At 32.6% G+C, this 72089-nt stretch overlaps 2 protein-coding genes and 1 long non-coding RNA gene across 3 annotated transcripts; 1 reads left to right on the forward strand and 2 right to left on the reverse strand.

The window, feature by feature from the left end:
- The first annotated feature begins 12494 nt into the window (after positions 1 to 12494).
- Positions 12495 to 15287, forward strand: LOC131644677 (uncharacterized). Its single transcript, XM_058915264.1, has one exon. The coding sequence runs from the start codon at positions 12495 to 12497 to the stop codon at positions 15285 to 15287; it is 2793 nt and encodes a 930-aa protein (XP_058771247.1).
- Positions 15288 to 21819: 6532 nt separating this feature from the next.
- Positions 21820 to 23162, reverse strand: LOC131600549 (uncharacterized). The gene is made up of 3 exons (XR_009283185.1): positions 22693 to 23162; positions 22525 to 22602; positions 21820 to 22313 (listed from the first exon to the last, which is right to left on the reverse strand). It is a non-coding gene; the product is annotated as an uncharacterized LOC131600549 (long non-coding RNA).
- Positions 23163 to 70939: 47777 nt separating this feature from the next.
- Positions 70940 to 71584, reverse strand: LOC131644745 (uncharacterized). The gene has a single exon (XM_058915357.1). It carries the CDS (start codon positions 71582 to 71584, stop codon positions 70940 to 70942), a length of 645 nt encoding a protein of 214 aa, XP_058771340.1.
- Between the last annotated feature and the right edge of the window lie 505 nt (positions 71585 to 72089).

Below are 72089 nucleotides of genomic sequence, written 5' to 3' on the forward strand. Positions count from 1 at the left end.
ATTCTAACGCTCTACCATGTGAACTTATCGATATCAATATAATCATGTATCCTCTCAATACCTTTTATCCCTAAAGCAATATTGTGAGTTTTACTATATTGATCCTTAGAAGATCTCTCATTCTAACTATCAATATGGTAACTTTGAAAGCTTAAAACAAGTGAATATCAACTCACAAAACTATCTCTAGAGTTGATTTTTGATAGATGAAAAACTTAGGTCAAGACTTGAACTTATTTCTCAATAATGATCCAAGACCAAAAGATAACAATAAGAGCAAAGATTAACATCTATATTAATTATAAACTTGTTCACACACACAGAATAAAAAAATACAAAAATCTAGATTAACTACCTCTAATCTTGACACAAGAGATAGTTAGCTATCCATAGACATGGTAGCTTCACAAACAAGTAACAAAAGAAAATTCACTAACATCAAAGATCAAAGATGAATATGTATGTTGCTTGAAAATCTTGATGAATACTCTAAATATATTTTTATCTTCTTTCTATTTGTGCTCTATAACAAGTTATGAAGAAAGTTGGTGGAAAATATCTAGATAAGATCACACAAAATATCTCCAAGTGCCTAAACTCAAGTGTCAAAAAGTGATTTCTCGCTTAGCCAGCTACGCCCGCTAAGCGAGCTTGCGAAAATATCTTGGTCTTCAAAGAGGACTTCACTAAGCAAGATGGCTACGCTAAGCGAACCCAAAAATATGGCTCCTCTCTGTTTCTCCCTCTTTAAGCACGTTGCAGTCGCGCTAAGCGTATTTGAAGAAATTTTCGTTGTTGTTTTAGACTTCTTGACTCTTCTAAACATTTCTCTTGCAATCTTGAAGTCCCAAAATTTGCTATCTTCTAAAAAAACCTACTAAATGCAAAGGAAACGTAAATAAACCAATATATATATATAAACATAAACTTAACAGGGTACAAATAAAGAACAAATATATCAACAAATTAACCTCTAACAGGGTACAAAGAAAGAAATATCCTAGCATCTTTGTTGTGATATTCAAGGTCTAAATGTTAAGTCAATGGCTCGGGATGTAGTTATTCAAGCACATTTCTATATAATGAATAATATAAATGAAGTTCAACATTTCATAGTTATTCACAAAAGACTTTTGAGGAAAAAAATATCCCAGAATGAGTGACAAGTTTTTGTTGATAGAGCATAACAAGAGATTCATAGAATGGTTTAATAAAACTGTATCTAATGATCGTAGTGCATCAGAGATACTTAAATGGTTGTCGTACAAGCCACAATTTTGTGTCATTACTTGGACTGTATACGACATTGGTCATTATACCTTTTATACAAAATCAAAAAATGATCGTAGTACAATGCAAAATAATGGGGTTATGGTTGAAGCCAAATCGATGTGTTTCTCTAGTTCGAAAGATAAGAGTCTTGTATTAGCAACTACCGCGTTTTATGGTGTCTTTGATGAGATTTGGGAGATTAATTGTGTTATTTTTAAAGTGGCTTTATTTAAATATAAGTGAATTCCCAATAATAGTAATGGTGTACACATTGATAACTTAGGATTCATCCGAATCGACCTTGGCAAGGCATCTTTTATGACCGAACCATTCATCATGGCTTCTCAAGCAAAACAAGTTTTCTATGTTACCGACCCATCGGCATATTGGGGAAATGGTCAGTCGTTCTCCAAAGAAAACACATTCCTCTTAGTGATGAAAGTCTTGATATTTCATCCACATCTTCTTACACAACACAAGTTTCTACCACATATGATGAAGTTGATGGAGATGATGTTCATGTTATTCGAATCGATCATGAAGAAGGCATATGGTAAAATTAACAAGTACGTAATTTATTCTTTATTCATAATATATTCATGTATGTTATAGTTTCCAAGTATTTTTATTAACAAGTATAATTATTTTAAATTATAGGTCTTTAGAGTCAAGACACCAAGAGACAAGACACCAAAATACCAAGTTACAATCATGTGGTGTTATGTAATATGTAAATTGTAGATTGCTTGTTCTGATAAGTGGTAGGATATGTTTGTTATGGTACAATTGAATATGATAAAATTATGTGTTATTATGAACATGATACAATTTATATTATTTAGATAACTTTATCACAAATGTGAGTTTTATTTTCTGCGTGATATGATGAACAATAATACATGTTAAAAAATGGAATTAATTATAAAAGAAGGATACTATTTGTTAATTATGAAGAAAATTTAACAACGATTATAGTCATAACCATTATATTATCTCGCGCGCTGTCCAGAAAAATAAATATTAAAACGGCGTAGCTGGGAATCGAACCCAGGACCATTAAATTTATCACAACAGTCTTTTGGAAAACCATTGTTATAAGGGATGCGCTTTCCAGTTTATTACAATGACTACTGGACCGTGATTGTAAGTATCATATATTCAACGAAACTCTACATAACAATGTCTGAGCCCGCGTTGTTATATATCTTTCCCAACCGGTGTTAATTGAGTTTTCTGTAGTAGTGAGTACATCTTTGACCATAGTCTTTGCTCCATTACTCCTTTGAATAACTATGTTGTCAGTACCTTCTTCTTGCAATGAGCTATTATCAGCAAGTTTGACGCAAGTTTGACCATGGTCTTCTTCGACTCGTCAAAATCTGCCAACCACACATTTCTATCAGTCATGTAATTCGAGCAGCCTGTGTCGAGGAACCAAATCTTGGAGTCGACATGCTCATCAACAACAACATCAATGACCACCAAATCATCAGAATCATCTTAATCTTGACGTGCAAGGTTCTCTCTTTCGTCCTCGCCTTTTGTCGCGCCCTTGTGTTTCTTGTACCAACAATTCTTGGCAAAGTGACCCCATTTTTCACAGTTATAACACTGCACACCTTTTTTATATTCTCTGTCTATCTAATAGGAGTTTTCTTCTCCTTTATTCAAGGATTCAGAAGCCATATCATCGACCTTATGCTTTTGAGAGTTTGACCAAGACTTCTTGCTCTGAGTCTTATCTTCTTTGTCTTTGAACTTGTTTGAACCCCCATGCTTCTTCCATGTTTGAACTTGTATGGATTGTATCGAATCTTAAACCCTTTTCTTTTCGACAATCTGTAACTCATACGCCTCGAACGAATTAAACAAATATTTTAGTTTTAGAGTTTCAAGAGTGTTAGATTCTTGAATAGCTATGATAATGTGATCAAAGTGAGAGGTCAATATACGCATTACCTTCTCGACTATCATCTTGTTGGAAAGGGTTTCACCACAGTCTTTCATGAGATGAACTAGATTTTGCACCTTTGACACATAGCCCAAAATTTTTCTTCTTCTCCCATAATTCATACTGCTTGTGCAACATCTGTAATTTGGCACTTTTAACCTTCTCACCTCCATCATAATACGTGAGACACTTTTGTGAAGAGAGAGAAAGAGAGAGAGAGAGAGAGAGAGAGAGAGAGAGAGAGAGAGAGAGAGAGAGAGAGAGAGAGAGATAATGATTGATATTATTGAATGATAAAACTGAATTACTTGCATACTAAGTAACAAATTTTAAACCCTAACTAACTTATACTTAAACTACACAACTTGAATTATATCACAACAAATATAATAAATATACATTTAAGACAATTTAACAATATAATATGGTATACTATGTACGTACCTAAGTTTTCGATCTCAACTTTCCAACGAGAAATGCCGAACTTTTTAAGTATTCCACGCTTTTTCTAATGAAACGTCGATTTTGAAAAGTTTTGTACGTTTGAATAAAATCTAGCAGCCTACTCTACTTTGTTAACCATCTGTACTTGGATCATATCAATCGCCCATCAACTTTAGTTGTTGAAACTTAACATCCCAGTCTTTGTTTAGAAATGCATGCAGGGCCGTCTCTGAGGGCGTGCAAGGCGGCCTATCGCACAGGACCTCAAATGTTTTACGGTTAAACTATTATTAAATAGGGTCTCATAAATTTTTGTCACTATTAAAATGGGGTTAAATAGGGCCTATAATTATTTTGTCATGGTTGAACCATGACAAACCTACACAGGGCCTCCAAAAAGTTGTGACGGCCCTGAATGCATGCATGATATTATTGACGGTGGTTTACTTATATATGGTTTACTTATATATTGTAGTATGAGATATAAGAATGTTAATCTTCGTATTCAAAATTTAAATGTTAATGTTGATAATAACCTAAAGAATATAAATATCAGTGAAGCTAATGATATAGGAATGAAAACAAGAACACGAGAATTTTCGGTGCACATGCCAAAAGGTCACTTTAATTTTGTGGCACTATATGGATTTCATAACTACTAACCCCCGAGTATTTCGTAGTGGTAAGTCTACCATATTGGTCTGCCACTGTCTATTCATAATGCTATTATTGTCTTTAAAAAAAAGCTGGAAATCATGCAATGCTAGCTAGCTCTTCTTGGTAACAGCTTCCCTGTTAACTGGAATAACACATTATTTGATATTAAATGTAGCTTGCTGCTAGCTAGCTGGTGAGTGGGGGTCCTTTGCTGAATTTCAAAGTTATTACAAGAGAAGATCGATTATAAGGATACCAAGAGATCCCCACAAAAAATACATAGATACTAAAACAACAGACACAAAATATACACTATTACATGGTGCAAATGAAAAGCAGGTCTATTGGGCCTTTCTATTATTGAATCCAAAAATGAATTGGAAGAGGATTTCTTAATTCACCCTATGCTTTTCTTACGGATCATGTAAATTTTTCAAAATGCTCCTCAAAATCGGAAATGCATCTCCGGGACGCACCAAAACTTTGGGAACTTGGATTTTGGTGGACGAGACCCTACGTAAGTTCTTTAAACTAACCGGAAATACAACTACGGTTAGGAACCGTAGATGCATTTCCGAAAGCACCCCACACTCATATAAGACTTATTGACGTTTACACGCAGAAACAAATCGGAAATGCACTTACGGGATAAAACCAGAGATGCATCTCCGATTAGTAATGGAACTTAAACATGCGCCGCCTCTTCCCTTCCCACAGTTTCAGAAACATATTCAAAAACACAAAACACACTCAAACCCTCTCAACCCTCATTGTGTCAAAATCAACTCATTTTGCAAAAAGTTCATCATGAATCATCAATCATCAGACAAAGTTCAGTGATAAACCAGATTGAAACAAGAAAAATCATCACTTGTAAGTTGTTTTTGAGCTTTTTAGAGTTAATGTGATTTCATCTACAAATTGTGTTTTAGGGTATAAAATTCAAGTTTTTATAGTATTTGCAAGCTAAGAAGTCATAGACGTTTTATAAATGTCATTTTTACTATCAATGACCGTGTTTTTAAGGTCTTGGTGGCCGCGCTTCGCTATTGACGAAGCTGTAAAGTTGCAGATTGTAACAGAGATCATTTCTGATTTCTTTCAACGTTTAATAAAAAACCGCCAATTTTATCTTGTCTGCATTTTTCTATTTCTATTTTGCCGGATTCTTATTATTGACATTTGTTTCGTTATTCTACAAAAGTAATGGCTGATGAGAGAGCTTCTAAACTGAGACATGGTAGACTTGCACAACACGCTTCTCTGTTTAGGGAAAGGAGTCGGGCATCCCAGGCACCTGCATCTGGACAAATTGTGCAGGATGCATCTACATCCTAGGCTGATCATATTTCTACACCTAATACATCTTCCTCCCGTAGCAGGAGATCTCCTGGACAAAAAACACTTTTTAAATAGGTTTTTTAAGTCGGTTCACATGCCACCCGACTTAACAAATAACACGGTGGCAATTTTGTAATTAATTTTACTGTTCTTAAATCAATTTCTTTATTAACCGACTTATAAGTAATGAAATAAGTTTAAATTAATTTTCTTAAATCAGTTTATTAAGGAACCGATTTAACCAAACAAATCTTAAATCGGTGTATTTACTAACCGATCTTAACCCAGTTTAACAAAAACTTCATTAATCCACTTTTTTTTTATAAAAAATTATTTTAACGAAAATTCTGGAATTTTTTAAGCCACGTTTACAGTAGCTAAACAAGCTTCGTACAAACTAAACAAACAAAAAATATATTTTCCTAAAACTACTTAGTGTTATTTGCCCTATTACTCCAACGAGTTTTTCGTCTTCCACTATCAACCATTTGCTTTGAACGAGTCTTTCATCTTCCACTATCAACCATTTGCCCTAAACTTTCTTCCCACTCTTTTTCTTTTTCAAAGTTTCAATTTTTCGTCATTCCTTTCTCTCATTCTATTTGCAACCACGATTTCACCATTTCCGTCCTTCATCATGCAGTGACTTTTCATCTTCTTTCTCCTCAAATTTTCTTTGCCGTGCAGCAATAATCACCGTTCTGGGTTCTTTCTTACTGCAGTGTGTCATACCCCAAATTTGTCCTACCCTTTAACTTCTAACTGGCTTAGGCTTTGCATTCATGTACATACGTCACTTAGGTCATAATCCATACCCATGCATTCATATCATTGGTACCATTCAAAAGGCTAGCAAAGAAAGAGCTCTATTGCAAAGAAGTTTGATCAAAGAATGAGAAAACTGAGGTATAATCATGTGGCTCTATGTTCATTGAAGTCCTCCTGGATTGGGGTGTCTCTCCGCTTCAAATCAGGGCATTGATTGTAGAGTGCAAGCTTGCAAATCATCTGGTTCGTTAAATCAGGGTTTCTTTGACCAAAGTCAATTAGGTGACTTTCTGGTCAACATTTAATCAGAAGTGGCTTCTATGTGTGGAAAACTTCTCGTACTGGCTGTGTGGATGTGTTTGTTTGACTGGATGTGAGTGGAAGAGATTTAATCGGGAATTTCATCAATAGTCGGAAAAATCGGAACAGTTGACTTTTGGGTCAAAATCGGGAAAATTATTCAAATATTGACTTTTGGTGGAAAATTAATCAAGAAAAGTCGAAGAACGGATAAAATCGGGAGTTCGGCAAAAAGTTGGGAAAAATAGAAAAAAGACATTCCAACACTTAGAAAAATTTTTGATGTCTTAAATCTTGTTGAGCAGTCCACTTCAGCATCAGATTACACGTGGCAAACAACATTTTCCGGAAAAGTTTCCAACATCAAAGTTGTTCCTCTCATGGAGGAGAACAACTTTGTAGTTGGACACTTTTTCATTTGAAGCTTGTAGGAAGAGTTAAAGTGGTGTGAAGTTGCTGGAAACTCATTTGAATCAAGTCACATTCCAGGTCACCAGTCAGGTCATGACCTGGCATTTTCACAAACACATGGCGTGCCAAATCTCCAACCATTTTTAGAGCTCTACAGAAGTGATATGAATTAAAACTTGGTATCATTCTCTTCATTGCCATGTCCTCTATCCATTGAAACAAGAATGGGTACAATTGGACAAATATTGAGTGAGATACAAGCCTTCAAAGTGGTGCCCCAACCCTGACCAAACTGTGCAGGCAGCCGTGACACAGAATTCTGGGCATGCAACGCATTTCAGCAAACACATGGTGGGCCAAATGCCAAGGCCTATTTCTTCCTCCACAAGTCTCTATCTTAAACAAGCCCAGTTCTAAGCTATTCCTTGCCATGTCCTCTATCCAATGAGACCAGTATCACTGATTTTGGACATGTATTGATCGAGATAGAGAGGCTCAAAGTACCACCCTCGCAGAGTCACGTTCTGGCCATACGCATGTGACAGCAAGCTGTTGGGCGTGTGCAGTGGTATTTGCATGAATTCAAGGCTATTTTTCTCATACTTCCGAGCCTTATTCTGAGATATTTTCAACACCAATCTTGTCCTATCCCATGCCCTCTTTGATATGACCCCATTCTTGCATCATTTAACAACCCATGGTTTGAGATATAAGCGTTCAAAGTAAGCACCACAGCATGAAAAAAAAGGTAAAACAACACACAATTGCACTACACACACATTAAAGTCCCACATTGGAGAAATGGAAAAAGTGGTGCTGCAAGTCCCACATTGGAAAAATGAGAAAGAGGTATTGCAAACTAGCCCAAGTCCCACATCCAAGAATTGTGAATCACAAATCAATGGTTGGCCATATAAATAGAAACCCATACATCAACCATTTCTCACCTCCACTCTTCACTATATCACTATACTTCTCTCTCTCCCTCTCTCTCTCTCTCTCTCTCTCTCTCTCTCTCTCTCTCTCTCTTCTCTCTCTCTCCTCTCTCTCTCTCTCTCTCTCTCCTCTCTCTCTCTCTCTCCCTCTCTCTCTCTCTCACCTCTCTCCCTCTCTCTCACACACATCTCCAAGCTCCATCCTTCACCCCCACCATTTTGGATTCAAGAAGCACCATTGGTTTCATCTCATCCGCATATTGAAGGAACTTTGAGGCTCTCTCTACAGCTTAGTCCAAGACTCTTCCACAAGTAAGGTTCATAAACCTCTTTGCATATCATGTAGCAAATTCATGCCCATTATGTCTAACATTAGGAGCCTTGAATTATCATCTCTGTTTGGTGTGTAATGTTGACTCTCTGGATGTTTGAAATGTGTACTTGAACTATGCATAGAGTAGGAATTAATTGGATGCCATTAGTGATTGTTTTGATGAAGTTTCCATTAGCTAAAGCTTAAGAATCCCTTCATTCTGCATGATAGAGCGAGTATTATTAAAAACTGACTGCATTTTTGGAATCAGCACGAAAAATCGAGTGGGAAAGAGGTTCTGTTTTCAAATTCTGGGCAAAAAAAAAAATCTCTCCGGCGTGATGAAGCCGCCGGAGATGGTGGTGGTGCAGCCGGCGGCGCCAGCGTCTTCCCCATGAAGGTGCATGCAGAGTGCATACGTGGCGGCTTGCTGCTCGTTCCCTTTCCTCAGTTCTGGGCTGCAGCGTTTTAGTGTTATGGGGGGGGACGCGTGTCTAGGTGTGATTGGCCTGGGAGAAATTTTGTCTTGTAGTCACTTAATACATCATATGCCCAATTGATTCCAGGTTGTGTTATTTTTGTCACGCTGCTACATAAGTCATAAGATGGATAAAATGGAATGATAAATACAATACGTTGGGCCTCCACGCTAACGGGCTACGCCCCTTTCTGGAATTACACCCCCGTTCTTGCTAACGCACACCACCTGCTTTTGGACTGGGCCTGAGTGCCCACGCTTTTTCCACCCATTTGCCGGCCCAGTGTGGTTTTTAACTGTTTCTTTAGTTCATTTTAAAATTACTTGTGCACCCCCTTGCTGTTAACAAAAAAAAACAAATAATAAAAATGGTTTTTCCTTTTATGCTTTTAAATCTTTTGCAATTAAAAATTCTTTTTCTTAAATAAATTGACAAAAAACATTTCTCTTCCAATTAGAGTTTTTAGAATTTTTTTTTAATTAATTTTAATTGTTGTTTCCTTGAATTTTGATTGGTTGGTAAACCATAGTAAATAAATAGTTGTTTCTTTGATAATTCAAAAAAATAGCTTCTCACATGAATAAAATACATTTGCTTGTAAATATTTTCACAAATAGTTTAGATTTAATTTTCTTTCTTTCCGTGTGAATATTTTCCATATATGTGAATTGTCTAAAATGCCCTTGGTCTTTAATATCACTTTAATCCATTTATTTGTTTTTCCCTATTTTTCTCTTAGAATATTCTTACAACATAGAATTAGAAATAGGCTAGTCTCCCTCTTTTTGCATTCTTTTTTCTTTTACAACCTTAAAACATTAATAAATACTTGAATAAAATCCCCTAAAAAAAACACCAACCAAAAACACTTCAAAAAATCTAATAAATGTTCAGACTTAAAACAAAAGTGAGGAAGTGGTGCGAGACCTTGTGGTAGGTTCTCGTCATCATGGAATCACCCTAAAAGACACAAACCAACCATTTCTTTTTCTTTTGCCTGCTTGGCACCTAAGGGCATCGTTATCTCCGCTCTACTGCATCCTAGGTCGATCCCTTATGCAAGAGCGTGAGCGTTAACTCCGCCCAACTAAAAAACACAAAAACAAACAGAAAATCGTGAGCCGAGCTACGGTAACTCTGATTCCTGAAAAGGATACGTAGGCAGCGGGGTAGGGCCCGTGCGAGTATAATTCTTTATTTTCCCTACATTCTGCATTCATTTCGCATTTAGACATAGACATATTAGACACCTTTTAGATAGAAACAAACATAGGTGGATACCATCGAGTACGATGGGCGTGAGGGGTGCTAGTACCTTCCCCTCGCGTAACCGACTCCCGTACCTTGATTCTCTGGTCGCAAGACCCTGTTCCTTCCTTTGTTAGGTTCTCTGATATTCCTTTCCCTTATGGGATAAATATATTGGTGGCGACTCTGTTCATTTTTCGCGAGCGTGCGACACAGTGCTCGTTGTACTTTGTGTCTTCACCGTCGCCGTATCTTTTCATCATCCTCTTTTGGCCATCTCATTGACAATCTTCAGGAAAGGTAAGCTATTATATTGTATAAATGATTAACCCATTTCATTCTGTTGATCTCGGTTTGTCTAATTTTCGTGATACAATGATTGTGTGTGGTGGTATTTTATGTTATTGCGGAGTGCACTTTAGATGTTTGATAATATGTCTGCATCATTGATATGGCCTTATTAAGCCAAACTTGTATGGTTAATATACTATAGAGTTCTTTATTTATGAATGGCATCTAGATGATTGTAGAGTGAGAAAGCAAAGATGATCTCAATTCATTTTCGCTCTTTTATTTTATTCTCTTTTAGTGTGTTTGATTTTGATTATTATCTTATCACTTTCACTGTTTTTCATTGGTCTGAAATCACACTTACATATGACTACAATAGTAGGAGTAGGAATTGTTTTTTATTATTATGCTATAAGAGTTAGTTCTTTAAGCTAAAAAGGTAGTTCTGTTCTGCCCCCATGTGATGAAGTAATAACTTACCGAGTCATTTGCTTGTGGCATACTAAAACTCAAAGTGACTACATATTAGATAGTATTAACACCAATTCTTCTTAGCATGACTACATATTTGTTTAGTTCATTCCTAAAAAAGCTAACTTGGTACTAACTTCATACAATTATTATCTTGTAAGTTATCAATGGTCCTAGATCAATCATGCTACAAATGTACTACTAGGTGCTGTTAGAGGTCTTCCCAAGTGCTTCTTATAAAACTAGTGGTGTTAATATTAAGACTCCTAAAAATGATCAGTACCAGAGTGAGAAACTAAAGTTGGTGCATATTTGCTAATTGAAACAAATTCAGTCCTTACCTATTTAATAAACAAATCACAAATTATGTCAATGGATTAAAAATATAAAAAATGACATAATCTATTGAGAGTTTATGAATCTCCAACTTCGTCTTCGTGTTGTTCGACTGTTTAGCAAGGGGGAGCTGTCAAGGCCAAATTCCGGTAGCTTTTGTTTTTTGCACAGAATTGATGTTGTTCTTTTGCTGGTTACTATCAGCCAATATTCAGTTTTGAGTGTTGTGGTGCATCCTGTTTTTTGTCGTGCTTCTATTGTCTAAGTGTGTCGATTTGCAACTGTTTGTTTAGTCATATTTTAATGAATCGTCTTCGTGTCGTTCGACTGTTTAGCAAGGAGGAGCGGTCAAGATCAGATTCCGGTAGTTTTTTTTGCGCAGAATTGATTTTGTTCTTTTCAGTCCCTCCAACCTGAAATCTACTGGAAACTGCACTGTAGTGTCCCATTTCAGTCCCTCCAAATTTCCCTACAAAGATAATCCTATAATAGTGTATGTAATAAGTAGAATAAAAAGGTAAGCACAAAATAACTTAATAGCTGAATCTACACAACTCTGTTCGTTGCTACCATTTCACACACTTAGCTATTTTCAGTTTTAAAAAAAAAGAAGCTATAAATAGCTCGTGTTAGAATAGAAAACCTCACTCTAATAAATAAAACATAATTTATATACAATGCAAGATCTTAAACAAAAGATCATGGAGTTTGGATAAACATAAATGCTTCTGCAGAAAACATAAATAAAGTGTTTTGGGTTTTAAATCTATAAGATTAAACCATGTTAATTATTTAAGAAATTATCACCATGGTCTATGGTGGGGGTAGTGGTTTATGAGAGAAGTTAACATGCATTTTTAGGAGTTCGAATCTTTAAAAAAAAACACCGTAGATACATGTGAATCTAAGTTTACGTGCATTGTTAGAACTTTACCTGCATAAGGGTGTATGTCACTGTAATCTAAATTTCATTATTTTCTATCACTTACATTATATGTAGACTTTAATTTCCTACTTCATATTTACATATATTTCAATGAGTGGCTAAATTGAAAGCTAGTCATTAGCTCCATATTTATATGTAGACTTTAATTGCCTACTCATAAAATAAATAAATTATTTGGTTCATTTTTGTCATATAATAAGTGACTTAAATGATGATGATTATTATTATCATTATTATTATTATTATTATTATTATTATTATTATTATTATTATTATTATATCTCGTTAACTTTATTTCTACCGATCAAATTTTATTTTTTCAGAATTAGTTATGGATCGTAGTTGGATTAAAGCTAATCGTTTGAGTGAAGAGTATGAGAGAGGAGTGGAAGAATTAATACAATATGCTTGTAAAAATCTTCCTAATAATAATGGAAAGTTTTATTGTCCTTGTGTTAATTGTTTGAATAGAGAACCATTGCTTTTAATTGATGAAATACGAAATCATCTTATTTGTGATGGCATTTGCCAGAGTTATAACAATTGGATATGGCACGGTGAATCTTCAAACATGCCAAGTGTGTCGGAAAGAGGAGTTGATGTAGATATGGACAATCATTTGGAAGACATGATTCATGATATCGGACAAGAGTCTTTTCAACGTGCTCATGTGTACAATAATTTGTTTCGCGACAATAAAGAGATGTTGTATCCAGGGTGTACTAACTTCACGAGGTTATCTGCAGTGCTAAGATTGTTCAACTTGAAGGCGAGAAATAATTGGACAGATAAAAGTTTTACTGAATTGCTTGAGCTGTTATGTGAAATGCTCCCTGAAGGTAACACGTTGCCGAGTCGAAACTACGATGCAAAGAAGATATTGTGTCCGATGGGTATGGAGTACAAGAAAATACACGCATGCCCTAATGATTGCATATTATACCGAAATGAGTTTGAAGAGTTGAATAAGTGTCCCACGTGTGGGGTATCACGCTACAAAGTGAAGGATGGTGATTCCGAATGTGATGAAAGCACAAAGCGTCCTCCTGCAAAGGTGTTATGGTATCTTCCTATAATTCCAAGGTTCAAAAGATTATTCACCAACGCAGATGATGCAAAGAATCTTAGATGGCATGTTGATAAGAGGGAGTGTGATGGACAACTTCGTCATCCCGCTGATTCTTTGCAATGGAAGAAAATTGATGCTTTGTATCCAGATTTTGGAAACGAGCCAAGAAACCTTAGGCTTGGACTTGCTACAGATGGAATGAATCCATATGGAAACTTAAGTAGTAACCGTACTTCTTGGCCTGTTCTCCTGGTTATCTACAATTTATCTCCTTCCATTTGCATGAAGCGAAAATACGTTTTGTTATCTATGATGATTTCGGGCCCAAAACAGCTAGGTAATGACATAGATGTTTATCTAAAACCCTTGATTGACGACTTGAAAATTCTATGGCAAGGAATTGACGTGTTTGATGGCTATTCCCAAGAGAATTTCAAAATGCGTGCAATGTTATTTTGCACTATCAATGATTTTCCTGCATATGGAAACTTGTCTGGATATAGTGTTAAAGGACATAAAGCATGCCCTATATGTGAAGAAAACACATGCTTCGAACAATTAAAATATGGAAAAAAGACAGTTTACCTTGGGCATCGAAAGTTTCTTAAACCTAATCACCCATATCGTAGGTTAAGAAAAGCGTTTAATGGAGACAAGGAGGATGAAATTGCTCCACAAGCCTTAACCGGAGAACAAGTTTATTTACGAGTGAAGGATGTTAATGTCAAATTTGGAAAGAACAAAAAAAAAACCACCCAAAAAACTATATGGAAAAAAAGGTCAGTGTTCTTTGATCTTCCTTATTGGTGTACTTTAGATGTTAGACATTGTATTGATGTTATGCATGTGGAGAAAAATGTGTGTGATAGTGTAATCGGAACACTTCTTAACATTCAGGGTAAAACGAAAGATAGTATCAATGCTCGTCTAGATATGGTTAACATGGGTATTCGACAAAAGTTAGCTCCACAGACAGCGGGTAAGCGAACATATTTGCCTCCAGCTTGTCATACTTTATCCAAAATTGAGAAAATAAGCTTTTGTGAGTGTCTGCATAGCATAAAAGTCCCTCATGGTTACTCTTCAAATGTCAAGAGTCTTGTATCAATGAAAGATTTGAAATTAGTTGGTCTAAAGTCTCATGATTGTCACGTATTGATGCAGCAACTATTACCGGTGGCTATTCGTGGCATATTGCCTAAAGAGGTTAGAACTGTCTTGACTAAGTTGTGCTTATTCTTCAATAATATTTGTAGTAAAGTAATTGATCCTAAAAAATTAGATGAGTTGGAAAATGACGCTGTTATTATCTTGTGTCAATTGGAGATGTACTTTCCTCCCTCATTTTTTGATATCATGGTTCACTTAATTATCCATCTGGTGAGGGAGATTAGATTGTGTGGTCCTGTTTATTTGAGATGGATGTATCCAGTAGAACGGTACATGAAAATTTTAAAAGGGTATGTGAAGAATCAACATCGTCCTGAAGCATCTATTGTTGAAAGATACATTGCAGAAGAATCTGTTGAGTTTTGTTCTAACTACATGTCAGAAACAGAAACTATAGGAATTCCTAAGTCTCGTCATGAAGGAAGATTTGCAGGTAAGGGTATACGAGGCTTAAAACTTAAAAGCATGAGGCGGGAGGAAATATTTCAAGCACAGTTGTATATATTGAATAATACTGATGAAGTCCAACCTTACATTTCTCTTCATAAAAACATTGTCAAGGAAAAGTTTCCTCGAATGAACGAAAAATGGGTGTTGAATGAGCATAACAAGACTTTCTTAAAGTGGTTTAGAGAAACCACATTTGCTGATAATACATGTTCTGTAACATTGAAATGGCTAGCAAAAGTGCCTAAATTTGATGTTATAACTTGGACTGGCTACGATATCAATAATTTTACTTTCTATACCAAGACTCAAGACGACAATAGTACTATGCAAAATAGTGGGGTTATGGTTGTGGCAGAGTCCATGCACTTTTCTAGTTCAAAAGATAAGAATCCAGTTATGGCATCTAAGTCTTACTTTACTGAAGATTGTCAATGAGATGGCAAAAAGAGGATGATGAAAAGATACGGCGACGGTGAAGACACAAAGTACAACGAGCACTGCAGTAAGAAAGAACCCAGAACGGTGATTATTGCTGCACGGCAAAGAAAATTTGAGGAGAAAGAAGATGAAAAGTCACTGCATGATGAAGGACGGAAATGGTGAAATCGTGGTTGCAAATAGAATGAGAGAAAGGAATGACGAAAAATTGAAACTTTGAAAAAGAAAAAGAGTGGGAAGAAAGTTTAGGGCAAATGGTTGATAGTGGAAGATGAAAGACTCGTTCAAAGCAAATGGTTGATAGTGGAAGACGAAAAACTCGTTGGAGTAATAGGGCAAATAACACTAAGTAGTTTTAGGAAAATATATTTTTTGTTTGTTTAGTTTGTACGAAGCTTGTTTAGCTACTGTAAACGTGGCTTAAAAAATTCCAGAATTTTCGTTAAAATAATTTTTTATAAAAAAAAAGTGGATTAATGAAGTTTTTGTTAAACTGGGTTAAGATCGGTTAGTAAATACACCGATTTAAGATTTGTTTGGTTAAATCGGTTCCTTAATAAACTGATTTAAGAAAATTAATTTAAACTTATTTCATTACTTATAAGTCGGTTAATAAGAAATTGATTTAAGAACAGTAAAATTAATTACAAAATTGCCACCGTGTTATTTGTTAAGTCCGGTGGCATGTGAACCGACTTAAAAAACCTATTTAAAAAGTGTTTTTTGTACTAGTGAAGGTTCTCCAATTCACTCCCCGTTTTTAGAAGTTTAAACACCACTAACCGCTAACGCATGCTACCTATTCATTTTCACATCTTTTCACTTCCCAGTTTTTTTATGCTGAATAATACGTTTTTTTTTCTTTTGGATTATTTCTCTCTACTCTTTTTATTCTTTTTGTTGATGATAAAAGAGGGAGAAATATGGAAGTATTTAAAAAATAAATTTATGATATGTGCTAAAGTTTATTTACATTTTAAACCCATCTTAATCAAACTATGAACGTGTGCTTAACGATTTTTTAAATAAAAAGCTTAATATCAAAAATAGGACTAAGGGGGAGCTTACAAACCTCAATCTATATTATATTAGACTCAGAGAGAGCTTACAAACCTCAAGCTCTGAAGGTGAAAAAGTTACTTTGCTTATTATTTTTAAAATAAAAGGGTTAATAACTTGGATTGGACTTAGGGGGAGTTTACAAAACTCAACCTATGTTTTTGACTCAGAGAGAGCTTACAAGCCTCAAGCTCTAATGTTGTCGAGTTACTAAAATTGATTTAAATAATTTCTATAGATACTAGGTGGAGCTTATAAACCTCAACCTATGGACTGTTAAACTTAGGAGGAGCTTACAAACCTAAGACTCCGATGTTGTCAAATTATTAAAAATGACCAACCAATTGTTCCTAAATAACTTATGTTTGTCATCATAAAAAAGGGGAGGTTGTTAAAACAAAATTTGTTCATGCTCATACTCCTTGAATTTTCATGATAACAAAAGTACTTAAAGGACAAAAGGGTATACTAATGTTTGATTAAGTGTGCAGGTTCATTAAAGTTAGCTATTAACTTGGTTCTGACCTAGTTAATTATCTTGTATAGAAAAAGCATGAAATTTAGATTCCAAAGGATCAGAATCTGGATTTCAAATAAGACCTCAGCGCCAAAACAGACTCATCATCTGGTATTCAAATTGAACTTCAAGTGCCTTACTGAAAACACAAGTACAAACTGTCACTAACTGTACTCTAAAGAAATGTCATCTTATCAAATTGCTGGATGAAAAATGCTTATTAGTAAGAAAACATGAAAACAAGAAAGGCAAGAATAAATCTCAACCATTCATTAACACCACCACCCCATGATCCCTATTAAAAAAATATTAAATTTAAAATTAATTTAAAATTCACCTCTAAAATAGTGACATGTATACAATCTTACATTTCTTATTCAAATTATTTCTTACTAAATAGCAATACTCTTGCTGAAATTATGGAGAAAGTCAATTAGAGGTTTTAGCACAAGGCTCAAGATTGAATGATATGATTTCTTTAGTCTACCAATCCATTCCTATGGACATCCTTACTTGAGAAAGACACAAAGCATAAAGAGTTTACTCAGGAAATGAAGATCCTTACCGTACCAACTCCAACATCTCTCCCTTAGAAACTACTTCTTCAGTAAAGACACTTGTGCAAGTAACTTCCAATGCCTCTTTTGTTCTCTCTCTATATATATAAGGAACTAAAGATTAAAAAAGGAAGTAAGAAGATAATACAATAAGAAGACACAACAAGAACAAAAATTGTTATGCGCATTACTTTCTGCATATAGTTGTTGTATCTGCATATAGTTGTTGTATCTGCACACATTTTTTAGAAGATTCTTATAATTGTATATCTTAAAAATCTCAAGAACTACGGTCTTTGCGTGTTTTACTACTTGTAACCCAACTATTAAGGAACTTGGGAAAGGTGAAAGCAATGACAAATCAATGATAAAAAATTATAAGAAAGAGGCTTCTTCACTCAAAATCTTAAGATATTAAGTATATGATTCAAATCTTTTATATATCTCTTACCTAAGAAACATTTTATCTAGTCATATATTTGAAGTTAACAACAATAATATGTATCAAAGTCTCTTCTATCTTTATCACTAATTTGTTGTTGTTTCAAAGACGCTACTTTGGATTCTTCAATAAGTAGAATGCAAGTCTAGTTCGATCACTTAATCAAGGTGAATTGAATTCATGTATTCTAAAGTCATGCTGGATCTAAAAGCATATACATTACTATACCGCGACGTAGAGAGATTGAAATAGTAAAATGAAATGGATGGATGTGAAGTTTGTGGTGATTGGTACAACAAGAAGAGCAGAAAATCCGGATAGCACATGCATGTATTGAAAAGACTAGTCCATTGATCTCCTTATGATTGTATGTTGTAGCCTTAAGTAGCCTTATCATGAAAGATAACTTATTATTGTAGGAAAAGCCCTAGTCTTGACACCTAAACAAGGGCCCCTCCAAAGCTATGCACGTGCATGCTATTAAATGCAGCACAGTGGTATATGTGTCCCCCTTCCCCCACCTTAAATCACAATGCCATTGCCATCTGTCACAACTTCCTTAAAAGTATATATTACTCAAATATTGTTGCATGCTGATCCAATTATATATGGATAACTAGCAACTAACCCGTGCGTGTGCACGGGTTCTGGTATGTGACGCGCATTTGTTTCAGATATACATTTTTTAATAAAAAAATGTTTGATACCCGTTAAAAAATAATAATTGAATGTATAGAAATATGTCTGGTACCCGTGAAAAAATAATAATTGAATGTATAGAAAAGTGTCTGGTACCCGTGAAAAATTAATAATGGAATGTATAGAAAAATGTCTGGTACCCGTAAAAAAAATTAATTAAATGTATAGAAAAATGTCTGGTACCCGTAAAAACATTTAGATCGATAAAAAATTTTAATATAAAATATGTGAATAATAGAAGATAAAAAATTGTGTAATTGATAACTGTAATGTCTATCGTATTTGACGTGCATTTGTTTTTATCTTAAATTAAAAATAATTTTAAAATAAAAATATTAGTAACATAAATAATTAAAATACAACACATGTTTATCGTATTTGAATTCATACATTATTTTAAATATATTTTTTTATTTTTTTAATTGTACAAAAAATACAATAACACATGAGTTCCTATGAATGCTGGTCGGAATACTCGTGCGTTCCAACGGGTAAGGGTGTGTTGCGATAGATATTCATAAAATATAATAAAATGGATAGAAACACGTGCGTTTGCACGGGTTCTGGTACAGGAGGCGCATTTGTTTCAAATAACTTCATGTCCCGTTAATAATCAATATTTTGATCAATAACTTCATGTACCTGTGTATAATAGAATAAATATTAAAAATTTAAGAATTAAAAGATAAAATCTGAGTTTGATTTGTATAAATTTTATTTTTTTAATATTTTTATGTGTATTGCATCCTATTCTAAATAACTAAATGCTTAATTTCTTTTAATAATATTCTATAATATTTATTTATTTATTTAAATTACAAATATTTTATATTTAAAAATAATTTATTATATTTTAAATATATAACTAAATAATTACATATACATTCAATTTAGTTGTAAATTATTTTAAAAATGTTATAACAAAGTGACGTGATGATGAGAAATAATTTAGTAATCATAAAATTATTTTTACATTAAAGACAAATACTCTTAAAAGACCATGAGAGTTTACTACAATTAAATCTAGCTCACTTATAAAATAGCAGTACAAAATGTTATTTGTAAGTTTTCAAGACCTACAGCATAAGTTTTCCAACATCCTCATCAGCTTTCATAATCTTAAACTAAACTTATAGAAGTTCTGAAACTCAACTTAAATTGCTTTATCAAACCATCTTTCTCAACAATTTGTACTAATGCTTAATGTCTAATTACCAAAAGCAGTATATTAAAACAGAATAGCACAAAAAGTACAAAGTTACATCAGTGTTATATACACCAGGCCAAAAGCAAAAACAAACCAAATAAATAACAGTTACACCAAAGTTGCCTTTTCATAACACAATACAACCACATCCTTAAAAAATAAAAACATAACTACACCCAATGACAACTGCTATACTTGAAACACATACTTAGAAATAACACCTAGATGCATCAAATGACATTCCTCATACCACCAGCTGCTCCAAACAACGAAGTTTACGCGTTGAGATCATCAATACAACAACCAGAAACAACATCGCACAACAGAAAATCGGCGATACACTGCAGCACCACAAAATAAAATAAAAAACAGGACAAAAGTGATTGATTGCTTGAGTCTGCACAGAGGCTAGAGCGGACCACAGCGGACAACCAAAAAATGCATAAAAAAACACCTACAGAAACATATATAGCTTTTCATATTATCGATGATGCAACTACTGCCACCGCCCTCCCAAGAACAGAAACCATCTAGTATCTTCATTCCTGCAACAACATACATACATATATCTTATAAAGGGAGTAGTGGAATGTTGGTGTTGCAAGTGGTGCAAATGATCATAATTAGTGTAAGCAAATTATCAATTGGTCCCTGCAAATGGACCAAGCTATAAGATGGAATTTTAAATACAAATGATGATTTGTGAATTGCTATAAAAACAATTAGCTAGAATTGTCAGTACCCATAAAAGACCTTGTAAATAGGAAAGCTGGTCCATTAACCCCTCGAAGAATTAGCAGCCTTGAGTCCACATAAGTTCCACACACAACCTTTGACAGATCATAGGTATTGTCTTTCTTCAGATATAACTGTCTCCCAGCTCTTAGTGTAAATGAAGAGTTCACCTACAGTTAGCAGAGTTTTCAACAACCTTAAATTAAACACGAAACTCACAGAAGAACATGAAAGTGAGAAGAAACTGAGTCAGAGAATTTGAACGGAGAATTTCAGGCAATCGAGATTTGTGATTCAAATCTTCCTTATGATACAACACAAGGAAGGACATGATAAGAAGGACCGTCGCACCCGCACCCATTATCACGCCCCTTTGAGTTCTCTCTCCCTGCATGTTCCATAAACCAAATAATTACCAGAGCAAAAGAGATAAAGAGAATGTCAAACCTGTACACATTTTCCATAGATCAGCAGTACGCATTTTTCACGGATTTGTATGTACAGGCGAGGGATATCATAATTCAAAAGAGCACATACCATAATAGTTTCCATCGACCTCGAGCACGTCGAACTGCATCACTTAAAAGGAAGTTTAATTAGCATTACGACGACACTGTAGTGAACCAACATACATGTGGCACTATAATTTGTTATGTTGGACTCATTTTCGATTTAAAAAAATCTGTTTTGAAAATATATAGTGCCACTATCAAAATATATAGTGCCACTATTAAGGAAAATTAAAACAATTTACTCTAATATAATATTTAACAAAAAGATTGAGTCCCACAATTACCTTGAAACCACACATGATGCCATGTCTGTGTTGACTTTCCACCAATACTAAACTATGAAATGATCATTCTCCATCCAAAATATATATAAAAGAATAAGCTAGTTTTGACACGAATGAAAAAGTTTCGGTGTAGAAATAAAGAACCTTATCGACGTGTTTTCCAGCGATATTCTGAGACACCGTATGAATAAAAAATCAACATCCACAAATTTAAAATAGAAAAACTAAGAAAATAATTGGATTGGAACTTTCATCGAACACTTTTCAAACAACTCATTTCATTAGTGACTGAACATGGCTCTTCAGAAGTTACATGAGAAGAAGACTGAAATAGAGGTGGGTACCTCCTTTTCTTGTTTGGCACACCTGCTACTAAATAATCAAATTGATTATGAAGTTTCTTTGCACAACACTAATATGTAATAGATGAATAATAACACAACCAAATGTATCCAAATAATAGCCATGGAAACTAAATTATGCATATAAATGTGTTATACGGAAAATACCTTCAGAATCAAATATTGTATGCCCTCCTTGCTAAACCTCAATGGCATACTTCTAATGACTTAAATTGCTTTCTTTGTTGCCCTTAGATCAAAATAAGAAATCATTACATTCACGATGCTTTCAAGCCACATAAATAGTTTTGAGATTTCTTTATTTCTGCAAGTTTTTGGGAAACATGAACAAACCTTTATGATAGCAAGTTTTAAAATGACTAAAACTCTAAAACATTAAACAGAATTGAAATTTTCTCATAACCCATTATTGAAAATTATAACTTATACTGTTGTAATTTTAGTTGATAAAACACTTCAACCATTTCGAATCCATCCACAGCCACTCTCGTCGCCGGAAACGTTTAGCCGCCACCATAGATATATCATCGCAAAACTGCACACGTCGTAAAAAAAACATATCCATCAGAAACATATGATAGTAGTAATAACTCACCATATTTAACATATGGTCACCATTCAAACCTACACCACCATCTCCTTCATCAACCTGTAACCACACCAACAACAAATCAACAAACAGCAATCACCTTCAACACAAAAAATACAATAATATAACAAACCAACAAAGACAATACCTTCAATATCATTTGAGAGGAAATAATAATAATTTCAGATCTATAATAATAATAATTTTAGATAAATAATAATTAGTTCAGATCTTGCACTTTCTACATAAATTGAAAATGTCATAGATAAACCTTTCTGATTTCGGCCACCACCACACTCGTCGACGGAAACCCGTTTCTACCACCACCACCACACTAATCGCCGGTAACCTGTTGTTGCCACCATAGAACTGAATGTTAAAAGCAACTGGTGAAAACATTATTCATATTTTTGTTACAAAGATGAAAAGAACAACATACCTCCATTTGGCCAATAGTAGCATCAAAACCCTAACCACAAAATCATGATATCAACCACAATCACAAAAACCCTAACCACAAAATCATCATATAAACCACAAAATCATCATATAAACCACAAAAACACTAACCACAATATCTAAACAGTATCTTTAAACAAAAATCCAAAAAAACATGATAACCGTGTCGGTTTCGTTTTGGGAAATGAAGAAGATGATGAAGAAAAGGGGAAATGAAGAGGAAGAAAGCAGAAAATATATTAGAGGGAGACGGAGGGAGGAAGGTGGAAGACGAACATGTGTTAGAGGGAGGAGGAGGGAGGAAGGTGGAAGAAGAAGAAATCAGAGAAAGAGAGATTTTTCAGATTTTAGGTAGCAAAATGATTTGACATGTTGAGTATAGTAGTAAGCATAGTTGTGTTTTCAATGACAATAGCTTTTGTTTTTTTCCAAGAAGCTCACACGGATACGTTTTGAAGAGAGTAACATTATTAAGCAGCAAAGAAATGAAAAGAAGCTATCCACGTGGAGGCATAAAAAAGCAAAGGGGCATTCTGGTCCTTTCCAGAACATCTAACTTTCTTATATTGTAGATAAGCCATAACTTTTTTGACAATATTTTTGTTTAATAGTACAAATAATTACTATGAACAATTTAGATGTGTATACATATAGTTGCAAATTTCAATGATTGAAGTATTGTATAAATACATGATAATGGTGTTATATGATATTATGTGCATGCACTATTTTGAACAATAATAGTGCATTCAGTCTTTATCTAGGCTAAGCTGGTGTCTTGGCTAGTTTCTGATGCTTCAATGTTAGAAAGAGACTTGTGAGAATTGCTCTAAGTAAAATTGGTTTCACCTGATGTCAGTGACGTGGATCTTATGAATGAATTATATTCAAATAATTGCTTCAATTATATATTCAATCTAGAGAATTTTTAGTTACATTGACAAAATGAAGAGTTGCAGAGCCGGCCTGGGCTAGCTAAGGTCTGGTAGCGCACCTCGTGCAAATACATAAATGCTCTAAATTATTGAAAATGTATTTTTGAAAGCACTCTTAGCCAGCTATTTGATGGGTAAGACACTTTAAAAGAGCAAGAGATTACTTTGAAATGCATTTACGGAAGAGATCCGTAGTTGTATTTTCAAAATCACTCCAACTACAGACCATAGTTTAGCCTAAAAAACCTCAGATGTCATGTCAGGAGGGTTACGGGCCGACTTAAAATCTGTCATACGCAGTAGTCTTTTCATTTATATGTCTTGTATTATTTTTTAATTTGGATAATATTATGTTTATCGACTTTGAATTGTATTTGGATAATATCTTGATTAGCGACTTTATCAACTTTATATATATATATATATATATATTAGTGTCTGCATAAATTCCAAAAATATATTCCGGGTTCCTCTTGTACATGTATTTCTAGGATTAACTGAAATTTAAAAAAATAAATAAAATATACGTATAAGAAATATACTTCTAAGAACACATAGGCAAAATTGAATTTTCATAAGGTCATTTTTAATCACATATGGCGAAATAAAAAATTCACTATTTCTTTTAATACTTACATAATATTATAATTATCGTTTATTTTTTATTTTTTATAGTATTATAAAAAATGTTATACATATGTTAGGTCTAAATTTTTTAAATGTCACTTCAATTTCTTTTAATTTCAATTTTAATACAATTTACATTATTCATTCATCAAGTCATTATGACAACTTTCTTAGTCAGAATATAGACGCCAATTTGCATCCATTGATAGAAAAAAATTTTCATTCATAAATAGAAATTTTAATACTCAATTGAAATATTGAATACAATTTTTACCTCGATTGAGAGGGCGATGTAACATAGAGTGTCATGAAAAAATTTCTACTTTTTCCTTCTGACCACAACCAACTGAAGTGAAAAGTGGTTTTAGTCAATTTATTCGATTCTCAACAATAACATTTTTAAAATTACACATTGGACTTTTTTTTCGGTGGGAGTTCTAACCGAGGTGAAACGTAGCTTCCACCTTTTACTCTTGCTTGGTACTTTCAACCGAAAGCATAGGTTTCGGTGGATAACTTTTCCATTTGGTTGAGACTTTTAACCAAGTAGAAAACTAATGTATCTTCGGTCATTTTTATTGTGCTCTTTAGATGTTGGGTTGAATAAAATTTATTTCATAACCATTTGTTTAACAAAGAAGATATTGCATCATATAGAGAAGAGTTGCAACCAAAAAGAAAATGAAATAATAAGAAATTGAAAAAGAAGCAACATATGTTTTTTTTTCAATTTCTTACCATTCATCGTTTTCTTTTTGGGTTGCAAGTGTTTCACTATTGATGAAATTTCTTCTTTGTTAAACACGGTGTTTTAAAAACCAGACCGGATATCAAACCGGTGAGGGTACTGGGTCACTGGTTTATTGGTCGAACTATTGGGTCACTGGTTAAACCGCGTGACTAAACCGGATAACTCGGTTGAATAGACCGGTCTTATAACAAAATTATATAGGTATAAAATATGTCGAACCGGATGATTTAGTCCCTACAAAATATAACTAGTACTTAAATTTTTTGAAAACATCATATTATAAAATAATTCACAAGTTCATCATTTAAATTCAAATTTTACACATAGGTATCACACACAATCAAATAGTACATAATTATAAAATATAAACAAAAGTTTAATCGCAACATAATTAATTGAATAATTTATAACAAAATAATTTCTTTGTCTACTAAATTTAATTTCAATAAAAGAAAAATTGTTTCATTGTTGGGATCTCCTTCTTCGATATCAAAATCACCGGTAACAAAATCAACCGCATCTACAACCATTTTTTTATTTTTTTATTTTATTTTTTATTTTAATTTTTAATTAAAATAGTCAAAATGACATTATTTTAATTTTTTAAAATTAAAAAAATTAAAAAAAAAAACTAAAAAATTGCATTTAAACCACCGGTTCACAAAAACCGCCGGTTTTCCCAGTTTTAGCGGTTTACATCGGTTTTGACCAGTTCACACCGGTTCAATGACATTCTCGATCCAACTATTGAACCAGACCAGTTACCTGACCGGTTCCCGGTTCGACCAGTCCGACCGACCGGTCCGGTCCGGTTTTAAAACACTAGTTAAACAAATGATTATTCTGTTATGAAATAGATAAAATTGATTAAGAAAAAAAACAAATGTAAATATTTCAAAATAAATTTTATCCCGTTCATCTCAACATGTAAAAAATACAATAAAGTGACAAAAGATATAAAATTTGGAAAGCCAAAATTTACATGAGGAATACAGAAATATAACATATTACCTTATCATTTCGATGAACCTGAATAGAAACAATTACCCTGTACTTTGGGACCCAAGACCATCCATTGATGTCACTACCTTTCGAGGACAAGAACAACAATAAGCCCTAAATGTGATGTTATATCAACTTCAAATATAAGGATTAGTCATGTCAACAACAACAACAACCACACAACAAGAGCAACATCAAGAACAACAAAAATAATAACACAACAATAACAACAACCACACAACAAGAGCAACATCAAGAACAACAAAAATAATAACACAACAATAACAACAACAACAACAACTAACATTACTAAGTAAAATCCATAGGTATTTCTCATCAGGACTGGCCCAATCAATTTGGAGGCCCTGTTTTAATTTAAAAAATAAGTCTAAAATTAGGAATTTATACTGATTTTAAAAAAAAACGATATAAAATCATAATTGTAAAAACAAATTATGATTTTGCACATATTTTTGAAATATAAGTGTAAAATGGATCTTCAATACAAAATATAATTTTATATCTATTTTGAAAAAAAAACACAAAATATTTCAAATTTGGTAATTAAAAAAATATTAGGCCCTTTAAAATTTGGGGCCCAGTGCAGTAACACATGCTGCACCTGCACTGGGCCGGCCCTGTTTCTCATATTCTCGCTATTCAAGAAAATTAAGCAATGGTGAGATTAGTGATCAAAAATTGCTAGTTTATTTTAAATATATTGACAAATTTTATTGTTTTTGTTGTAAATTGTTTAAATCTTCTAGTAACTTGAGTTTGTTAGCAAATGAGGGCTCTAAATGATTGAAAGCATATTAGCTAAAGAATCAAACAACGTGGAAATAGTGTCAAACATATGACGAATATGAATACTTGAAATTAATTGAAAATAATATTGGATAAAACTTAAACAATTGATAAGCATTGGAGACAACTTTTAGATATAACATTTTTCAGTTGTGAAATATCTTTCTATGAATAATCTTGGGTTTCGAGGATCCAATGAAAAATCATGTCAAGATAGTAAAGGGGATTTTCTTGGACTGATTGAAATGATTGCAAAATTTGATTTGATAATGCAGTATCATATGAGATGCATTCAAGATCATTAAATTCATTACCATTATCTTGGGCATAAAATTCAAATTGAATATATTTTTCTTTTATCAAAAAGTGTTAGAAGATCAATCGTTAAGATCATTAAAGAGGAAAAATATTTTTCCGATAATTCTTGATTGTATCTTTGATGTGAGCCATCAAGAATAAATTACTCTTATAATTCATTGTGTAATTATGTCAAATAATAAAATAAAGATCGAAGAGTTCTTTTTAGAATTTTTCAAAGTTGCAACTCAAGATTATTTTAAATGAATTCTAAAAATATTTTTCCGATAATTCTTGATTGTATCTTTGATGTGAGCCATCAAGAATAAATTACTCTTATAATTCATTGTGTAATTATGTCAAATAATAAAATAAAGATCGAACACAAAATGGCTTTTTTCTTGTAGTGCTTGTCAATTGATGATACATGCGGGTTAGGATTTTTAAATGAATTAATATATGTTTTAAATACTTTTGATTCTAATTTACTGATGTGAGGGGGAAGGTTATGATAATGGTTCCAAAATGATAGGAAGGCATCAAAGTGTTCAAAAGAGATTTCTCGAGATTGATCCTAGAGCATTTTATATTCCATGTTCTTTTCATAACCTTAATCTTACTCTTGGTGATATGGAACATTCTTGTGTTAGAGTTATTCCATTATTTGGAATTATCCAATGCTTATATTCATTGCTTTTGAGATCTCTAAAAAGATGGAAAAAATGTCTTGATAATATTTCTGGTTTAATTATGAAATATTTGTCTAATTGCAATATCTCATATCCTCTTAATTTATCTATTCCTTGTCAGTTGAAACAGATTGAGTTCCTAAATGCTCTACTCTTTGTTATTTGAGATAAATAGAGTAATTAGTATATTCAGACAAGATTAATTCTTACTCAATTCGCTTGATCCCTTACTATTTAGTAAAACTAGAAATTTTGATAATATCGTTAAATGATGAATTGTTATTATGATACAAATATCCAACATAGATATTTCTTCTCACTCTCTTTTGCCATTCATTCTACCTTTTTCTAGTAAAAAGAAAAGAGAATGAAGAAGAGAAAGGAGAAAATAGGAGAAAAAAGAAAAGAAAAGAGAGAAGCTATACAAGAAAGATCAAGAGCTTGAACCATCAAGGATTCATCTTAATCTTTCATCATCTTCCTCTTCTAGAGGTGGGTTCCAAGTTAGACCAAGCTTTGGGGAAAAAATTCAAGAAATGGGAATTAGGATTTATGAGTTTTGATATATGTGTGAAATTTATGTTAATACATGATCATCTTATTATATTGCATATTTATTTGTGTTAAGCCATGTTAATTAGTGTTATTGGGTGCAATATGAGGATACATTATGATATGTGTGGCTATTTTCCCCTTCATGTTACGTTTTTTGATTGGATGTGTTCTACCACTCTTGATAAGCGAGAGAACTTCTCGTTAGGCAAGCATATCAGCTCCTTGTTGCAGAAGTTGTTCTGCTATTCTCGCTAGGCGGGGATATGTCTCTCTAAGCGATGACTTAAGATGGATTCATGATGACTCATGACAAAATCATAATAAGTGATTCGGGGGGAGTTTGGCTTAAGATTTGATTAAGAAGCTAATAAGTCATTATTAAATAAGCTAAAAATTTAATCTGCTGATTCGGTTCCTACCTATCATCGATTATTGCAATTCCAATTTCCTAAGTGAATTATCTATTCCTATTCGATTACAAATATCATTGACAAGCACAATTGATATTGTGTGATATAAGTTCCGATGATCCAGATTAAGAAAATGGAATTAAGCTCTTGCGAATTAAGCAAACGCGAATTAATCAAACACGATAAAAAATTAAGCAGACACTAACGTGATTACGGTTAGGGATCATACAACAATCGAATTAAATCAACAAATTTTATGAAATTCAGATTAAGCATGCAAGAATCATAGAATAAAGTTGAAAGGAATAAAAGCTGAATTGAAATTATTGTAACCTCAAGGTATTGAAACCTGAATACATCAAATCAACAATTGAAATTAGTTCTCCATGAATTTCCTAAGCTCTAATTCAAACCAGGCCGGAAAACATAAAACTGGCCCCAAAAATTGCCCATAACTAAATACTTCTTTAAGTATGGAACTTTAACGAATTTTTTGAGACTTTTTCACTCATAATCAGCTTTTGGCTTTAACATGAAACTTGTTGCTCTTTCTCTTAGCTTTCCAACGCATATCAGAACGTGCAAAACGAAAACCTACAACTCAAGTTATGGTCTCAACAGTGAACATGTATCAAATAACCGCTAATGCTGAAAATAAAATAAAAAAATTAAATAAAGGCAAAAATAAACTAAAATATTAAAACACAATAAAATTGTAAAAATAATAAAACAAACTAAAGAAATGCCTTAGTACAATCGTAGAAGAATATGCATCAAAATGCACTGATCAACCATCTACAAAGGCAATGTACTACATATAGCATGGACTATAAAGGAAGGGGAAGGACCCCATAAGTCAGTGTAGATCACGTTAAAAGCTTTGTGGTAAACAGTGTTAGTTAAAGGATCATGTATTCTATTTGCTTTACCAATATTAGAAGAGGAGAGAAAAAAAAGAACTATGTTTATTAATGACAAAAATATTAAAAATTTGAAAACATGGGCAACAAAATTAAAATCGGCATGTCCTAGTCTAAGGTTCCATAGAATACTATAGTATTACAACTTTTGGCCCTATTTGAACATGAATGAGAAGCAACATAACTTTGAATACCAGTAGGAGTACTCAAGTCTTTATTGAGGAGGTGTGAGCTTGACAGCTCCAAACATAGCTAAGGAAAACCATAGAGGCCTCTAGCAACTATAACCCATTCAACGAGAACTTGTTTAGAAGCCTGAGATTTAATATAACATTTATCAGGTAGAAATTTAAAAAGTAACATTGTTATCATTAGAGAAATTTGAAGCAGATAATAGATTTCTAGTAATAAGAGGAACATGTAAGACATTGGATATGACTAATTTATGTTTTGGGATGTTTTTAGAGTAAAATTGTGTTGATCCTACTGACTGTATAGTAAGAGTTTGACCATTTCCCACATACACATTATTAGACCTTGCAAATAAATTCATAAGGGGTTGTGAGAAGCACCTAAGTCAGAAAAGCAAGTTTGAGACTCTAACTCCGAGGGCGGAGAATATTCCCGAGTATAATCAGAGGATCAGTTTGTGGTAGCCATCATAGCCATAGTTTGAGAGCTTTGGGAGCATCTTGAGTAGTTTCTTGATTAGGATTAGAGTTTCTTGTTGGGCTGGGTTGAGCATTAGTTGCACTTTGAGGCATGAATTTCTCATCAAAATGATGTCAATGGGTTGTAACAGAGTGACCATGCTTTCCACACAATTGGCAGGTAGGCCAATTTCCAGTGGGATAACTTCCTCTGCCACGACCGCTAGCGAATATGTTGCCTCTACCACGATTGTTTGAGAATGCTCCTCTAGAGCTACTTGCTTCTTGGCTTGTGTGGGCAATATTCACATCAACGGTTAATGCACCCAACTCTTGACGAAATTTATCTAATTGTGCTTCTTGCACATACACTACTAAAAAATTCGCTTTTAGTGACCGATTTAGTGACTGAAAAATTTTGGTCACTGTAGTGACCGAATTAGCCACCAAAATTTTATATTCATGAGCAAATTTTAAGAGGTCACTAAATCGGTCACTAAAATAAATCAGCCATCGATTTAGAGACCAATATTTTGTGACCGAAATTTTGGTCACTATAGTGACCGAATTAGCCACCAAAATTTAATATTCATGAGCCAATTTTAAGTGGTCACTAAATCGGTCATGAAAAATATTTTTATATACAATTTAATTTATATATATATATTAGAGACCGAATTTCGGTCACTAATATTTTTTTTGTTTTCTTTTTCTATTTTTAATCCTCTTTATTATTTTACTATTTTTTGTTTTCTTTTTCTATTTTTAATCCTCTTTATTATTTTACTATTTCCTTTCCATTTTTTAAAGATTTTAATTCTCTTTCAAATTTTAAATTTTTACTAAAATTTTCATATTTTTATTGTTTTAACATATAATATATTTATAAAAACTATATGTATATATGTTTAAATATAAAATATAACAATAGTTGTTAAGTGGTGTAGTGGCAAGTTGTTATTAAAATACACGGAGGTCACAAGTTTGATTCCTAGGTATCACAATTTTTAATTTTATTTTATGAAAAAGTACACTAAAATCGGTCTCTAAAATCGGTCACTGAATTCGGTCTCTAAATTTCGGTCACTAAATTCGTCGCAAAAGCTTAGCGACTAGCATTTTTTCAACCGAAAAGTAATGGTCGCTAAATCGGTCTCTAAACGTTTTAGTGGCCGATTTTTATGCTTTTTCGGTCTCTAATTCGGTCACTAAAAGCGAATTTTCTAGTAGTGATAAAGTAGCACTTCAACGTCACATAGAGTAGGTGACAACATGAAGCAATACATTTGCATGACAAAGGGACTGTATTCCTTAGGAAGGCCATTGAAAATATAATCTATCTAGTCTTGCTCAGTAATTGAGTCTCTAACAGCTAGCAGAGAATTGGCGATAACTTTGATTCTTAAGACAGACTCTGAGATTGACTTGTTTCCTTTCTTTGTTGTTTGAATTCAAGTCTAAATTGACGAGCCCTAGATTTCATTTGTGTGTTGAAGTATTGGTGAATTTTATCCCAAACTTCAAATGCATGTTTACAAGCTAGAACCCTAGGTAACACAGATTCTTAGATAGTAGATAATAGTCATATGAAGACTGCTTGATCTTTGACAATCCAAGATTCATACTCATCATAGGTCGTACTTGTGAGACGGTCTTGAGTTGACTTGAATTTCTGAGGGATATGGGGATTAACCACCATCTTATGCATATTTTGAGCTAGAATCACTCCTTCAACCTATTGATTCCAAAGTAAATAGTTGTTTACTTGCAGTTTGATTGAAAGTTTTGGACCAAAGGAATTGTTGGATTTAGAAAAGGCAAAGACTGTAGAAATTTCTTGCGATTGTGTTGGATCCTTAATCATAGGTTATGCATTTTCTACGGACTCCATTGATGAATCTTGATGTGCCGATTTTGTGAAGATCAATCATGCACGCAGTGAAGAAAGAGATGGATTCAAGGTGTAGAATTAGGGAAGCGCGGAGGACCGAAAAAAGCGAATGATATCATGTTGAAGAAAAATATCATAGTTCATATTTTCTCTCTGTGAAGCAAGATGAGAGAGAAAGAATTGAGAGTGATGTAGAAATTTGTGTATTATTCGTAAAGAGTTTTACAATAGTGCATGTATTATACTATCTGAACACTAGCTTTGTTAACAGTCACTGTTAGTCAAACGTCTAAAAACCAACCTAAAAAATCCCCAATAAGACTTAATTAATAGAGTTAAATTTCTATCTCACTATTAAAGCTAGCTAGAAAAAGACTTATCTTACTATATTTCTAACATGATTGATGATACGGGATGAAATAGAATGAAGTGAAATGGTAAGTAATTAAATTTTATTAATTGTTTAGATTTGTAAATAATAGATGATGCATGATAGATCCATTCCATCATATTTCATCTTTTTTTTAATTTTAATTCTGTTTAAAGATGTATGCAATGAACTAATTAGTTATATTTTATTCCATCAAATTAACAAAAATACATAAACAATAGAATGAAACATTTGACTCATTCCTCTCCGTTTCTTTAGATTTTAAAATGCTTCATTTCATTCTAAATTCATCAATACAAATTTAATTTAAAGATGATAAAATTAGAGTTTAACCATAATTTTAACCACCAAGATATTTACAAACACTATCTTACTATCTTGCCGTACGTAAAAGATGGTATCTAATTTATTTATTTTTTTAAATCCACACCAAGAAGTTGCAAATCATGATCAAATCAAATGAAAAATAATCCTAACTGCTAGAGGGTTAACTAACTCAAACAATGAAGGAAGCTTCTCAAACAACACCAAATCTCATTCTAACAATCTTAAAAATCATATACTACACCGAAACCATCACTATCTATTGTGTCACTATCACTATCCATCACAATAGATATACTGTTGCTATTATTGACCAATCCACCTCTAAACTTTTCTACCAATGTGAATTCAATTATATAAGATTTGAAACTTTGGAGTTTTGTTAGATATTCATATCTTAAAATTAAAATCAATTATTTTAAAGTAATTATATATAAAAAATACATAAACCAAAATAATTTGACAATAAATGTGTATTCAATAAATTAAACTTTTAAAAAGTGTGCTTGGATGCTAGAATTTAACAAAAAAAAAATATTTGAAGAAATTTAAAATAATTTAACCCAAATTTATTGTTTGAATTAAAATTTATAAAATTATGTAAATAATGAGAATCATTTAAATATTTTAGTTGAAGTCCAACTTTATAAATTTTAAATAACAACTAAAAAAAATGTTGAAATTTCTCATATACTATATATAATATGAGTATCAAAATAATGATTATTAATTTTTTAAAATTTGGCAAGATAATTTTTATATATATTTTTTTTAATTTTTCAAATTGACTCGCTAAATTTCCAAAAAATAAATGCAAATTAGTCTCAAATAATTTTTATAATTTAAAAATTGGTCATTTTAAATTATAAAAACCTGCAAATTGGTCTTTGTTTTTAAATTTTTAATTTGACCCAAAACTTTTAAAATATATTAAAATAATCTTAAAAATTTATCAATAAATAATTGTATAGTTTTATCTAAATAAAAAAAATTAGAACTGAATAAATTTTATTTAAATTATTTAAATTACTTAAAATTATAAATTTTTTAATTATCTTATCCAAACGTACCATTGAAATATTAGAGAACTCATATTCAATTATTTTGAGTCAAGGAACTTTCCTCTATAAGTAGCACTCTACCCAACCTCATAAACCATTATCTATCTCCTTTGCATATCTCACTTCTATCTTTTTATTTCTTACAATCTAATCTTAGATTATCTCTCATTTGTTTCTAGGTGCAAAATGGGAATAGGGAAATGGCCAAAAAGGGGCTTGAATGTAAAAGGAAGGAAAAAGAAGGCAAAACTATGTTTGGCAAAGAATACCAATGTTGGAAAAACTTCCTTACAAAAGAAGCTTCAAGAACTTGAGGGGACTGTTCCAGGGAACAACTTGTTCCAAAGTATTGAAAAATACATACTCCTACTTGAAGCTAAAGTCACCATCTTAAGGTGTTTGTCCAACTTGTATGGGGTATAGGAAGATTCATTTGTGAAACCAAACTAAAAGGGGTTGAATAAATTAAATTAATCTTGAAAGGTTAATCTTAAAATTTCTTAGATAACATTGCATGGTTTCTTAAATTAGGGACCAATAATATTATGTTTGTAATTTGTTTAAGCTTTGGAATAAAAATATTGTCTCTTTATCAAGTATATTATATTTAATTTTTTTTCTCTCTTTTAATTCTCATTTCTTTTTAGGATTCTTATGGAATCATTCAACAACAATATTAACAAATATGTTTTGACAAAATTTGGTACAAGAGATGATCAAGATTTTGTCATTATGCAAACCTCCTCTTTCTTTATGTCCAAACAATTTTTGTGATGGTTGTTGGGATTTTGTCATTAGCAACGGTTAGCTTGAATCGCCCTTAAGCCTGTAATTTTGTGGCGGTTTGAATGAATTAATGTCTTAATTTGTCTTTTAACTAATGTCTTTTATGTAAGCATTTATTGCTCAAGACTTTAGCACTTCTGCTGAGCTTCTATCGTTGCTCAATATAATTATCCATGTTGCTCTATTGAGTATATTGCATCTCCCTAAGTTTTCTCCGGGTCCAAAAACTTATTGAACAGGAAAAAAAAAAACAAATTATGCAAAATACAGTGGGTTTGAAAATAAATAAATAAATACCATATAGAATTTTTACAATATATTTAGCTCACATAAGCAATAGAAACTTTTAAAAAAAAATGTTTTATATGGTTAATCAATCATAATTTTTAAATAGTTAAATATTTTTAAATAAAGTTTATATTTATTGTAAAACGAACCAAAGAAACAGAATAATATAATCGGTTTAAAATCTTAAATTATTTTTAAATAAATTAATATTAAAAAATTACAAAACATTAAATATCATTATTTAATTAGTACATGAGCGACTAAATTCAATGAGTATGAAATATTCACCATATTTTTTATATTCTTTTTTAATAATTATTCATAAAAACATATCTATAATGATTGTACGATGTAAAAAAAATATTTATTGAAAATGTATGAAATTATGCTCTATTATACTATATTGTATATTATTTTTAAATATATTTAATTTATAATTATTAGGATTAAATATGTTTTTCTTCCATATAATTAGACCATAATTTAATTTTAGTTTCTATAAAAAATTTGTTCTACTAATGATTCTCTAAATATTTTTCGTTCATACCTTTGTAGTGGATGATGCACTTTTTGTAAGGAGAGGAAAAAGAATAAAGCAAATAAGGATTCTACTATTGAATTGAATTATACAAACTGAGTTACAAATTATGTCTATTTATATACAATTAACTTGTAACCTAATTAGGCTAACAAATCCTAATTAGGTTTGGGCTTGGATTATATTTAATATCTCAACATATCCTCAATAATCCAAGTTTACGAACATACGCTAATCATAGTCGATCTGAACTATTCTTAATTTCTTTCTCAATTTCAGAAATTTGTCGATCTTTAATCATTTGGTGAAAATGTTGGCCAACTGTGCTTCACTTGAGCAATGTCTTACTTCAAGTTCACCTCGATTTACCTTTTCCCTTAGGAAGTGAAATCTAGCTTCGATATGCTTACTCCTTCCTTGTAGAAATGGATTCTTTGTAAGATTAATAGCTGACTTGTTATCGATCTACAGCACCAGAGGTTTCTTCATTTCGACCTCAATCTCTTCCAGCACATATCTGATCCAAATTGTTTGACATACAACATAGAATTCTTCTATATATTCAGCCTCACACGATGACAATGCCACCACATGTTGCTTTCTCGAGCACCATGAGATTGGGCCACCAAATCAACATCTTAATAACAAGTAATCAAAGCATTTGCGCTTCTGCACTTCTTCGATCTTTTTATCTGCGCTTCAGCATCTACATTTCTTCAATCTTTTTATCTCCACCCAATCAACATCTTAATAACAAGTAATCAAAGCTTCTTTACTTTCAGAGTCTCGTCGAAATAGAACTCCATAGTTTATTGATCTTTTTAAGTATCTCGGGATTCTTCTTACAGCCTTCATGTATAACACCATTGGTTCACTCATGTATATGCTCACTAATTCGACTGCAAAACCTATATCAGTTTGACTATTACTTATATACCTCAGAGATCTAATAATTTGTTTGAACAAAGTAACATCGACTTTGTCTTCCACTCCATGCTTTTCCAACTTCAAATTTGGTTCGATAAGTGAGAATGCAGGATTCGAGTCTTCCATCCTAAATCTCTTGAGTATCTCTTTGACATACTTCATTTGATGTAGCATTATACCTTACTTCTACATTTGAAATCCCTTGCCTAGGAAATACAACAAGTTTCCCAGATGCGACATTTTTAAATTCCCTCATCAGCTCTTTGAACTTCGACAGGTTCTCCAAGATATTTCTAGTTACTAGCAAGTCATCGACATATAATCAGATGATTTTACATCTTAATGTTTGTTCTTATTTAGATTGAGTTTTAACAAGAGCCATCATCATAAGAATGATTCCTTGAACTATACCTCCACTCCAACATGTAATCTAAATACACATCTATAAAAACATGATGTAGAATGAGATTCACACTCCAATCATACGAATTGCATCGTAAAGGAAAGTCATCATATTAATTGAACAAAAGGAAGACATAAACATTAATTCATTCATCGAATAATTAATTTTCAATGGTAATCTACTTTGTCATAACTAGGGATGACAAAAACATACGTATTCGCAGATATCCGCGAATAAAATCTGTCACAGATGTTAAAAATAATAGATATCCACCGCAGCGCACAATAACAATATCATTATTTTTTTAGTTAAAACTGATATGTATGGATATTATGCTTTGGTGAAATTGAAGGAAATTAATGTAATAAAATTTTATTGTTAAAATAGGAGAGATTTGTATGAATGTTGTGTGATAATAATGTCTTGTGTCTTTAAAAGAAGCTGAAATTTTTTTCAGAATATAATTTTAGAAAAATAGTGTTATCCATAGATATCTGTGAATATTTGTGGATACTTTAAAACCCGCGGATTACCCATTTAGCGGATATCAGCACAGATATGAGTCGGATATGGATATCACATATATTTAATGGAGCAGACACATATATCATACTATCTGTTTCCATGAATATTCATTTACATTCGTAGTCATAACAATGCCAAGCATATAAATTACATATTAACACAAACTGAGTCACGAGTCATCGAAGGAGGGACACGGTATATGCAACATATAGGCATGATGCATGCCTCTCTATTCTCAATTAGCATATGATATGTTATGAGGATTCATATTAGTGGATGAATTAATGTAAAATTGGTGAGTCATGTAAGTATTACGATCACCATCCTACATGATCCACATGTCAAGCTCTCATTGAAGGATAGAAAAACACTTAGAAAGGGGGGGTTTGAATAAGTGTAGCTTTAAAAACTTGACAGATAAAAATAAATTGCACAGTTATTTTTATCCTGGTTCGTTGTTAACTAAACTACTCCAGTCCACCCCTGCAGAGATGATTTACCTCAACTGAGGATTTAATCCACTAATCGCACGGATTACAATGGTTTTCCACTTAGTCAGCAACTAAGTCTTCCAGAGTCTACTGATCACACACTGATCACTCCAGGAACACTGCTTAGATACCCTCTAAGACTTTTCTCTAGAGTCTACTGATCAACACGATCACTCTAGTTACAATCTGCTTAGTTCACTCCTAAGACTTTCCTAGAGTATTCTGATCAACACGATCACTCTAGTTACTTTACAACTTAATGTAATTCTAAGAGTTTACAAATGCTTCTTAAAAGCGATAATCACAACTGTGATATTTCTCTTAATCGTTTAAGCTTAATCTCACTAATATATTACAACAGCAATGTAGTGAGCTTTGATGAAGATGAAGATTCTGAGCTTTGAGTTTGAACAGAGTTTCAGCAAGTTAATTTGAATTGTATTTGTTCAGGATCGTTAACCTTGCTTCTCATCAGAACTTCATATTTATAGGCGTTAGAGAAGATGACCGTTGAATGCATTTAATGCTTTGCGTGTTCCGTACAGCATCGCATTTAATGTTATACGCTTTTGTCAACTACCTCGAGCCTTGTTCACGCTGTGTCTACTGACGTAGCCTTTAGTAGCTTTTAACGTTCCTTTTGTCAGACAGTGTAGCTTGCCACTTGTACTTTCTTCTGATCTGATGTTTGTGAATACAACGTTTGAATATCATCAGAGTCAAACAGCTTGGTGCATAGCATCTTCTGATCTTCTGACCTTGAAGTGCTTCTGAGCGTGATACCATCAGAACTTCAGTGCTTCTGTTCTCTTGTTCTTCTGATGCTTCCATAGACCCATGTTCTGATTCTGCTTCGACCATCTTCTGATGTCTTGCCAGACCATGTTCTGATGTTGCATGCTGAACCATTTGAGATAAAGCTTCTGAGCGCTGAATTATGCGTACTCTTTATATATTTCCTGAAAGGGAAATTGCATTGGATTAGAGTACCATATTATCTTAATCAAAATTCATATTATTGTTATCATCAAAACTAAGATAATTGATCAGAACAAATCTTGTTCTAACAATCTCCCCCTTTTTGATGATGACAAAAACATATATAAATGATATGAATTTGCGATCAGAAAGAATAGATGGCAAAAGACAAATTACACAGCTATAGCATAAGCATATGAATATGTCTCCCCTTGAGATTAACAATCTCCCCCTGAGATAAATAATCTCCCCCTGAAATAAATACTCGAAGAACTTTAATAAAAGACTTCCCTGATTATTTCGGTAGAGACGATCATATAAGCTTCTTGTCTTTAGAGAATTCATAGCTTCTGACTTCTGCTTCCATAGGACAGCTTCAGAACTAGAATTTCCTTAGATCCCTAGAACACTCACAGCTTTTGATTCCTGCTTCCATCTAGGACAGCTTCAGAACTTGAATTTCTTTGATCTTCTGAACATTCACAGCTTCTGACTTCTGCTTCCATCTAGGACAGCTTCAGAACTTGAATTTCTTTGATCTTCTGAACATTCACAGCTTCTGATTTCTGCTTCCATTCAGGACAGCTTCAGAACTTGAGTTTTCTGGATCTTTAGAACATTCGCAGCTTCTGATTTCTGCTTCCCTCGGATAGCTTCAGAGCTTTGAATTTCTACCAACATCACTTCATGCTAGATTTGTATCAGAACATTGTTGAATGTACTAGAGCATCATCTGAGCATCTCTACATCCTGAAATGTTACAGAACAAAAACTAAACGACAAAAGTCAGCATGAACGAGTTAGAACATAAAATGTATGTTTGAACACATTATATGAATCAGAGCCATATAGGCTGAAATAATGTATCAGAGCAAATAATGTATCAGAGCCATAACATTATATGTATCAGAGCAAATAGAATTTTGTCAGAATAAATAGACAAATATAGATCAAATTCTATTATCAGTGCTTCTGATTTCTGAAGCTTGACAGCACTCAGCTTGCTTCAGTTTCCATGGTTTTGCTTCTTGTGTTTGCTTTGAAGATTTTCTTCACTTCTTTATACCTGCAAAACACTTAAACCATATAGAACTTTGCAGTTCTTGTTAGTAAATGTGTGGGAGCTTTACCCAGCAACTGATAGATTAATCAAATCATTTATCATTTATCTTCTCCCCCTTTTTGTCATAACATCAAAAAGAATATGTCGAAAGATTCAGATGCATAAAACGACAAATAAAATTACTGGAATGTAAAAGCAAAGAAACGTTTTTCATTGATAAGTAAAAAGGATTACAAGAAGATGTTTAACAAGCAGATGTAACAAGGAAAATAAAATAACTAAGACCAAATCCTAGGACCCTAGCTAAGACAACGTCTGTGCCAGCATGCCATGAAGGAGTGAAACGCCTCATTGACTGCTTCTTGGGCTTTCAGGCGAGGGATCAGGGAGACTTGGTCCTGATGCAGATCTTCCATCATCTTTACCAGAGACAACATTCTCAGCGGGTGAAGATGAAGAGATTTCTTCAGAAGAGATTAAGGGAGAGGAAAAGTTAGATGAAGAGGAAGCTGAGTCTTGAAGGTCGAAAGATGAGGAAGAAGATGGAGATGATGGAGGGCTTTCACCAGGGGGATGAAACACGCGTCTAGAATAGTTTCCAGACAACATTGCTTCGAAAGGATTCACCTTGAGAGGATCATAGGTGATTTTGATCTTTTTGGGTTTGGAAGGTGATGTTTCAACAGCTTTTCTTTTGTTGTTTTGATCATTTTCATTATTTCCTGGGCTTGATGAAGAGTTCATGATGGGTTTGCAGAAAAATGAACAGGTAGGGTTAGATATGGAAGAGAGAGAGAGAGAAAAACTTGATGAGGAATGCAGAGAGAGAGATGAGAGGGAAAGAGAAGCGTTTGAAGAGTATTTAAAAAAGAACGAATGATGAAAATCATTTAATGTTACGTGACGTGAGGAGAGATAATAAAGACGAATGAGGTGACTAGCACAGTTACCTATGGCCGGCGTCCCTTCAACTGCACGCGCGCTTATCTATGAATAGTAACGACAGGTTTACCATCCCGAGATAAAAACGTAACAGCTGTTTTGCTTTAAAAGAGGTTCTGAATCAACTTAGACAATGAAACGTTAGTAATAACCGAATCATAATTTCTAAAAGATTTCAATCAGAACTTCTGATTAAAAAAAATGTTCCACATTCACTTCAGAAGATACTCATACATGAGAACTTCTCATCTTCTCATTCTGGGCATAAATCCATACTGATGTTCTTCAGAATGAATTTAAACCTATCTTCAGCCAGGGGTTTTGTAAAGATATCATCCCATTGATGGTCTGTATCAACAAAGTTTAAAGATATAACACCCTTCTGAACATAGTCCCTTATGAAATAATGTTTTATCTCAATATGTTTAGCTTTTGAATGAAGAATAGGGTTCTTAGATAAACATATAGCAGAAGTATTATCACAGAATATAGGAATGTTACTCTCAAATATCTGATAATCTTCTAACTGACTCTTCATCCAGAGCATCTGTGTGCTACAACCAGCAGCAACGACATATTCTGCTTCTGTTGTTGATAGAGCAATGGTTGCTTGCTTCTTGCTATACCAAGAGATCAAATGACTTCCAAGAAATTGGCAACTTCCTGAAGTACTTTTTCTTTCAATTCTGTCTCCAGCATAATCAGCATCGCAGAATCCTACTAAGTTGTATTCTTTAGATTTTCTGTAAACTAAGCCAACATTAGTAGTACCTTTCAGATACCTTAGAATTCTCTTAACAGCAGTTAAATGAGATTCTCTAGGATCTGATTGGAACCTAGCACACAAACAAACACTGAACAGAATGTCAGGTCTAGAAGCAGTCAAATATAGAAGAGATCCAATCATACCTCTGTATAACTTGTGATCTACCTTCTTACTTACCTCATCCTTACCTAGGATGCATGTTGGATGCATAGGAGTTTTGGCTTCTTTGCAGTCTAGAAGATTAAACTTCTTCAGAAGTTCCTTCACATACTTGGTTTGGTGAACATACGTTCCTTCTGATGTTTGATTTATTTGTATTCCGAGGAAATACTTGAGTTCTCCCATCATGCTCATTTCAAACTCAGCCTGCATAGACTCAGCAAACTCCTTTCCAAGTGTAGCATTAGATGTTCCAAAAATAATATCATCTACATATATTTGACAAATTAAAATATCCCTTTTAAAGGTTTTACAAAAGAGAGTAGTGTCCACTTTTCCTCTAGTGAAACCATTATCTAGAAGGAAAGAACTTAAGCGTTCATACCAAGCTCTGGGAGCCTGTTTCAATCCATACAATGATTTCTTAAGTTGAAAAACATGATTAGGAGACATAGAGTCTTCAAAACCAGGAGGTTGATGGACATAAACTTCTTCATCTATATAACCATTTAAGAAGGCACTCTTAACATCCATCTGATAAAGAGTGATGTTATATTGAGTGGCAAATGAAATTAATAGACGAATAGATTCTAACCTGGCCACTGGTGCAAAGGTTTCTGTATAATCAATCCCTTCTTGCTGACTATAACCCTGAGCCACCAGTCTGGCTTTGTTCCTTACCACTTCACCTTTCTCATTGAGCTTGTTTCTGAAGACCCATTTTGTACCAATTTTATTGAATCCATTTGGTCTAGGAACAAGATCCCAAACATCATTCCTTGTAAACTGATTCAGTTCTTCTTGCATAGCAATTATCCAGTCTGGATCTTCTAGAGCATGATCAACAGAAGTTGGCTCGATCAAAGATACAAGACCTAATTGACAATCTGCACTGTTCTTAAGGAATGCTCTTGTTCTGATTGGATCATCCTTCTTTCCAAGAATGACATCTTCTGAATGACCAGAGATGAGTCTGGATGATCTTCTGACAGATGGTTCTTCAGAAATGCTTAGATCCTCCAGAGAAGCTGATACTTGATCTTCTGGTTCTTTGCTTCTGAGGAGCTCTGCTCCTGATGCGTTGCTTCTTGGCTCAACAACTTCTGATATATCAATATCACAATCTGCAAAATTATCAAACTGCTTTGGTTTTTCAGAACCAAGCTTATCATCAAACCTGATATTGATTGATTCTTCTACAACCAATGTTTCAGTATTATATACTCTGTAGCCTTTTGAGCGTTCAGAGTATCCAAGAAGGAAACATTTTTGTGCTTTGGAATCAAACTTACCAAGATGATCTTTAGTGTTCAGAATAAAGCATACACATCCAAAAGGATGGAAATATGAAATGTTGGGCTTTCTATTCTTCCACAATTCATAGGGAGTCTTATTTAGAATAGGTCTGATAGAGATTCTATTCTGAATATAGCATGCAGTGTTTATTGCTTCTGCCCAGAAATGCTTAGCCATATTGGTTTCATTGATCATGGTTCTGGCCATTTCTTGAAGAGTCCTATTCTTTCGTTCTACAACCCCATTTTGCTGTGGAGTTCTAGGACAAGAGAAATCATGGGCAATACCATTTTCTTTGAAGAATTCTTCAAAGGATCTGTTCTCAAATTCACCACCATGATCACTTCTGACCTTTATGATTTTACACTCTTTTTCAGATTGAATCTGAATGCAGAAATCAAAGAACACTGAATGAGTCTCATCCTTGTGTTTCAAGAATTTTACCCATGTCCAGCGGCTATAATCATCTACGATGACTAATCCATATTTCTTCCCTCTGACAGATGCTGTTTTGACTGGGCCAAACAGATCAATGTGCAAGAGTTCTAATGGCCTTGAGGTAGAAACAACATTCTTGGACTTGAATGCAGGTTTGGAGAACTTGCCCTTCTGACATGCTTCACAAAGAGCATCTGATTTGAATTTCAGATTAGGGAGTCCTCTGACCAGATTCAGTTTGTTAATCTGAGAAATCTTTCTCAAACTAGCATGACCTAATCTTCTGTGCCAGACCCACTGCTCTTCAGAAACAGACATAAGACAAGTCACCTTCTGACTCATAAGATCTTGCAGATCTGTCTTATAAATGTTGTTCTTCCTCTTGCCTGTAAATAGGATTGAGCCATCCTTCTGACTTACAGCCTTGCAAGACTCTTGATTAAAGATTATATCATAACCATTGTCACTCAATTGACTGATAGATAAGAGGTTATGTGTTAATCCTTCTACAAGAAGTACATTAGAAATGGAAGGAGAGTTACCAGACTTTATAGTTCCAGAGCCAATTATCTTGCCCTTCTGATCTCCTCCGAACTTGACTTCTCCTCCTGACTTAAGCACCAGGTCTTGGAACATAGACCTTCTTCCTGTCATGTGTCGCGAGCATCCAGAGTCCAGGTACCATGACATGTTGTGCCTTGTCCTTTTTGCAGTCAAGGATATCTGCAATAGGAATAATCTTATCCTTAGGTACCCACATCTTTTTGGGTCCTTTCTTGTTAGATTTTCTCAAGTTCTGATTGAACTTGGGTTTAACATTGTAAGCAATAGGAGGAACAGCATGATAATTTTTAATGTGAGTTTCATGATATTTCCTAGGTTGTGTCACATGCTTTTTGGTGTGTGTTATGTGAAAACTTTGAGCATGTGAAGTGTGCCTAATATCATGGGAGTGGCCATACTTGAACTGATCATACAATGGCTTGTATGTAATTTTCATTTCATCAACAGGTTCAAGTTTGTATGGGGTTTCACCCTCGAAACCAATGCCTACTCTTTTGTTTCCAGACACAGTATATATCATAGAAGCTAGCTGACTTCTGCCAATACTTCTAGATAAGAACTTCCTGAAACTTAAATCATATTCTTTTAGAATATGGTTTAGACTAGGAGTGGATTTTTCTGAATCAGAAGGAGATCCAACATTATTGGATAATTTTAAAAGTTTTTCTTTTAATTCAGAATTCTCCAACTCAAGCTTCTTTGTTTCAAATTCAAATTGCTTTTTCAGCTTTTTGTATTTGAGACTAATCTGAGACTTGAGTTCCAGAAGTTCAGTTAGACCGGAAACTAACTCATCTCTAGTAAGTTCAGAAAATACCTCTTCAGAATCTGATTCTGATGTAGATTCTGATCCGTCATCTTCTGTCGCCATCAGTGCACAGTTGGCCTGCTCATCTTCTGAATCATCTTCTGACTCATCCCAGGTTGCCATAAGACCTTTCTTCTTATGAAACTTTTTCTTGGGACTTTCCTTCTGAAGATTTGGACATTCGTTCTTGTAGTGTCCAGGCTCATTGCATTCATAGCACATGACCTTCTTCTTGTCGAATTTTCTTTCATCAGAAGATTCTCCACGTTCAAATTTCCTTGAACTTCTGAAGCCTCTGAACTTCCTTTGCTTGGTCTTCCAGAGTTGATTTAGCCTTCTGGAGATCAGGGACAGTTCATCTTCTTCTTCAGATTCTGATTCTTCAGGATCTTCTTCTCTAGCCTGAAAAGCGTTAGTGCATTTCTTGATATTAGATTTTAATGCAATAGACTTACCTTTCTTTTGAGGCTCATTTGCGTCCAGCTCTATTTCATGACTTCTCAAGGCGCTGATAAGCTCTTCCAGAGAAACTTCATTCAGATTCTTTGCAATCTTGAATGCAGTCACCATAGGACCCCATCTTCTGGGTAAGCTTCTGATGATCTTCTTTACGTGATCAGCCTTGGTGTATCCCTTGTCAAGAACTCTCAATCCAGCAGTAAGAGTTTGAAATCTTGAAAACATCTTTTCAATGTCTTCATCATCCTCCATCTTGAAGGCTTCATACTTCTGGATTAAAGCTAGAGCTTTAGTTTCCTTGACTTGAGCATTTCCTTCATGAGTCATTTTCAAGGACTCATATATGTCATAGGCCGTTTCCCTGTTAGATATCTTCTCATACTCAGCATGAGAGATAGCATTCAGTAAAACAGTTCTGCATTTATGATGATTCCTGAAAAGCTTCTTTTGATCATCATTCATTTCTTGCCTTGACAGCTTTGCGCCACTGGCATTTACTGGATGTTTGTAACCATCCATCAGAAGATCCCATAGATCACCATCTAGACCCAGAAAGTAACTTTCCAGTTTATCTTTCCAGTATTCAAAGTTTTCACCATCAAATACCGGCGGTCTAGTATAACCATTGTTACCGTTGTATTGCTCAGCAGAGCCAGATGTAGATGCAGGTGTAGGTGTAGAATTTTCACTTTCATCAACCATCTTTTACTGAAGCGTTTTTCTCTTCCTGAATCTTTTCTAAACACGGTTAAGTGCTTGCACCTTAGAACCGGCGCTCTGATACCAATTGAAGGATAGAAAAACACTTAGAAAGGGGGGGTTTGAATAAGTGTAGCTTTAAAAACTTGACAGATAAAAATAAATTGCACAGTTATTTTTATCCTGGTTCGTTGTTAACTAAACTACTCCAGTCCACCCCCGCAGAGATGATTTACCTCAACTGAGGATTTAATCCACTAATCACACGGATTACAATGGTTTTCCACTTAGTCAGCAACTAAGTCTTCCAGAGTCTACTGATCACACACTGATCACTCCAGGAACACTGCTTAGATACCCTCTAAGACTTTTCTCTAGAGTCTACTGATCAACACGATCACTCTAGTTACAATCTGCTTAGTTCACTCCTAAGACTTTCCTAGAGTATTCTGATCAACACGATCACTCTAGTTACTTTACAACTTAATGTAATTCTAAGAGTTTACAAATGCTTCTTAAAAGCGATAATCACAACTGTGATATTTCTCTTAATCGTTTAAGCTTAATCTCACTAATATATTACAACAGCAATGTAGTGAGCTTTGATGAAGATGAAGATTCTGAGCTTTGAGTTTGAACAGAGTTTCAGCAAGTTAATTTGAATTGTATTTGTTCAGGATCGTTAACCTTGCTTCTCATCAGAACTTCATATTTATAGGCGTTAGAGAAGATGACCGTTGAATGCATTTAATGCTTTGCGTGTTCCGTACAGCATCGCATTTAATGTTATACGCTTTTGTCAACTACCTCGAGCCTTGTTCACGCTGTGTCTACTGACGTAGCCTTTAGTAGCTTTTAACGTTCCTTTTGTCAGACAGCGTAGCTTGCCACTTGTACTTTCTTCTGATCTGATGTTTGTGAATACAACGTTTGAATATCATCAGAGTCAAACAGCTTGGTGCATAGCATCTTCTGATCTTCTGACCTTGAAGTGCTTCTGAGCGTGATACCATCAGAACTTCAATGCTTCTGTTCTCTTGTTCTTCTGATGCTTCCATAGACCCATGTTCTGATTCTGCTTCGACCATCTTCTGATGTCTTGCCAGACCATGTTCTGATGTTGCATGCTGAACCATTTGAGATAAAGCTTCTGAGCGCTGAATTATGCGTACTCTTTATATATTTCCTGAAAGGGAAATTGCATTGGATTAGAGTACCATATTATCTTAATCAAAATTCATATTATTGTTATCATCAAAACTAAGATAATTGATCAGAACAAATCTTGTTCTAACACTCGTCACATCCTAAATAATGGGTCGGTCTAGGGGTAGCTTGTCCCTCAATTTTTAGTTATATTACACAAATTTACTTAAGATGTAGTTGGTATAAATGCCAAGAATGGATGGAGGCAATGGCTAGCACGAGTCTGACAGTTGTGAGCGTAGCAACTAGTGAGAATGTATCTGTGTAATCCAAACCCTCTATCTGATTATACCCTTTTGCAACTAAGCGCGTCTTGAATCTTTCAATGCTGCCATCTGCATGGAATTTTATTTTGTAAATCCACCTGTATCCTATGGGTTTGATATTGGGTGGTAAATCATCAATTGTCCAAGTGCCAGTATTAGCTAGAGCATATAAGTCAGTTTTCATAGCTTGTCTCCAACATTCAAATTTGTTAGCCTTAGTATAAGTTTTAGGTTCAGTGTGTACGGAAATGGAAAAGGTGAAATGACAATGAGAAGGAGAGATATGAGAATAAGATAAAAAGTTTGAAAGGGAATAAGGTGTATTTGTGCATGATTGGTGAGAAGCATCATGAAAGGAGGCACAAACGTAATCTTGCATATGGATGGTGGTTGTCAAATTCGAGAGGAAACTCTGGGAGGTGGATCTGTATGAGTGATATCACGTGGAGGAGTAGGGACAGTATGAGGAGAACTCTCAGAAATGAAAGATGTAGATTGGTCAGTAGGACTGGGAGAAGAGTAAGTGTCATCACTATGGGAAGATGGGGGAGTGTCATCATTATGGAAAGAGGCAGGATTAGGGTCTTGTATAGAAGGAGAATTGACACTAAAATATTCCTAGTTGTGAGAGGATTTAGTAGAAGCAGTGTGATTTGGCAAGATGTGTTCATGGAAGGTAACATTTCTGGAAATGAAAATATCATTGGTGTTAAGATCCAATAGAACATAACCTTTGAAGCCAAGTTGATAGCCTAGGAATAAGGATTTTCTTGCTCTGCAAGAAAGTTTGGTTCGATGATTTAGAAGTTTGGAGGAATAACAGAGAGAGCCAAACACGTTTATTTGAGTAATTTCTAGAAGGGTTTGGTGTAATATTTGGTAAGGATATTGGTGGTTTAAAATAGGTGTGACAGTTCTATTGATGATGTAAGTAGCATAGGATACAGCATAGGACCAAAAAGTCTTGGGAAGTTTGAATTGGAACAATAAGGTTCTACCAATGTTAAGGAGATGTTGATGTTTTTGTTCAACTCTCCCATTTTGTTGGGAAGACTCAACACAGGATCGTTGGTGGATAATGCCCTTTGTGATGTAAAATTTTGGCATTAGGATCTCGGGGCCATTATCAGTCCTGATAAATTTAGGGCGAGTTTTGAACCGGTTTTCAACTAAAGCAATGAAATGATGGACATGGTGTGAAACCTCAGCCTTAGATTTTAGAAGGATAATCCACTTCTATCTATTGAAATCATCGAGGACAGTGAGAAAGTATCTGTGACCATGTATGGATGTAATAGCTAAAGGTCCCCATATGTCAAAATGAATTAACTCAAAAGGAATGTTAACTCTATAGGTGCAATTTTGATAAGGTGACTTTCTTTGTCTAGCAAAGTGACATAAATCACACACAACTTTATTATCAAGAGTAATATTGGGATACAATTTGGACATATGCGGTCATGAGACAAGTAACCTAGTCTAAAATGCCAAAGGGCTTGTGAAGGTATGGTAATAACTTTACTGATGCTAATCTGAGAACTGGTTGAAGGTATAAAAGTGGTGGCTGGTGTGTTTGAGTAGAGGTTACCATCATGCAAGAGTTTATACAAGCCATCTATTTCATTAGCCAAACCAATCATCCTTTATGATTTCAGGCCCTGCACAATACATTTATGGTAAAAGAATTGTAAGGTACAGTTAAGGGTTTTGCACATTTTTGAAACAGAAATAAAATTCAAAGAGAATTCAGGAATGTATAAAACATTTGTAAGGTAAAGTTGAGGTGAGAAAACAATTGTGCCAGCATGTTTAGATCTCACAGAGGAGCCATTTCGTAAGCTAACAATAAAGTAAGACTGAAAAAGATGTAAAGAAGAGAATACATGATCATTTGCTCCAGAATCAAGGAGCCAAAAGTTGGAATAAGAGTGGCTCGAGTAAATCAAGTTTGAAATTAAAGATATACCTGAAGTGTTATGTGGTTTAAAATCAGTATGAATGAAAATTTGGTTGGAACTAAATGCATGATTAGGAGGGGTATCATGAGATACCAAATTCGAATGTTGAAGAAAGCTAATAAACCGAGAAAGTTGTTCTTGAGTAATACTAGCTTGAGCAGTTGAGCAACCAGCACCATCAGTGATAGATTGTAACTGATCTTCTGCACCAGAAGAATTGAATGAGTTAGCAGACACATTCTTCTTGCCAAATGAGGAGGAAACCCGTGACTTCTGTAGCAGACTTCCACAGTATGGCCAGTATGATTACAATGAGTGCACACATGAAGCTCTTTCTTGTAGCCAGGAGTAGTGGTATTCTTGTTATGATCTTGAATTTTTTGTGAATCAAATGCATTAACCAGTGCATTAGACTCATCAAGATATGCACTAGTTTCAGGTTTGGGGAGTAAAGCAATGTGATTGCTCTCTTCTTGAATAACCATGGAGTAAATGTGATTTATAGATGGTAAGGGTTCCATAAGAAGAACTTGATATTTAATAACGAAAAGGTGTCATTTAAACCTATAAGAAACTTACTAATTTGATCCTCAATGCGAAAGAGTCGAGCAGAGCGCATAGCTTCACATATGCACTGCTGAGTACAAGTGCAAGCAGGTAACGGACGATGCGAATTTAATTCCTCCCACAAACCACTCATGGAAATATAGTAATCAAGAACATATTTTTCACCTTGTTTCTTTTTGTTGAGCTCCGAACGAAGATTTGCAACACGAATTCTATCATCTTTTCCGAATCTTTCTTTGAGATCAACCCAAACTTCGAGAGAATTCTCCAAGCACACAATAGTTTGTGCAATTGGCTCAGAAACAGAATTGAGGATCCAAGAATGGATAAGATAGTTGCAATGTTCCCATGCTGCACGATTCAGATCAGTGGAATCAAGAATTGCAATCGAACCATCAATGAAAGAGAGTTTGTTCTTGGCTCTGAGTGCGCGTTGCATGGAACGAGACCATGAAAGGTAGTTAGAAATAGTAAGGAGTGGAGTGATCATAATAGTGTTAAGACCTTCACTAGGGTGGATGTGATATACGGAATCAACATCGTGATTAGATGGAGGATGATTACGCAGAGGCACCATGAAAATTGGATCGGAGAAAATAAATGAACAAAGAAAGAAGAAGAAGAAGAAGAAGAAGAAGAAGAAGAAGAAGGTGATGAGAATCTATGTAGAAGGCGGTGATACCATATTATGAAATAATATATAATGCATAAAAGGTAGAGGAAGGAATAGATCTCTCATACATGGTGAGTGATTACATTGTGGTATATATACAAAAAATGAAATGCACTCTAAACTAAGGTGTGTAACATACATGGAACCAAAACTAATGGGGCAAGATACCTAACTGTATAACTGAATAACAAATTTTCATTTATTATGGTTAAGAGAGTTTATTCAACTTAGACACTTAGGAGTAACTTGTTACATTTATTTAATACTAGTTGGTTATAATGTCAGTTAATTGCTTGTTTCTTGTTACATCAGCTTGGTTATATTATGTAATAGATGCAGTTTATGGAGTCATCTTGGCTATTTTGTACGTTCAAATATACAAGATCAAATTAGTAACAAATATTTTAAGTAAAAATATTTATTCTACAAATTTTGTAATAACTTTAATAATTCTAAAAAAAAAAAAGAAATAGTGAAGAGAACACAAACATAAATTATACAATGATCTAGTATATCAAGCTTGCAACAAGAAACCTAGACGGGAGAACTATTCATTATCTTAGACAATATAAATTCAATCTCTTCTTCCACCGCATTAAAAGTAAGTTTATTAGGAGTATTCACGGGCCAATTTACATATTTTTACGATAAAGCCTAAACTAACAATTTGGTTTGGCTTTGATTGATTGTGTAGATTGAAAACAAATGTGAAAAAAAATTTGAAAAAGATAATTTATTTTACATCATATAGTTTTTTGTAATACTATGAAATATTTCATAACTAGACTAGTAGTTTTCCCATAGTATATTAAAAAATATCTAACACAAGATTTTTTTTTATTACAAAAAATTATTTGATGGAATAGAATAGGTGGTTGGTATAATGGATAATGGACATAAGGTTTTATATTTTTTTTTTCACCTCTACAATCTCATTAGTTGGCAACACTTTTTTTAGTCTTCTCATCAACATTCCCTTATTTCCATTTAGGATCATCAAGATGTTTCTCGTTTTTTAGGGTGACATTGTTTAAATTTTATTTCATATTTTGTTCATGCTGTCTTGGGAATGACCCACGAGGTTTATGTTGAACATGTGACTTCATAAAAACGAGGGAGATGAATTGTGGAGGTATAAAAAATGATAGTTTAAAACAAAATTATTTTCTGAATCAGAGTAAGAAAAAATTTAATAATTTTTTTCTGGATAAGCAACGGAAGGAAAATATGAGGAAAGTAAAAATTTAATAAAAAAATGTTTGGCTAAGCAACGAAAAAAATATACGGAAAGTAAAAAAGTTAAGGGAAGAGGAATAACACCAAGGAATTATAGAGGTTTGGTCTTAATTAAGTGATATACTACTCTTCCCAAGAATTGATCTTGAGAGTATCCAAAAAGTCTTTGAGAGCTTTTAAAAGGTCAAACCCACAAACTCCCTTATACAAGGAAAATAAATTTTAGGTTAAATTCTAACTAAAAAACGAACAAGGGGATGAAGCGACTAGTCTTCACGCTAAATAGAAAACATATGTTTGAGCGGTTAGTCTCAAGCCAAACTATGATTTTGTACGGAATTATTTCGAACCAAGTTAGAGTTTTGATTTGGCTATCCTCCAAACTGAACTGAGGTTTTATACTAGGATAACCACGAACTGAACCAAGATTTTATATCAGGTTGATCTCGAGTCGACTGAGATTTTGTACATGGTTGAGCTCAAGAACTGATGTGAAAAATTTTCATCGGTTATTCTTAACGAACCTAGAAGGAGAGCTTTTCTTCTAGTGGCGGAGCTCGCAAACCAAACAGATACTTACACTAATCCACCAAAAAGAGCTTTTAACGGGTTTATCTCCAAACCTAAACAATTACTTTCTAAGGAAGAATAGTTAACTAAATAGTAAAAAGAACTCTTGAGGAATTTACAATAACGCCCTTTCATGAGCAACTTCCTTGCAAAAATCAAGAACACTTCTCAAAGCGTTGTGAATAAAATTCTGTGAGACAGAGAGAAATAACTTAGAGAGAGATCAAGAGAAAGGAAGGTTAAATATCTCACCTTTTATGGGTGATTAGAAATGAAGGGGAATACCTCTATTTATAGGATAAGGAATGGTTCATTTAAGGAAATAATCCATGGGTAAAATGAATGTCCTAATCAATTATCTAATCGATCAGGAACATGCAATAATTGATTATTGTTTTCCAAATTGAAAGGTTTTGATAGAGAGTCATTACCATTCATTAAGATACAATCATAATTGATTATAGACTTGTTACTCCCTTATCTAGTCAATAGAGCATTTGTTCTAATCGATTAAACGGTTCAAAAACTTGCCCTAATCAATATGATAGTTTCCAATTCATCTGGCTAGGCTCCAAAAAAATTTTAGATGATTTTATTTTAAAATAGAGATTTTAAAAACAGTTTTTAGTGTGTGTTTGATTTAGCCATAATGCTTCCAAAAAAATTCTTGTGTTTTTTCAAAAGACTAATCATAGACAAGCACAATTAGACGAGCTTTCACTCTTTTCTCTCTTTCACACTCTAAAACTTCAAGTTCTTTTGCAGGATGTAACAATCATATAAGCACTTCACTTAGGCCTTCTTGTGGACGCGGCTTGAAATACCTTCAACTTGAACACCATCATTAGAGGACATCACTAGTGATCATATAACTCTAATTATTTGCTTGATTAACTTGATCAATTATCTGGTGTATTATTTAAATAAAACAAAAAATAGAAATAGTAGTGAAATGGAAATAAAACCAAATAAAAATACTGAATTAACATCAGAAATAAAAAATGCATGCATTTTTATCGGTTTTTAAAATATTCGATAAAAATGCATAAAAACATGAATTTTTACCGAATATTTTAAAATATTGGATAAAAATGAATGAGAAACTTGGTTTCGTATCAGATATTTTTAAAAAGTTGATAAAAATACATGGTTTCGATGAAAGATGAAAAATCTAATATATAATTTGTAAAAATGTACACTTGTAAAATTTCCGTAGCTTACTGGTAAAATTCACAACTTTTGAGAAAATTCAAAATATCAAAAATTATAAATTAAATAATGAAATGGTTTTTTAATCTGCAAAAATAATATAAAAAAAAAAACACTAGGAGGTGTCAATTTTAAGTGGAGGTGACAAAACAAAATGTACTAAACTTTCCTCTTAGAGAACCAATCTGGCCTACTCCCAAAACATGAACCACCACACAAAGGTGTTGAATTAGCCTTTTGATTTAAAAGAAGCCTAAAGTTAGAACATTGGTAAACAACCAAATTTTTATAAAAGAAAATGATTATTATTTTCAATATTTAGCTCGAATTATTTATTTAAGTGTGAGAAAATAAAATAAAAAACAAACAGAAGTATTAAAAGAACTCTACGTTTTATAAAAAATAAATTATATTTGTCCTAAAGAAGTTTTAAGAAAACTTATCTTATGATCTAGAGTTCAACACTCTTATTAAAGAGTAAATAATGGCTAAATATTCTTTTTGGTCCCTTAAGTATACCTCGGGGTACATTCTGATCCCTTATCTTTAAAAAGTTTCAAAGTGGTCCTTTAATTATTCAAAAAGGTCCACGTTAGTCATTTCCGTCCATTTTTTCTAAACGGCGTCAACTTTTGCTTATGTGGCATCCTACATGTCTATTACTAAATTCCACGTATTATTTAATTTTTTTAATTTATATTTATGCTAAACAATATCTTAATTATTATCACTAATAATTGCAATTTCTCCCAACTATCATTCTATCTTAATATCATATTAAAGCATATTATATTTTCTTAATATCACATTAAAGCATATTATATTTTCTTAATATCACATTAAAGCATATTATATTTTGTTATTGTTATTTCTAATAAAAAATATTTTAATGACTAATTAATACTTATATTTTGCTGAAGATAACAAATCTACGTCATCATCGTCTTCTTGAAGCATCGTCTTCTTCTTCAAGAATGAAGACAACCTCTTCAACCACAAGACTTCAATAGTGACCCAACATCAAAGAATGAAAACAACATCTTCGTCATCATCGTCGCCATTTCTTTGTCTCTTCTTTTCTCATATTTATTCTCTATGTCAATTTTCTTAAAATTTGGTAAAAAAAACTGGAAATTTTGATGAAGATGAAACAACAATCCTTTTGAAAAATTTGAAAAATTAGAGTTTTGTATTAAACGCAGTTCAAACCCTCAGCCGAAATCAGTTTTGGAAAATCTGGGTTTACATAACCAAGTAGAAGATTTGCGGAAAATCAAATGAATTAATTCGTACGTGTGTTCATCTTCATCTCAATAAAACCCCAAATTCAGTTTCAACATCATGAACCCAGAAGCCCCAAATTCAATTTCAAATCCAAACAGTCCATCACCACTAACCTTCATCACCGGACCACCACCATACCCATCTCATTTCCGACCACCACCATACCCATCGCATCCTCCCACCACCGGACCAACAACCTCCATCACCATTGATGTTGATCATAGTTGTACATAAAAGAAGAATTTATGGGTTTTAGAAATTGTGGGTTTTTAGTTTTCTAGGGAATATCTTCTCCAACTGATGCTTTATTGAAAATTTCTAGAGATTTAGGGTGTGTTTGGTTCGAGGTAGAGCGAGGGGAGGGAGGGGAGGGGATATTTAAAATGAAATGTGTTTGGTTCAATTTTTAGGAGGGGAGAGGAGGGGAGGGGAGGGGAGCAAAATCCCTCCAAATGACACTTTTTGCGTTCCCCCGAATCGGGGGGATTCGGAGGGGAGGGGAGAGGATCTGAGTTTTAATATTAATTAAATTAATATATTTACTAAAATATCCTCAATTTTATTTTATTATTTTAAAAATATTATTTTCTTTTATGTTTTTACTTTTTTTTGTGATTTTTCTCTATTGCTTCCATCAACTTATTATAATTATTCTCCACCTTCATTTTTTTTTATTTAATAAAAATTATAACTACTATAATTTTTTTTTATTATAATTTATTGTATATATTCAATAGTTGTTATCAACGCATAGTTTATTTTGTGTCGAGAGTTATAATACGAATCAAGTGTACTCAATTTTTTTAATATTATGCGATAAGTTATCACTTTTTAATCACTCAGTTATACAAATATTATTTCCAAAAAATATTTATGAAATTTTTACAATTGAATATCATATCACTTATATAAAATTAGTATGGATAAAATTGTAAATTATTATTACAATCCCTCCCCTCCCCTCGTGAACCAAACATATTTTTAAACGAAATCCCTCCCCTCCCCTCCCCTCCCCTCGTTTGAACCAAACATATATATAATTACAAAAAATCCCTCTCCTCCTCTCCCCTTCCCTTCCCTCCATTAAAATCCCTCCCCTCCCCTCCCCTTCGTTTGAACCAAACAGACCCTTAAGGTCACTTGTGAATTCTTGAGGTTGAAGAGACAAATTGTCACTCTGCATGAAGATGAGGAAGATAATGATAAAGATGTGTGATTTTTTTTTTTTTTTACAAAATTTGTGTGGTCTTTAACAAAACAAAATATATATTTATTAATGTGACATTAAAATGTATTTTATTATTAGGAATAAAAATTAAAGTTAAATTGAAATCTCCAAAATAAAAAAAAAATTAATTATTTTATTAACATTAAAACAGAGCCATTGGATGTTTAGTTGCCAAGTGTCTGGCATCCAAGATCATAAATGGAATAAATGCATGGTCCTTTATTCATGTTATATCCACATCAGCATAAAATAATGTCACCTAGATTTTTTTCTGACTTTGACTAACGGAACCAAACCGAAGGATAAACGTAGACCTTTTTGAACAATTAAAGGATCAATTTGGAACTTTTTAAAGATGAGGGACCAAAATGGACCACGGGGTACACTTAAGGGACTAAAAAGGGTATTTAGCCGTAAATAATTTAAGTGTTTATAGAAAATATTAGTTAACGGAGCATCGTTCCACTCTTTAATAATAATAATAATAATAATAATAATAATAATAATAATAATAATAATAATAATAATAATAATAATAATAATAATAATAAAAATAATAATAATAATTATAATAATAATAATAATAATAATAATAATAAAAATAATAATAATAATAATAATAATAATAATAATAATAATAATAGTTTATATAGTCTCACTAACTCCATTAATAATTAAAAAATTGTTGTTTATTATTGTTAATAATAATATTTTTATGGAGCCAACGTAATTGTTTGCTAGTTTACTTCTTCTTTTTATTTGAAAAAAGATATTGATTAGAGCCAACGTAATTGTTTGATATTTATAAAATAAATTTTAATATTTTATAGAGAACCTGGTTGTTGGCTAATATTTACAATTTTTTATTAATAAATAATTGAATAAAATTATAAATTAATCAAATAAAACAAATAATAAATAAAGGAGAAAATTTATGGTGCCTTGGTTTTGACAGATTTAAATTACAATCTCATCTCAAAAATGTTAATATCAGGAGTTTTATTTCCATCAATTTATTTAGTAAATTATTAAGGTTTTAAGAAATATTTTTAAATTTTATTTTATTTATGATTTTAAAAATATAAAATAATATGAAATAATATGAAAGTTGATAGTTAGTTATTTTTTAGTTCTATGGAAACATATGATTCTTACCCTTTAATATGACAATAAATATTCAAAATTTCATGAATAATTTATATTTTTAAGTATTATTTATTTTAAGGTATTTATTTTCTTTCCTATCTATCAAATAAAGGAGTAATTATTTTATGGGTTAAATAAGTTTTTGGTCCCTCTAAATATATCGGTTTTCAACTTTAGTCTCTCTAAACATTTTCTTCAAAGAATTGTCCTCCTAAAAATTTTAATTTTAACTTTTTGTCCCTCTTGCAATTTAGCGACGATTTTAGCGACGGTTTTAGCGACGGTTTTTTATTTAGCGACGGAAATAGATACCATTTTAGCTACGATTTTGCCATGTGGGACCAAATTAAAATTAAAATTTTTAAGAGCACCAATCTTTGAAGAAAATATTTAGAGGGACTAAAGTTGAAAACCGCTATACTTAGAGGGATCGAAAACATATTTAACCTTTATTTTATTTTCAACATTCCCAAGAATATTTTTTAGCACTGAAATAAACACACCATACAATTTTTTAGATTTGGTTTATATTATTTTCTAAAAGAAATATGACAATTATACTTAAATATAAGAGTGAAGACACAGTCCCTCACATAAATTATAGAACTCAAATTAATCTCTTTCAAAAAATTAGATTTAATTTTTACAAAATTTAACCGAACCATATCAGTCCTTTCGTACATATTTTTTAAAATCGGCTTTTTTCCTACTTTTAAACCATGATTGGACTGTCACATTGATTTTTATTTTATTATTCATTGTAAAATACTAAATTGATTTTTAATTTTAAACCACTCATTTACAAATATCAAAAAGGCCAAAATTTGTTCCTAAAAGAATGGAATCAATAACCTTTAAGATACATCATGTACTTTGACCACTATGTTAATGTACAATGGTGATAAATTATTCCCATAATTTACAATAATATTAAAAAAAAATAATTTAATGGGCTTAGTTTAGAACTACACGAATTGTTTTTAATATTTTTAATGATGAATGTCCAACATAATAATTCATAATAATATTTACTTATTTTAAATAATTCATATATAAATATTTATTTATATTTAATAGGGTTAATAGTTCACTCCCTGTAATGTTAGCGAAATTTGTTTTTCCCCCTCCCTACCTTTTGGCAACGGTTTTTTCAAAAAAAAACGTTGGCAAAACCTGCCTTTGACAACAGTGGGGGATAAACCGAAATACGCTTATATTACAGGGGGTAAACTACTATTAACCCTATTTAATAATACACAATTTTAACAATAAAATTACTAAAATTTAAATTCTAAATATAATTAATCAAACAGAAATAAATTAAATAATATTTACTTGCAATTAACTAATATATAAATAAATATTTACATATTTCAAATTAATTAAAATTAAGTAATAATTAATGAATTTTAATAATAATTCAATTAATTATTAAAATATTGAATTATTCAAATTGAAATAATAAATTTAATAATTCAATTAATTAATGTTAAAAATATTATTAAATTAGAATAAATAATAATAAATTATTTTAATAGTAATTCATGTAAATATTAATTTTTTATTTTATTAATTATATTTATGATTTATATTTTATTAATTTTATTTTTAATATTTGTGTATTATTTAAAATAAATAAATAAATAAGTAAATATTCATTTTAAATTTTTAAGTTAAATATTTATTTTGAATTTTTAAGTTAAATATTCATCATTAGAAATATTAACAAATTGGTATGGTTGTAAAGTAACTATTATTTAACTTGAAGGGACTTAGGTTCGTATTGTATTTTTTATTTTAAGTTCAAAAATATTTAATATTATTACAAATCATAGAAACTATTTGTTACTAATATACATTAGTTTAATGGTAAAGACATAGGAGGTGACTTAATGGTCATTAGTTTGAAATAAAATCTAATGTGGTAGTTCAATCACGGTTTAAAAGTAGAAAAAAATTGATTTGAAAAAAATATTGACAGATGGACTAATATGACCCGGTTAAATTTTATAAGAGATTAAATCAGATTTACTTTTTGTCGGAGATTAATTTGGGTTTTGTAATTTTTGGGAGGGACCAAAATTAATCATCATTCTAAATATAATTTAAGGGATGAAAATAAGAGAAAATTGTATAAACCACACATAAGAAAAATAGTATGAAATCATAATTGATTTTTCACCAATTGAGAGTTTGTAACATTTTCTCTCTTCTCGTTTTTCTTCCATCTTCATCTTTATATTCAACTTTATACACCAATACGATGATAGTTTTGCATATTTTTATATTAACGGATCGGGTGAAATGGGTAAACTCTCAAAATACATAATACTACATTTGTTAAAATTATTACCATTAGTTCTCATATTTAAATGAAACAATAATTAAAGATTCTAATAATAGTACAAAAAATTGATATCATTGACCTCATATTTGAATTATCAAAATATCAACCAACCAACAAAATTTTGAGATTTGATATGAAATAAAGAAGCCTCTGCTTGTTCTATTGTCTTCTAATTTTATATGATAAGAGATATACAAGAAAAAAAATGAAAATTGAGAAGAGAGAGAAAGAATGCATGATGTGTTGAAGAAAAAAGAAAAAACGTAGATTGTGCTACTAAACAATTAATATCAATAAATATAATAACAACACTGTTATTCAAAGCCAAGGTAAAGTTTTGTATAGAATTGAGATACGAGCTGTTTATATTATAAGATACTAATAACCATGGTTTGTTGTAGTTATTTATTGATGAGCTAGTGACGTGATCTCAAATTCTTTTATTTGAAAATTAAATTGGAAGAGATATATTTATACTTTTAGTACAAGACACGATAGTAATACCATTATTACCTTATCATATATTTCCTCCGTTTCTTTTTAAAATGTCATTTTAACATAAAATTCTTCAATTAAGATAGTGAATTGTTAGACTTACTTTTTTTATTATACCCTTATTTATTTTTCTCTTTCCTCATACATTCTCTTTTTTTAATAATTAATTGAAAAAAGTGAGATGGCGTTATCTACAATATAAGAAAGTTAACTGATCTGGAAAGTACAATTCTGCCCCTTTGCTTCCACAATCTGCCACATGGACACCTTCATTGCTATTCTTTTCTACAATTACACCATCACGTCTGATTTCAAAATAGCCAAAGAAACCCTTTACAAAATTTTCGAATTTAATAATTTTATATTCCTATATTTCTTGGAAAACACAATTATAATCTCTGCCATACTCAAACTCTTTCTCAAAGTCTTTTCATTAGGTTTTATTACTCTCTTTCTATCTACCTCAATCTTTTTTCTATTTCTCCATCTCACTCCCGTTCTGAAATCTGCGCCATCTTCCATCTTCATCCATCCTCAACCTTCCCTTCTCTTCTTCTTCCTCTTCCTCAACCTTCCCCCTTTCTTTTTCTTCATCACCTTCATTCTGTAACAACATCATCACCATCTTCTAACTCTTTTGTGGTTTATTTTTCAGGTTAAAGACTGAATCGAGTTTAACTGGTGAGTTTTGAAGCTAAAAAGGTATGGGTTTTGTTTGATTTTCTTATAAACTTAGGGTTTTGATTCTGTAGTTAGGGTTTTTGTGATTGATTTGATGATTTTGTGATTTATTTTTCAGGTTATAGGTTGGATCGGGTTTTACCGGTGAGTTTTGAAGCTAACAATGTATGGGTTCTATTTGTTTTTTTATAAACTTAGGGTTTTGATTTTGTAGTTAGGGTTCTTATAAACTTAGGGTTTTGATTCTGTATTTAGGTTTTTTGTGGTTGATTTGATGATTTTGTGGTTTGTTTTTCAGGTTATAAACTGGATCGAGTTTTACCTGTGAGTTTTGAAGGTGACAGGGTATGGGTTCTTTTTGGTTTTCTCTCGGGGATTATTATTATAGTTATTTTCTATTTATATATTGCTTATGGTTACTGAAAGGAATTTTTGTAAGAAAGGGACATTAAAATTTTCATTTTTAGCCTTACAATAATTTGTATGCAAAGGAAAATGGTTTTTGATGTTAAGATAAAAGTCTCTCTATGTTAAGATATGGCTACCAACAGAATTGAAAGTCTTTATCCTGCTTTGTTACGACCTGGTCGTATTGACTAATGTGTAACACCGTTATTAAGTTAACTTTGGGTGGATCATAGCTACTCATTTGTCTCTGTACCTAACAATCCTTATTATCCCAGTATGTTGTTGTTCCAACCCATTAAGTAGCATTTACAACATAATCTTAATTTATCATTTTATCTATATGTGGATACATCTATTATCTTATGTTACAGGTAGTACTGTTGTTTGGTTATGGCCCTGATGCTCCCCTAGGAAATTATTCCTGCAAAGGAAAAATCTTGAAGTTCATGATTCCAAGGAGGCCAGTTGTGCTTTTTTTTTTGTTCTGGGCTTTGCTGTGGTCGTCCTACGTTTTAATCCTCCTCTTGCAGATCACAAGTGTTGGAATAAACCTGAGTCAATTACCCGGGAACGACCTCTCTTACAAGTGAACACATCCTCTCCCGGATCAGATGTTGCAGGTAAAACTGCAACAGCCATGGCATCAGCGTTTTTGGTTTTCAAAAAGACGAATCCTACATATTCAATGGACAAGTAAGCATATTGTTATTTTCATTTCGAATAATTTTTACGCGAATTTCTAATGACAACATGGAACAGGTTCAAACCGAGTATATAACTACACATTGGATCCATGCGGTCCTGTTCATATCACGGTTGGTGAAGGTAGTAACTGGGAAAAGATGGCGATTACTCATGCGGATGAACCAAGAAACTGTAAAGGATTCCGCTTTTTTATTAGTTGTCTACCTTTGTGTAGTTTCTCGGTTTTTTATATGGTATACTATTCTTGATACTGTTTAATAGAGACGTAAAGTTGTTGTTGTTACTATACAGAAGCAAATAAAAGCAGTGTTTGTAAAAAACAAAGTTTGGACTGTTAAAGATGCTACTTTTGTTTGAGATAAGTGCTTCTTTGATTATTAAGCATATGCATCTGCATGCTTATTCTTGAATTTTTCTTTTTTGTAGCATCTGTTGAAGCTTACAGAAGGAATATTCAATTCAATGACAAGGAGAGAATTTCAATAGTGGAGTCTCATCTCTCATATGCTCATGTCTATATGCTAGAAAACCCTAAATAATCCGACTTTGTAAGGCGATGGTTGCTACTAATATGCACTTTTATTCACCTTTTCATCAATGATGTCAATCGCACACAATAGAAAATAGTCGACTGTTTAGAATACACTATGAATACTGTCATAACGGTGCTATAGCTACTATTTGACAACATTTTGTACTAAATAGTTGATTTACAACTCAGCCGAAGATATGTAATTGGTGATTTATAACGCAGCATAAAGTTTTATGAAAAGGTGACATTCCAATCTGTTTCAATCTTCTATTGTAGTCATACCGATTGTGTTCTTTTATTCAGCTTCTAATAAACAGACGACATCTTAATCTGCTTTCACACCACCGGTCTTGCAAGTATTGCAACATTATTCAATTATAAGTTCTTCTTATTGTTACCATGTCCTAATTTTATTGCATTGCATTAATCTGTTTTATATCGTCCTTTGTATATTAAAGAAAGCGTTGACAAAGCAGATGATGTTTTATTACTTGTGGAGTCTGTGAAAAGATTAATATAAACCAAAAACAATGTTACTTTGAACCAGAAAGTAATGGATCAGCAGCCGCAGTAAACACCGATGTCGGTCTTATGTTGCAATTTTGCAGGGAATATGATCGCACTTAGGTTGCTTATGTTACCATTAAGGATTCGCAGGGAGCAGAGACATCAATCCTCTTGACCGTACGTTCATATATACGCATGTTATATGAGGAAGAGACAGCAGTTCTCTTCCGTCGAGTCCTGTAAGTTCTTAATTGTTAGTTTATTTTATCCTATCCTATTTTATTTATTGCATGTTATTGAATTCTGGTAGAGTTTCTAATGTACAATGTTCTTCTCTATAGACAAACCAAAGTAGGACTGCTGTAAAGAAGGTTGAAGATGTGATAAGTACCATGCTTGCCAAGGGTTTCATTTTGGGAAAGGATGCAATAAACAAAACAAATTTAACCTACTGATAGTTGAGGTATATATATTCGACATTTGGAATGGTATCTTTAGTAGCCCGGTTTATTATAATAAGTACCAAAAGGGCTATGGTACATATGACACCTTTTAGCTTTATAGTTTCGGAATCCTTTTGTTTGCTAAGAACCTGTTTCCCGTGTTTTTACAAGATGGAAACTACAATGAAGATTCTATGGAGCGTGATAAAAGGCTTCTCACAGAATTAGGGCGCATGAATAATTTCCCGTGTTTTCGTCTAGGAATAATTTGCCATGGAGCAAAAATATCAAGTTGAAACAGTGTTTCACAAAACGTCACTTCATTGGAAGAGCTGATTGGTATCATCGCATGTTAAGGCAGACTAATTGTATAAGGTGAAAATATGTTTATGTGATGATTATAGTTATTCTGTTTTCAATGCTTTTAGATTTCAATTATAATTTTCAGTTCTTTTACTAATTTATTGTACTTCAGGAAGATGGGTAAAATATTCTATTGTTGTGCTCAAATAATGATTGCTCTTATGCAGGTGATGTATTCAAATCAGAAGATGCCAAACTTATTGAACCTGAGGGTGTGCCAATCACCATTCTTTATTCTGGGTTTATTTATGGACCGGGCAAAATGACTGCAGGAAATGTTGTTGCAAATATGGTATTATTTCCTTTCTTTACTGTGTTTTGCTTTGTCCTATATTAATTTTAAAATTGAATCATCTAAGAGAATAGGATTGTTAGGTCTAGAGTTCTATAATAACATTTCGACAATTCCCACTATAAATCTAATCATTTTTATAGTTGTCGCACCATATTACAACGAGATATAAAGAATGTTAAGGTTAGAGTTTGGAACTGTTAATACAATCGTCTCTACAAGTGTAGAACCATATTGCATCGCAACAGCCGTAGAATTTCAGTTTTTTTACTCATCTAATTTGAAGTATAAATGTTTGATTTTTGTTTCTTTTTTATTTCGTCAGCTGGTAGAGCGTTTTAATGGTAGATTACCGGGTTACATTGGCAGTGGAAATGATAAATTTTCGTTCCTCTTCATTCCTTTCAAAACTGATCATTTCTTCTAAGCAGGTGGATCGTCTTTATCTTAGCTCTCCAAACATAATTGCAGTTATAGATCATGAGAGGAAACGAACATTCATTATAAGGGTTCAGATGTATGAGCCGAGCAGTCGAAGCGATGCGAATACCAAGGGTTCTGGAACGAATTTGGGAAGATCTGGGAGCTCAGATGTAAGGAATATATACGTATTTTTTCTCAATCATGTGATTATTTCATTCTACTTTTTCTATTTCCATTGATCCAAGTGCAGTCTACATGTTTTTGAAATTGTCTGCCAAATGGAAATACTATAAAATTACAGGAAAACAGTCCACGTGATGTTCTGCTTCCATTTCTCATGATGTTCTGCTTCCATTTCTATAAGGTTTTTGACCCACCTTGCTGCTGGCTAATATATTTATATCATGACCTTGGATTCGTTTGTAAATGGTTAGTTTTGGCTCAATCATATATAGTTTAAATGTTTAAAAAGGTGTTTTCTTCTTATGAATAAATCAAGAAGTTGATCATCATAAAATTGTGTAATTCTATCTCCGTATTAATTTAGAGAATCGTGAATAGAAACATAACATTAAACATTGTAAAACAAGGCAAACACGTACAGAGAATCTATACCGCATTCGAAAACCAAAAAGCAAAAATGTGCTCTCACTTAAAGCAGAAATCTCTCAAATTTTACTTTAGGTCTCACTCACTATATGGCCAAGCAATTTGGTATGTCAAAATATCATTAGATGTAGTTTAGAAAGAAACATGAAAAACTTCATGCATCAAACCAAACATAATCTTCCAATTCAATCAATCCACTATTGTGCAGTGTATCAATATTGAACGATGGATTTTCAGTTGCGACTAAAATGTAAGTATAAGTGAGACAGATTGATAGAAGAAAACGAAAGTATAAGTGAGATAGATTGATAGAAGAAACCCAAACACTGGTCTAAACTTATAAACTTATAGTTCCAGAATTGAAGTATAGGTGCAGAGTGGAGGCGTCTGAGTGGTCTGCGGGGTGGCTGTGATTTCTCAGTTTGTATGTATTTCTTGGCTTGGAGGCAAATAATAGCGCAGTGTGGTACCGGTGTCTTCTGGTTGTTTCTGCAGAATTCAGTATTGGGTATGCTGGTTGTTATGTGTTTGTTTTGTGAATGTGTTTACATTCTTCTGGGCAGCAATTTCTCTGCTAAGTGTTTGGAAGATTTGGGGTGTTGTCTGCATACTTATCAATTTTGTGTTGTTGGGTATTGGGTTGTCGCAGCATATTGAATTGAAGTAATCGCAATCGCTACAACAGAAGGATTATCAAATGCTATGGATACGGGTTCAGGCTTCAGGTTGGAGGGAAGTTGGGGTGGCAGGAAATAAGCAGTGTGCTACTGTCAGAATAGGTTGATCTAATCGAATTTTTTCTGTCATATTCTGATATTCTGTTTTCGTCTTACTCTCTACAGATGGGTCTTTTGTAAGGCCAAGATTTTTGAGGCTTCTGATTCATCGATTCGGCGGTGGTCTTGCCTACCTAGACTACTGTTCGCAGAATGTGGTTCTTCTTAAGCAAAATTGTTTCATGTATCTATGTAAGGAGTCATTTGTATTGGTGTATGGAAATAATTTTCAAATTTTTTCTTTCTGTTTATGGATACTGTTTGGGGCTGGTTTGGCTGTGTGTTGAAGTGCTGTTGCAAGATTATTAAACTGTGTTTGCTTTTTTGATAAGAAGGCAATTGTAAGGTGTGTGTTATTTTGGATCCTGATGTAATTTGTTTTGTGGCATCCCTTATGATCATTTTCCTTTAGCCTTGCAAAAAACAATAAATATCCCATCCCAATCAAGAAGCCACAACGTTTCAATTTAGGGACTGCACTAAACGGTTTCACGCGTGTACTAAATTGAAGCGTGGCAGTATAACTTCTATTACACCAAAGTCTTCCTCTACTGCATGCCCTATAATGGCCAGCGGCCACTTTGGCCTGAACTACTCACAAGCATATTTGAGTATAATATTTTAAATTTCCTATGTACATAAACAAACAAGATATATTAGTTGCTAAAGGTATTGCTGAACTAATAATCACATAATATTGTTTATTTTTTATACTTTCTTTATGAAGATCACTCTTTTTAGAGTGGATATTGAGTACAAAAAATAAAAGTTGTTGTTGTATAAATATCATGAACTTAGAAGAAATATATTGATCAATTTGAAGTGATAGTGTATTGTAAAAAAGTTCAGCATGTTGAAATGTAATGATCTAGAATATCTAACATAGAATCATGTTATGTTATGTAATTAAGTAATACTTTCTCTATAATTAATATATATATATATATATATATATATATATATATATATTAGTTGGTCCAATCGTTAGTTGATCCAGTGGTGATTGGCGCTGGACTTGATAGAGAACGGGGGATCGAACCACTTGATGCTAGAACTCGGCCCCGAACCGGTGGTTTAAAGCCAAATATATATATATATATATATATATATATATATATATATATATATATATATATATATATATATATATATATATATATATATATATATATATATACATAATAAATTTTATTGGTTAAATAATTTTATCTTTCTGTTTTTCATTCTTAACACATTTTAGAAACAACCCGTAACACACCAGTACTCATGCGAACGCACAGATATCCAGACCGGAATCTGTGCGAACGCACAGGTTATTACACTTTTTATACAGTTAAATAAAATAAAAATATATATTTAAAATAATATATGAATCCAAATACGGGCAAAATGTATTGTCGCTAATATTTTTTATATAATTAAAATAATATTTTCAAATACTATATTATTAGTTGATATTTATAAAATTAAATGAATGCATAAATATTTTTATAAATAATTTCAAAACAGATTTAATAATTATATGCAGGAAAATATACAATTCATTCAAATATTTGTATATATGAATAAATTATATTTATGTCTAAATATAAATAAAAATATGTTTTTCTTATTTATGTTCAAAAAAATTATTTATCCGTATCATGTGAACGCACGAGTAACAATACAATAATCAGTTCAAATGGACATGTTATTACATTTTTTATACTATTAAAGAAAATAAAAATAATTTATTAATTTAAATACGAGAAAAATGTGTTGTTTTTTAATTATTTATGTATCTAATATATACAAATTATTTTAAGAAAATATATACAAAATTAAAATATATATTATTGATGTAAAATAATTTTGGTAAAACAATTTTCTATCTATTATAAACATGTTTTTTCTTTTTAAAAAAATAATCGACTATTTTGGTACAACAATTTTATTTTTTTTATTTACTTTTTAATTATATTTTGAAAACAAAAGCGTGTGTACCGCAACAACACCCGTGCGAACACACGAGTATTGATATGATACGCGCATATGATACTAATATTAAACTATTGATTAAATATTGAATAATAACGACAACAAGTTTACTATCGATTTAATTATTTTTATAAATTATTCCAAAACAAAAATATGTATATATAGGATTAATAATACTGTTGATTCAAATATTTTTATATACGAAAGAAAATATAGTAACTAATTTATTATCTCTTTTAAAAATAATAAACTATTTTGGTTGAACAATTTTGTCTTTTTTTACATTTCACTTTTTCTTATTTACATTTAATTACATTTTGAAAACAAAATAAGCGTACCACACCAGTACCCGTGCGAACGCACGGGTATCCCGCTAGTTGAGTAAATAAGGATATAATTGACAAATTATAACATTAAATTATAAAAACGACACTTAAATAGGAACAATTTTTATTTTCTAAAACTACACTTAAGTGTCATTTTAGCATAAAACTGTTCAACCAAGATAGTGGATTGTTAGAGTTACTTTTTCTATTATACCCTTATTTATTTTTCTCTTTTCAAATAAATTCAATCACACATTCTCTTTTTTCAATAACTAATTGAAAAAAGTGAGGTGGAATTATTGAAAAAATAATGGTATAATTGACAAATTATAACATTAAATTATAAAACGACACTTAAATAAGAACAAAAAAAATCTTCTAAAACGACACTTAAAAAGAAGCGGAGGGAGTAGTAGATATGCTAGCTCACCCGGCAAGAGAACTTCAATGGAGATTTTCATGAGACAAGAATTGATGGGTATGTTGAAATCATGGACTTGGATTCTCTCCTTCATCTATCTCTCCTTTCCTCTTCATCCTCTCTATCTCTCTCTTAATCTCATTCTCACTCATCATTAAAAAAGAAAATATAATCAAGAGAGAGAATGCAATTAAGAGAGAGATAGAGAGGATGGAGAGAGAAGGAGAGAAAAATGAAGGAGAAGATCCAAAGTGTGAAATCATTGGTCTTTTGGAGTTTTCGATACTAGTACTTATGAAGCTTAAGTTTTTATTGCAATATCATTAAATTGACTTTTTGAATTAAGTGAAGACCATTTGAGTTTTTCAAAAAAATTACAGAGGTCAGACTAGTTCCTAGAAAAAAAATCCAATTAAATTCCTTATAAAATTTAACATATATATTAGTCCCTCTACTAATATTTTTTCAAACCAACTTTTTTCTTACTTTTCATTCGTGACCGGACTGTCATTGAAGACCCACTTTAGTCTCTCACAAAAAAAGGAAGAGTCCAAATTAGTCCATGAGAAAAAAGTTCTTATTTACTCCCTTATAAAATTTAATTAAGTCATGTTAGTTCCTCTTTTAAATATTTTTTTAAAATAGTTTTTTTCCTATTTTTAAACCGTGTCTAGACTTGAAAAGATAAACCTGCTTCCAGAAATTAAGTACGGGTCAGAGCCAGAGTTCCTTTGCACATGATCTTCAGAGTCTGAGTTTCCACCATTAGCTGGGTTACCTAATTGTGAGACATCAGAATCTTATCATTCAGAATTTGAGTCATCAGATTCTGATCTTTCATAATCTGAGTCTCAAGCTTCTCTTCATATGTTTCTATCAGAGTCAGAGTCCGGTAAATTTTTTGACTAGTGATCCTGTACACTTGAACATATGTTAGTAAACCTAATTGTTTATTAAATACTTTGTCATCATCACAACCTAAGGGATATGGTATAAACCAAATTTCATCCAACATACCATGTGTATTTTTTTCGCCACAAGTATTATTTACAACAGTCAGAAATTATCCTAAGTCACCCTAATAGCAGAACTAAACCTTCCTAAAAGATCAATTACAACTGAAACAATAACAACACCTAATACACAAGAATACATAACAAGAAAAACCATATTCACCCACCCATAAGCCTGATAATAAACCAACAAAGAAAAGAACATCTTTGTATCGCAATGATTTATCCACAATCCCTTCACAAATAATTTCAAATCAACAATCGTAAAATAGGAGTCCAATCACATTTTAAAATAAGAAAAAATTGATTTGAAAAAAATACTAAAAGAGGGACTAATGGCTTGATTAAATTTTGTAATGGATTAAATAGAGACATTTTTTTCTCAGGGACTAATTTGGACTCTCCTTTTTTTGCGAGGGACTAAAATGGGTATCCATTGGCAGTCCAGTCATGGTTCAAAAGTATGAAAAAACCGGTTTGAAAAAATATTAGTATAGGGACTAACATGACTCGGTTAAATTTTATAAGGGATTTAATAGGGACTTTTTTTCTCAGAGACTAATCTGACCTATATAGTTTTTGTGAGAGACTAAAATGGACCTTCACTCTTTTTAATTTTACTAAGGTCTACAACATAGTTGAATTTGAATTAATTGTGTTATTTTATAATCTCATATGAGTTACTTTGACCTTGGAGATTAGAAAATCTTTGCTTTTTGTTGGATTTGAATATTGGTAACAATGAACTTTGCATATTAGTTATGAATAATTTTATAATGTTGTATATTCATCTGTTTTTTACCTTTTATTTCATGTTATAAATTAGTCTCAATTTATCAATTAAATTTAATTATTTTTTTACTTTCGAAATACATTACCGGCAGAATTTGCCTACTGCAGATTTACCTGCGGATTTTTTTTCGTGCGAATTTATAATTACTCACAAAGGTTTTAGCTGGGGACAAGAAATAGTTTTTTTTGCGGATTTTTTACTCAAATCCACAGTAAAATCTACAGAAAAATAGAGTATTTCTAGTATTGTACTTTTTTTGAAATAAAAGAATATATATTATTTCAAAGTAACTATACACAAATGTGATCAAAGATCCAGCATCACAAAGACAAATTACATCATAAGCAAAGCTAACTTTCTCCTATAATTAGCTTTTAGCCAACCTCTATACACTATAGTATCTATAATTTTGTGAACAACTTTAGTAGTATCTTCACTCGCATTTGTACCGAAGATTCTCTTGTTACGATGCATCCATATGCCATACACAGTTTCAGCAATAGCAATCTTCATAATACTAGAGTAGAACCCTTTTCCTTTAGTGTGTTGAATGATCCAGTTCAGCTCCTCTTGCCACTGAGTCGGTTGGTGATTCACCTCAAGCCATTTAAGCACTTCCTTCCATATATGATTCGTGATCCTGCAATTGATTATCAAGTGATTGATGTCCTCCATATACTCATTACACAGATTGCAACAGTCCTCCTGCAGAAGCCCAAGACGTTTCAGTCTAACCTTTGTAGCCATCCTATTATGGCACACAAGCCAGAGGCACACGACAACCCTAGGACGAGCGGCATTATGTTGAATGATATGGCTCCAATTCACATTATTCTCAGCATTTAACAGATGATCATAAAGCTTCTTCATGGAAAACTTCCTTTTATATTGCATATCATTCCAAATTTGCTGGAGTTGATTAACATCTTCTCTTCTCACAATGATATCCTTAAGGATCCAAGAAGCAGTGGCAGGCATAGTAGTAGTTCAGACAGTTTCGTTTTTCACATAGTACGCATGCACCCACTTCACCCACAGGTTGTCCATTTTCATGCTTAGATTCCATAAGCATTTCATCATTACAACTTGGTTCCAAATCTCCATGTTGATGAGATTCATTCCACCTTGCTTGATAGGTCTACAAACACGATTCCAAGCAATGGGACTCTTCTTACTCTTTTCAGTACCTGTCCAGACAAAGGCTCTGCAAATAGATTCAATTTTATGGATAACAGTTTTGGGAATGGAAAGCACATCATCCAATATTGTGTGATAGCCAAAAATATGCTCTTGACCAATAGGATTATGCCAGCTATGCTGAGTAATTTGGATGACCAGTGCCTAATTCTGCTGAGAATTTTCTCTATCAATGGCAAGTAATGGATGATGTTCAGCCTCTTGCTAGCTAAAGGTACACCAAGATACCTAATAGGAAAATTACCTCTTCCAAAAGCAGTGATCTCTTGGATATTGCTGATGGTCT

This window comes from Vicia villosa, linkage group LG1 (genome assembly GCF_029867415.1).
Source record: "Vicia villosa cultivar HV-30 ecotype Madison, WI linkage group LG1, Vvil1.0, whole genome shotgun sequence".
Taxonomy (NCBI): domain Eukaryota; kingdom Viridiplantae; phylum Streptophyta; class Magnoliopsida; order Fabales; family Fabaceae; genus Vicia; species Vicia villosa.

What these genes read in the sequence shown, in the direction of transcription:
- LOC131644745 (XM_058915357.1), bottom strand. Translation starts at nt 71,584, where the DNA reads ATGCCTGCCACTGCTTCTTGGATCCTTAAGGATATCATTGTGAGAAGA.
- LOC131644677 (XM_058915264.1), top strand. Translation starts at nt 12,495, where the DNA reads ATGGATCGTAGTTGGATTAAAGCTAATCGTTTGAGTGAAGAGTATGAG.